At 39.8% G+C, this 72089-nt stretch overlaps 2 long non-coding RNA genes across 2 annotated transcripts; both read right to left on the reverse strand.

Moving 5' to 3' along the window:
- Window positions 1–7202: 7202 nt before the first annotated feature.
- Window positions 7203–8696, reverse strand: LOC123765235 (uncharacterized). Its single transcript, XR_011230207.1, has 3 exons — window positions 8561–8696; window positions 8206–8299; window positions 7203–7464 (listed from the first exon to the last, which is right to left on the reverse strand). It is a non-coding gene; the product is annotated as an uncharacterized lncRNA (long non-coding RNA).
- Window positions 8697–10526: 1830 nt separating this feature from the next.
- LOC138370687 (uncharacterized) lies at window positions 10527–26674 on the reverse strand. Its single transcript, XR_011230208.1, has 3 exons — window positions 26624–26674; window positions 11434–11481; window positions 10527–10791 (listed from the first exon to the last, which is right to left on the reverse strand). It is a non-coding gene; the product is annotated as an uncharacterized lncRNA (long non-coding RNA).
- Window positions 26675–72089: the final 45415 nt, after the last annotated feature.

A 72089-nucleotide genomic window follows, 5' to 3' on the forward strand; every position in this document is an offset into this window, starting at 1 on the left:
TTGTTGTAGTGTTCGTTGTTGTACTGTACGTTGTTGAGATGTTCGTTGTTGAGATGTTCGTTGTTGTGATGTTCTTTCTTGTGGTGTTCGTTGTTGTAGTGTTCGATGTTAAGATGTTCGTTGTTGTGGTACTCGTTGTTGTAGTGTTCGTAGTTGAGATGTTCGTTGTTGAAACGTTCGTTGTTAAAATGTTCGTTGTTGAGATGTTCGTTGTTGTGGTGTTCGTTGTTGTGATGTTCGTTGTTCTAGTGTTCGTTGTTGTAGTGTTCGTTGTTGAGAGGTTCGTTTTTGAGATGTTGGTTGATGAGATGTTCGTTGTTGTAAAGTTCGTTGTTGTAGTGTTCGTTGTTGAGATGTTTGTTGTTGAGATGTTCGTTGTTGTGATGGTCGTTTTTGTGATGTTCGTTGTTGTAGTGTTCGTTGTTGAGATGTTCGTGTTGTGGTGTTTGTTGTTGTAGTGTTCATTGTTGTAGTGTTCGTTGTTGAGATGTTCGTTCTTGAGATGTTCGTTGTTGTAAAGTTCGTTGTTGTGGTGTTTGTTGTAGAGATGTTCGTAGTTGTAGTGTTCGTTGTTCTGATTTTCGTTGTTGTAATGTTCATTATTGTGGTGTTCGTTCTTGCAGTGTTCATTGTTGTAATGTTCGTTGTTGTAGTGTTCATTGCTGTAATGTTCGTTGCTGTAGTGTTCGTTCTTGAAGTGTTCATTGTTGTAATGTTCATTGTTGTAGTGTTCATTGTTGTAATGTTAGTTGTTGTAGTGTTCGTTGTTGTAGTGTATGTTGTTGTAGTGTTCACTACGTACACTACGTTATTGTAGTGTTCATTGTTGTAATGTTCGTTGTTGTAGTGTTCGTTGTTGTAGCGTTCGTTGTTGTAATGTTCGTTGTTGTTGTGTTCGTTGTTGTAGTGTTCATTGTTGTAATGTTCGTTGTTGTAGTGTTTGTTGTTGTAGTGTTCGTTGTTGTAGTGTTCGTTGTTGTACTGTTCGTTGTTGAGATGTTCGTTGTTGAGATGTTCGTTGTTGTGATGTTCGTTGTTGTGGTGTTCGTTGTTGTAGTGTTCGTTGTTGTTGTGTTCGTTGTTGAGTTGTTCGTCGTTGAGATGTTCGTTGTTGTGGTGTTCATTGTTGTAGTGTTCGTTGTTGTGATGTTCGTTGTTGTAGTGTTCGTTTTTGCAGTATTTGTTGTTGTAGTGTTCGTTGTTTTAGTGTTCGTTTATATGGTGTTCGTTGTCGTAGTGTTCGTTGTTGTAGTGTTCGTTGTTGTAGTGTTCGTCGTTGTCGTGTTCGTTTGTTGTGTTCGTTGTTGTAGTGTTCGGTGTTGTGATGTTCGTTGTTGAGATGTTCGTTGTTGTGGTTTTCGTTGTTGTAGTGTTCGTTGTTGAAATGTTCGTTGTTGTGGTGTTCGTTATTGTGGTGTTTGGTGTTGTAGTGTTCGTTGTTGAGATGTTCGTTGATGAGATGTTCGTTGTTGTGGTGTTCGTTGTTGTAGTGTTCGTTGTTGTGATGTTCGTTGTTGTAGTATTCGTCGTCGAAGTGTTCGTTGTTTTAGTGTTCGTTTATGTGGTGTTCGTTGTTGTAGTGTTCGTTGTTGTAGTGTTCGTTGTTGTAGTGTTAGTTGTTGTAGTGTTCGTTATTGTAGTGTTCGTTTTTGAGATGTTCGTTGTTGTGGTGTTCGTTGTTGTAGTGTTAGTTGTTGTAGTGTTAGTTGTTGTAGTGTTCGTTGTTGTAGTGTTCGTTGTTGTATTGTTCTTTGTTTGTTGTGTTCGTTGTAGTGGTATTCGTTGTTGTAGTGTTTGTTATTGTTGTTGTGTTCATTGTTGTTGTGTTTGTTGTTGAGATGTTCGTTGTTGAGATGTTCGTTGTTGTAGTGTTCGTTGTTGTGGTGGTCGTTGTCTTGGTGTTCGTTGTTGTAGTGTTCATTATTGTAGTGTTCGTTGTTGTAGTGTTTGTTGTTGTATTGTTCTTTGTTTGTTGTGTTCGTTGTTGTAGTGTTAGTTGTTGTAGTGTTCGTTGTTGTATTGTTCTTTGTTTGTTGTGTTCGTTGTAGTGGTGTTCGTTGTTGTAGTGTTTGTTATTGTTGTTGTGTTCATTGTTGTTGTGTTCGTTGTTGAGATGTTCGTTGTTGAGATGTTCGTTGTTGTAGTGTTCGTTGTTGTGGTGTTCGTTGTCTTGGTGTTCGTTGTTGTAGTGTTCATTATTGTAGTGTTCGTTGTTGTAGTGATCGTTGTTGTAGTGTTCGTTGTTCTGATTTTCGTTGTTGTAGTGTTCATTGTGTTCATTATTGTGGTGTTCGTTGTTGTAGTGTTCGTTGTTGTACTGTTCGTTGTTGAGATGTTCATTGTTGAAATGTTCGTTGTTGTGATGTTCTTTCTTGTGGTGTTCGTTGTTGTAGTGTTCGTTGTTAAGATGTTCGTTGTTGTAGTTCTCGTTGTTGTAGTGTTCATTGTTGTAGTGTTCATAGTTGAGATGTTCGATGTTGAAACGTTCGTTGTTGAGATGTTCGTTGTTGAGATGTTCGTTGTTGTGGTGTTCGTTGTTGTGGTGTTCGTTGTTGTAGTGTTCGTTGTTGTAGTGTTCGTTGTTGAGAGGTTCGTTGTTGAGATGTTCGTTATTGAGATGTTCGTTGTTGTAAAGTTCATTGTTGTAGTGTTTGTTGTTGTAATGTTAGTTGTTGTAGTGTTCGTTGTTGTAATGTTCGTTGTTGTAGTGTTTGTTGTTGTAGTGTTCGTTGTTGTAGTGTATGTTGTTGTAGTCTTCACAACGAACACTACATTATTGTAGTGTTCATTGTTGTAATGTTTGTTGTTGTAGTGTTCGGTGTTGTAGTGTTCGTTGTTGTAATGTTCGTTGTTGTAGTGTTCGTTGTTGTAGTGTTCATTGTTGTAATGTTCGTTGTTGTAGTGTTTGTTGTTGTAGTGTTCGTTGTTGTAGTGTATGTTGTTGTACTGTTCGTTGTTTTAGTGTTTCTTGTTGTAATGTCCGTTGTTGTGCAGTTCGTTCTTATAACGTTCGTTGTTGTAGTGTTCGTTGTTCTAATGTTCGTTGATGTGGTGTTCGTTGTTGTAGTGTTCGTTGTTCTAATGTTCGTTGATGTGGTGTTCGTTGTTGTAGTGTTCGTTGTTGTAGTGTTCGTTGTTGTGGTGTTCGTTGTTGTAATGTTAGTTGTTGTAGTGTTCGTTGTTGTAATTTTCTTTGTTGTGGTGTTCGTTGTTGTAGTGTTCGTTGTAGTGGTGTTCTTTGTTTTGGTGTACGTTGTTGTAGTGTTCGTTGTTGAAGTGTTCGTTGTTGTTTTGTTCTTTGTTGATGTGTTCAATGTTGTATTGTTCGTTGTTGTAGTGTTAATTATTGAAGTGTTCGTTGTTGTGGTGTTCGTTGTTGTAGTGTTCGTTGTTGTACTGTACGTTGTTGAGATGTTCGTTGTTGAGATGTTCGTTGTTGTGATGTTCTTTCTTGTGGTGTTCGTTGTTGTAGTGTTCGATGTTAAGATGTTCGTTGTTGTGGTGCTCGTTGTTGTAGTGTTCATTGTTGTAGTGTTCGTAGTTGAGATGTTCGTTGTTGAAACGTTCGTTGTTAAAATGTTCGTTGTTGAGATGTTCGTTGTTGTGGTGTTCGTTGTTGTGATGTTCGTTGTTCTAGTGTTCGTTGTTGTAGTGTTCGTTGTTGAGAGGTTTGTTTTTGAGATGTTCGTTGATGAGATGTTCGTTGTTGTAAAGTTCGTTGTTGTAGTGTTCGTTGTTGAAGTGTTCGTTGTTCTGATTTTCGTTGTTGTAGTGTTCATTATTGTGGTGTTCGTTGTTGTGGTGTTCGTTGTTCTAGTGTTCGTTGTTGTAGTGTTCATTATTGTGGTGTTCTTTGTTCTAGTGTTCGTTGTTGTAGTGTTCGTTGTTGAGATGTTTGTTGTTGAGATGTTCGTTGTTGTGATGGTCGTTGTTGTGATGTTCGTTGTTGTAGTGTTCGTTGTTGAGATGTTCGTGTTGTGGTGTTTGTTGTTGAAGTGTTCATTGTAGTAGTGTTCGTTGTTGAGATGTTCGTTGTTGAGATGTTCGTTGTTGTAAAGTTCGTTGTTGTGGTGTTTGTTGTAGAGATGTTCGTAGTTGTAGTGTTCGTTGTTCTGATTTTCGTTGTTGTAATGTTCATTATTGTGGTGTTTGTTGTTGTAGTGTTCATTGTTGTAATGTTCTTTGTCATAGTGTTCGTTCTTGCAGTGTTCTTTGTTGTAATGTTCGTTGTTGTAGTGTTCATTGCTGTAATGTTCGTTGCTGTAGTGTTCGTTCTTGAAGTGTTCATTGTTGTAATGTTCATTGTTGTAGTGTTCATTGTTGTAATGTTAGTTGTTGTAGTGTTCGTTGTTGTAGTGTATGTTGTTGTAGTGTTCACTACGTACACTACTTTATTGTAGTGTTAATTGTTGTAATGTTCGTTGTTGTAGTGTTCGTTGTTGTAGCGTTCGTTGTTGTAATGTTCGTTGTTGTTGTGTTCGTTGTTGTAGTGTTCATTGTTGTAATGTTCGTTGTTGTAGTGTTTGTTGTTGTAGTGTTCGTTGTTGTAGTGTTCGTTGTTGTACTGTTCGTTGTTGAGATGTTCGTTGTTGAGATGTTCGTTGTTGTGATGTTCGTTGTTGTGGTGTTCGTTGTTGTAGTGTTTGTTGTTGAAATGTTCGTTATTGTGGTGTTCGTTGTTGTGGTGTTCGTTGTTGTTGTGTTCGTTGTTGAGTTGTTCGTCGTTGAGATGTTCGTTGTTGTGGTGTTCATTGTTGTAGTGTTCGTTGTTGTGATATTCGTTGTTGTAGTGTTCGTTTTTGCAGTATTTGTTGTTGTAGTGTTCGTTGTTTTAGTGTTCGTTTATATGGTGTTCGTTGTCGTAGTGTTCGTTGTTGTAGTGTTCGTTGTTGTAGTGTTCGTCGTTGTCGTGTTCGTTTGTTGTGTTCGTTGTTGTAGTGTTCGGTGTTGTGATGTTCGTTGTTGAGATGTTCGTTGTTGTGGTTTTCGTTGTTGTAGTGTTCGTTGTTGAAATGTTCGTTGTTGTGGTGTTCGTTATTGTGGTGTTTGGTGTTGTAGTGTTCGTTGTTGAGATGTTCGTTGATGAGATGTTCGTTGTTGTGGTGTTCGTTGTTGTAGTGTTCGTTGTTGTGATGTTCGTTGTTGTAGTGTTCGTTGTTGTAGTATTCGTCGTTGTAGTGATCGTTGTTTTAGTGTTCGTTTATGTGGTGTTCGTTGTTGTAGTGTTCGTTGTTGTAGTGTTCGTTGTTGTAGTGTTCGTTGTTGTTGTGTTCGTTGTTGTAGTGTTCGTTTTTGAGATGTTCGTTGTTGTGGTGTTCGTTGTTGTAGTGTTAGTTGTTGTAGTGTTAGTTGTTGTAGTGTTCGTTGTTGTAGTGTTCGTTGTTGTATTGTTCTTTGTTTGTTGTGTTCTTTGTAGTGGTGTTCGTTGTTGTAGTGTTCGTTGTTGTGGTTATCGTTGTCTTGGTGTTCGTTGTTGTAGTGTTCATTATTGTAGTGTTCGTTGTTGTAGTGTTCGTTGTTGTATTGTTCTTTGTTTGTTGTGTTCGTTGTTGTAGTGTTAGTTGTTGTAGTGTTCGTTGTTGTATTGTTCTTTGTTTGTTGTGTTCGTTGTAGTGGTGTTCGTTGTTGTAGTGTTTGTTATTGTTGTTGTGTTCATTGTTGTTGTGTTCGTTGTTGAGATGTTCGTTGTTGAGATGTTCGTTGTTGTAGTGTTCGTTGTTGTGGTGTTCGTTGTCTTGGTGTTCGTTGTTGTAGTGTTCATTATTGTAGTGTTCGTTGTTGTAGTGATCGTTGTTGTAGTGTTCGTTGTTCTGATTTTCGTTGTTGTAGTGTTCATTGTGTTCATTATTGTGGTGTTCGTTGTTGTAGTGTTCGTTGTTGTACTGTTCGTTGTTGAGATGTTCATTGTTGAAATGTTCGTTGTTGTGATGTTCTTTCTTGTGGTGTTCGTTGTTGTAGTGTTCGTTGTTAAGATGTTCGTTGTTGTGGTGCTCGTTGTTGTAGTGTTCATTGTTGTAGTGTTCGTAGTTGAGATGTTCGATGTTGAAACGTTCGTTGTTGAGATGTTCGTTGTTGAGATGTTCGTTGTTGTGGTGTTCGTTGTTGTGGTGTTCGTTGTTGTAGTGTTCGTTGTTGTAGTGTTCGTTGTTGAGAGGTTCGTTGTTGAGATGTTCGTTATTGAGATGTTCGTTGTTGTAAAGTTCATTGTTGTAGTGTTTGTTGTTGAAGTGTTCGTTGCTCTGATTTTCGTTGTTGTAGTGTTCATTATTGTGGTGTTCGTTGTTGTGGTGTTCGTTGTTGTAATGTTCGTTGTTGTAGTGTTCGTTGTTGTAATGTTCGTTGTTGTAGTGCTCGTTTTTGCAGTGTTCATCGTTGTAATGTTCGTTGTTGTAGTGTTCATTGTTGTAATGTTAGTTGTTGTAGTGTTCGTTGTTGTAATGTTCGTTGTTGTAGTGTTTGTTGTTGCCTCGTATGGGCCAATAGGCCATCTGCAGCTCTTATTATTATTACTATCCTTTAAAATACACCTTACTTTGCTCCTCAGCTCTCTCGAGCCTATTTATTGCCTGTCTCTACTTCCTCATCACAATTGACTTGAGAATGGTCCAGGACGGACTGAAACGTCGTCATCCCTTCACCTTCTAGTGTGTGGTCTGGTCAACATTCACTTTATACTATCTATAATTTACTTGCTATAATAATCAAATCCAATTCATATACACAAAGTTGTAGGGTGACACCAGGTGTTGCTAGTTACTGAAGTCATCTTCATTACACATAATAAATAGCACTAACAAGTTTTAATAGATTATACCTTCCTCATTGTAACAATGCACTATAAACTAACCGGCTTTCAACATGTTTTTGGTGGTACTGTTGTACCGCGACATATAGCTGAAAATTTGCTCGGTTTCTTCACCTGTGGTCAAACCACTTCTGTGCTGCCAGCGTCCTCCATACAAGACCTATAATTAAGATGTAACACACTGTAAAATAATTACAAGGAAAGTATATTAGTCGATTGCTGAAAAATTTAATTATGACTAAATACTTTATTCTGATTAATAGCTTTTTAACCCTAAAATAACGTTACATTTATACCCGTTATTTTGACAAATGATAATTTTTTACCTGGCAATACCATGCATGTGCTTTTGCATGCAAAACACCTAGGAACGGCTTTGTCTCCAGTAGGGTTTTTATTTTTTTCTTGAATTTTCAGGGCCCATGGCCAGTACTGTACTGGCATATGATGTCCTGGCAGATGTACTTGGCACTTTTGAAGTAATTTATATGGAGATAGTGTGCATAGCCAAAAACCTCACCACGAGTCATATTGCACATTTTGAGAATTACACCATGCCGGCATGATGCAAGGCTTATGCCAGTCTGGTCCAGGGATTTGTGTGTATACGGTTCGTTTCGCGCCGCTTTCCACAACGAGACACCACAATTTTGGCTGTTCTGCAAATCAAATATAAATGATATATATTATATATATATATATATATCATATATATTATATATTTATATCATATTATATATATATATATATATATATATATATATATATATATATATATATATATATATATATATATATATATATATATATATATATATATATATATATATATATATATATATATATATATATATATATTATATAAATACAGTATATATAAAATATATAATAAATAATGAAAATAGCATCATAATCAATATGGCTTCAGACCCCAAAAATCACCATTTATATGGTGCATGTAGCTCTTGACAAACGTTGAGTACTCTATGTTTTACTGGTTGACTTGCCTGTGGGTTAAAAAAACCTAACTACTTGTTATAATATATATATTAACTCTGTAAACTGTAAGACATCATGACTGTCTTTTCCCAATGGTGTAGTGGGTTAAGACACTCGCCTGGCGTTTCGTGAGCGCTTTGTCCTAGGTTTGTATCCTGGCCTTGGAAGATTTACTGGGCATCAACCCTTAACTATGCCCCCCCCTGTTTACCCAACAGTAAAATGGGTACCTGGTTGTTAATGGATTTGGTGGGGTCATATTCTGGGGAACATAGGATTAACGACTTGCTTGAAACACTATGCGTGCTAGTGGCTGTACAAGAATGTAAAAAGTCTTGTATATATAAATAAAAATATAAAATCTATGTACAGTTTACAAAGTCTGTACACATAATATTTACCTTTGTTTTTAAGCTCTCTATATGGTTAAGGTGATTAGCCACATCATTGTCAGCAGCAAAGACACTCTCTGAATAATATGATTCCCTCAATCCTCTGAAAGAAACAAAATGACAGTATTTACATAATTTACATTGATTTGTTTTCAATTTTGATGATTGTGTAAATATATATATTACTTAATGTTGTAATACATGAATAACGCTATTATGTATTGCATGTAAGAATTTTTCAGATATTGATATATTTACATAACGAATAATGTATTGTGATATATAAGTTGCCCTAATAGAAATGTATTAATTGTTGAAAAATAAAAATTTATCTTACAAAAGGAAAATTATTTAAGAACTGTACCTTCCAACTTTTTCATATCGGAATAACTTTTTGTTGCCATCAATATGTATGGCAAATGGGTTAGTATGACAAGCAGGGCACACGTTCTTATTGTAGCTTTGGACATTTGCAAGTTCATACTGCATAAATCTCCACTCATGGAATGTTCTTTTAACAGCTTCAAAGTTGATGCAACCATCCTGAAATATATACTGAATATAGAATTTGCATGGATTAGCCCCATATATTGGGGGAGTGGGTAGCACAAGTTATAGTGCAAGATTGAACAACTACGTTCCCAGCCTAGTACTGGGAACCTGGTTCCCAGCCTAATACTGGGAACCTTGTTCCCAGCGTAGTGCTGGGAACCTAGTTCCCAGCACTAGGCCCAGATGTGGCTAAGCCATGCAAGTTGCATGAGTTAGCCATATATATAGGTGGGGGTGGGTAGCACAAGTAACAGTGCAAGTTTGAAGAACTACGTAGGAAACTATAAGGATGAAATTAATGCTTTTTAGTTTTACTTTTGAATAATGTTTTGAACAGCTGGACAGCTTTTAATTCAATAAAGAGTTTACCAATTAGGAGCAATAACCAATTACTTTATTTGCATAGAGAGTTTGCACAGATTTAGTTTGACTCTGGGGATATCAGAGAGATATTGATTTCTAGTGTGGTGATTATGGGATCCTTTACATCTATCAAGGAAGAGTTTCAGATCAGGATGTGCATTTAGGAACAAGGTTTTGTACATGTAAGTGGCACAAGAGAATGTGTAGAGTGGGTTCATATTTTTATGTATTATTATATATACAGTTTAATGTATACAGGTACTTACATTACATATATAAAATTAATAAATACTTACTCTTCCATTATGAGAGCCAAGCGCTTGGAGCGCTATTAACAAGGATTTCATTGATAAACCTGGACTGTTCCTTTTAAGGAAATGCCAGTTGTTCAGGAGTTTGGTGCTGAAGAATGTGTTACTTTTCCTGGCTGATGAGCAGAAGTATCCACCATCATACAACATCTTAGCATCTGCAGGAAGGCTGTATCCACACTCTTGACACTCAAATATGGGCAGATAAAGGTCATACCTGCCTAGAAAGCTTAGTTTTAGTATTTATTCCTAAAATAAAGCAGCTTATTTTGAATCTTTTGTAAAACTCATCTCCATCACTGAATGGATATGTTTGTGTCTCAAAGATTGAAGTCCACATGCTTGGGTATGGGTATTGTCACTAGAACTTCAGTGATGCAAATACTCATAGATTTATGTGTTCAAACTTAATATTAAATCAAATATACCTGAGAGCATTATGAAAGTACACATGATGTCAGAACTCTTTATGTTAAGGTTACAGTCTTTACAGTTACAGGAAATTTTTGGCACAGGAACTGGCACAACAGGTTCTGAATAAGAAAATAATAATAAACTTAGCAGATTGCATATTTAAATAATATTCAGTAAGTCAAATGCCATAAAAATTGAATTGCTTATTGAGTAAAAAATTTATTTATTTTTTTCTTTCAATATTTTGGTACTTATATTGTAATAGCTTGGTAAAAAGAAAAGTTTTCCTATGTAAAGAATTTTTTGGTTTACATACGCCAGTCAGTAAATGTCCCATTAAGGTCAACAGTCACAGTTGGTAGCAATGCTTCATAATATCCACTGGCCCAGGAAAACCTATCATGGAATGGGTTTAAAAAATGTTTTTTCATATCACAGTGGTAGCAGAATAGGCGATGACAATCTTCACATTTGATGCTGGCTTCAATCCTAAATTTGAAGCATTTGGTGTCTGTCAAATGAAAATATTTGAAAACATATGTTCAAAAATATCGCATCTTTGTCAAAAAAGACTTCTGTACAGTTTCAGATCATGCAGAATTAGGAAAAAAATATGGTCTACATGTATACATAAACATTTTTCATTAGTGATAAAATGCTTCAGGTATATTTAAAATGAATTATCCACTCTCTATTCAAAAAATATAACTAAAAAAAATGCAAATATAATAAGTTGTAATGTAAACTGATATGCTGATGTAAATAGACAATATGCTTATAAGTATTGTGTATGTACCTTCAACTGGAACAGCGTGCCTACACACCTCCCACTCAAATAGAACTGACCGACTTTCTTCCCAAGAAATTTCAGCCTTCATTCTTCTTTGCTGCCATTGAGAAATCTTCACTTGCGATTCTTGGATTTTTTTTATTTCTGCAGCAAGTTCGGCAGCGGCTGAAATTATTATACTTTAATTATAATCTTACACTGATTTTTAGACTATCTTCTTTAGCTATTTTAAATTTCACTCAAACTATAATTCAATATTTTGACCAAAAAATATTTTTATATATAAATTTAAATAATTATATATATATATATATATATATATATATATATATATATATATATATATATATATATATATATATATATATATATATATATATATATATATATATATATATATATATATATATATATATATATATATATACAGTATTTATAATTTATAATAATATTTTTACAAATGTGTTTATAATATTACCCCTTTATCCATTTATCTACAACCATATTTATTCATCTATCTATACACCCTTGACAGGACATTTGCATCAGGAATGACTATGAAAATGGCCTAAGGGTCTTTATAAGGCATTTAACTTAAGCCTACTATGATCCACCCTACATACATCAAGGACCCAAGTCCTTTCCCCTGCAATTTCAGAGAGGATAGCCATATATGATATTATATATATATATATATATATATATATATATATATATATATATATATATATATATATATATATATATATATATATATATATATATATATATGGAATTTTTATTTAAATAATAACAAATGTGACATACCATCAAAGTTTTCAGGTAACACTTCAACAGCAGCAGCACCGGGAGACTCTGCAATTACAGAATTGCCAGGCAATAAATTAAGGTAGGTAGGTATATATATATATATATATATATATATATATATATATATATATATATATATATATATATATATATATATATATATATATATATATATATGCGAACAAGCCTGAATGGTCCCCAGGACAATATGCAACTGAAAACTCACACCCCAGAAGTGACTCGAACCCATACTCCCAGGAGCCACGCAACTGGTATGTACAAGACGCCTTAATCCACTTGACCATCACGACCGGACATAATGAGGTGATAGCCGAGGCTATTTGAACCACCCCACCGCCGGCACTCGGATAGTAATCTTGGGCATAGCATTTTACCAAATCACCTCATTCTTTGGGGCACACGTGAGGAACACAAATGCGAACAAGCCTGAATGGTCCCCAGGACAATATGCAACTGAAAACTCACACCCCAGAAGTGACTCGAACACATACTCCCAGGAGCCACGCAACTGGTATGTACAAGACGCCTTAATCCACTTGACCATCACGACCGGACATAATGAGGTGATAGCCGAGGCTATTTGAACCACCCCACCGCCGGCACTCGGATAGTAATCTTGGGCATAGCATTTTACCAAATCACCTCATTCTTTGGGGCACACGTGAGGAACACAAATGCGAACAAGCCTGAATGGTCCCCAGGACAATATGCAACTGAAAACTCACACCCCAGAAGTGACTCGAACCCATACTCCCAGGAGCCACCCAACTGGTATGTACAAGACGCCTTAATCCACTTGACCATCACGACCGGACATAATGAGGTGATAGCCGAGGCTATTTGAACCACCCCACCGCTGGCACTCGGATAGTAATCTTGGGCATAGCATTTTACTAAATCACCTCATACTTTGGGGCACACGTGAGGAACACAAATGCGAACAAGCCTGAATGGTCCCCAGGACAATATGCAACTGAAAACTCACACCCCAGAAGTGACTCGAACCCATACTCCCAGGAGCCACGCAACTGGTATGTACAAGACGCCTTAATCCACTTGACCATCACGACCAGACATAATGAGGTGATAGCCGAGGCTATTTGAACCACCCCACCGCCGGCACTCGGATAGTAATTTTGGGCATAGCATTTTACCAAATCTCCTCATACTTTGGGGCACACGTGAGGAACACAAATGCGAACAAGCCTGAATGGTCCCCAGAACAATATGCAACTGAAAACTCACACCCCAGAATTGACTCGAACCCATACTCCCAGGAGCCACGCAACTGGTATGTACAAGACGCCTTAATCCACTTGACCATCACGACCGGACATAATGAGGTGATAGCCGAGGCTATTTGAACCACCCCACCGCCGGCACTCGGATAGTAATCTTGGGCATAGCATTTTACCAAATCACCTCATACTTTGGGGCACACGTGAGGAACACAAATGCGAACAAGCCTGAATGGTCCCCAGGACAATATGCAACTGAAAACTCACACCCCAGAAGTGACTCGAACCCATACTCCCAGGAGCAACGCAACTGGTATGTACAAGACGCCTTAATCCACTTGACCATCACGACCGGACATAATGGGGTGATAGCCGAGGCTATTTGAACCACCCCACCGCCGGCACTCGGATAGTAATCTTGGGCATAGCATTTTACCAAATCACCTCATTCTTTGGGGCACACGTGAGGAACACAAATGCGAACAAGCCTGAATGGTCCCCAGGACAATATGCAACTGAAAACTCACACCCCAGAAGTGACTCGAACCCATACTCCCAGGAGCCACGCAACTGGTATGTACAAGACGCCTTAATCCACTTGACCATCACGACCGGACATAATGAGGTGATAGCCGAGGCTATTTGAACCACCCCACCGCCGGCACTCGGATAGTAATCTTGGGCATAGCATTTTACCAAATCACCTCATTCTTTGGGGCACACGTGAGGAACACAAATGCGAACAAGCCTGAATGGTCCCCAGGACAATATGCAACTGAAAACTCACACCCCAGAAGTGACTCGAACCCATACTCCCAGGAGCCACGCAACTGGTATGTACAAGACGCCTTAATCCACTTGACCATCACGACCGGACATAATGAGGTGATAGCCGAGGCTATTTGAACCACCCCACCGCCGGCACTCGGATAGTAATCTTGGGCATAGCATTTTACCAAATCACCTCATTCTTTGGGGCACACGTGAGGAACACAAATGCGAACAAGCCTGAATGGTCCCCAGGACAATATGCAACTGAAAACTCACACCCCAGAAGTGACTCGAACCCATACTCCCAGGAGCAACGCAACTGGTATGTACAAGACGCCTTAATCCACTTGACCATCACGACCGGACATAATGAGGTGATAGCCGAGGCTATTTGAACCACCCCACCGCCGGCACTCGGATAGTAATCTTGGGCATAGCATTTTACCAAATCACCTCATTCTTTGGGGCACACGTGAGGAACACAAATGCGAACAAGCCTGAATGGTCCCCAGGACAATATACAACTGAAAACTCACACCCCAGAAGTGACTCGAACCCATACTCCCAGGAGCCACGCAACTGGTATGTACAAGACGCCTTAATCCACTTGACCATCACGACCGGACATAATGAGGTGATAGCCGAGGCTATTTGAACCACCCCACCGCCGGCACTCAGATAGTAATCTTGGGCATAGCATTTTACCAAATCACCTCATTCTTTGGGGCACACGTGAGGAACACAAATGCGAACAAGCCTGAATGGTCCCCAGGACAATATGCAACTGAAAACTCACACCCCAGAAGTGACTCGAACCCATACTCCCAGGAGCCACGCAACTGGTATGTACAAGACGCCTTAATTCACTTGACCATCACGACCGTACATAATGAGGTGATAGCCGAGGCTATTTGAACCACCCCACCGCCGGCACTCGGATAGTAATCTTGGGCATAGCATTTTACCAAATCACCTCATTCTTTGGGGCACACGTGAGGAACACAAATGCGAACAAGCCTGAATGGTCCCCAGGACAATATGCAACTGAAAACTCACACCCCAGAAGTGACTCGAACCCATACTCCCAGGAGCCACGCAACTGGTATGTACAAGACGCCTTAATCCACTTGACCATCACGACCGGACATAATGAGGTGATAGCCGAGGCTATTTGAACCACCCCACCGCCGGCACTCGAATAGTAATCTTGGGCATAGCATTTTACCAAATCACCTCATTCTTTGGGGCACACGTGAGGAACACAAATGCGAACAAGCCTGAATGGTCCCCAGGACAATATGCAACTGAAAACTCACACCCCAGAAGTGACTCGAACCCATACTCCCAGGAGCCACGCAACTGGTATGTACAAGACGCCTTAATCCACTTGACCATCACGACCGGACATAATGAGGTGATAGCCGAGGCTATTTGAACCACCCCACCGCCGGCACTCGGATAGTAATCTTGGGCATAGCATTTTACCAAATCACCTCATTCTTTGGGGCACACGTGAGGAACACAAATGCGAACAAGCCTGAATGGTCCCCAGGACAATATGCAACTGAAAACTCACACCCCAGAAGTGACTCGAACCCATACTCCCAGGAGCAACGCAACTGGTATGTACAAGACGCCTTAATCCACTTGACCATCACGACCGGACATAATGAGGTGATAGCCGAGGCTATTTGAACCACCCCACCGCCGGCACTCGGATAGTAATCTTGGGCATAGCATTTTACCAAATCACCTCATACTTTGGGGCACACGTGTGGAACACAAATGCGAACAAGCCTGAATGGTCCCCAGGACAATATGCAACTGAAAACTCACCCCAGAAGTGACTCGAACCCATACTCCCAGGAGCAACGCAACTGGTATGTACAAGACGCCTTAATCCACTTGACCATCACGACCGGACATAATGAGGTGATAGCCGAGGCTATTTGAACCACCCCACCGCCGGCACTCGGATAGTAATCTTGGGCATAGCATTTTACCAAATCACCTCATTCTTTGGGGCACACGTGAGGAACACAAATGCGAACAAGCCTGAATGGTCCCCAGGACAATATGCAACTGAAAACTCACACCCCAGAAGTGACTCGAACCCATACTCCCAGGAGCAACGCAACTGGTATGTACAAGACGCCTTAATCCACTTGACCATCATGACCGGACATAATGAGGTGATAGCCGAGGCTATTTGAACCACCCCACCGCCGGCACTCGGATAGTAATCTTGGGCATAGCATTTTACCAAATCACCTCATTCTTTGGGGCACACGTGAGGAACACAAATGCGAACAAGCCTGAATGGTCCCCAGGACAATATGCAACTGAAAACTCACACCCCAGAAGTGACTCGAACCCATACTCCCAGGAGCCACGCAACTGGTATGTACAAGACGCCTTAATCCACTTGACCATCACGACCGGACATAATGAGGTGATAGCCGAGGCTATTTGAACCACCCCACCGCCGGCACTCGGATAGTAATCTTGGGCATAGCATTTTACCAAATCACCTCATACTTTGGGGCACACGTGTGGAACACAAATGCGAACAAGCCTGAATGGTCCCCAGGACAATATGCAACTGAAAACTCACACCCCAGAAGTGACTCGAACCCATACTCCCAGGAGCAACGCAACTGGTATGTACAAGACGCCTTAATCCACTTGACCATCACGACCGGACATAATGAGGTGATAGCCAAGGCTATTTGAACCACCCCACCGCCGGCACTCGGATAGTAATCTTGGGCATAGCATTTTACCAAATCACCTCATTCTTTGGGGCACACGTGAGGAACACAAATGCGAACAAGCCTGAATGGTCCCCAGGACAATATGCAACTGAAAACTCACACCCCAGAAGTGACTCGAACCCATACTCCCAGGAGCAACGCAACTGGTATGTACAAGACGCCTTAATCCACTTGACCATCATGACCGGACATAATGAGGTGATAGCCGAGGCTATTTGAACCACCCCACCGCTCACTCGGATAGTAATCTTGGGCAAAGCATTTTACCAAATCACCTCATACTTTGGGGCACACGTGAGGAACACAAATGCGAACAAGCCTGAATGGTCCCCAGGACAATATGCAACTGAAATCTCACACCCCAGAAGTGACTCGAACCCATACTCCCAGGAGCAACGCAACTGGTATGTACAAGATGCCTTAATCCACTTGACCATCACGACCGGACATAATGAGGTGATAGCCGAGGCTATTTGAACCACCCCACCGCTGGCACTCGGATAGTAATCTTGGGCATAGCATTTTACTAAATCACCTCATACTTTGGGGCACACGTGAGGAACACAAATGCGAACAAGCCTGAATGGTCCCCAGGACAATATGCAACTGAAAACTCACACCCCAGAAGTGACTCGAACCCATACTCCCAGGAGCAACGCAACTGGTATGTACAAGACGCCTTAATCCACTTGACCATCACGACCGGACATAATGAGGTGATAGCCGAGGCTATTTGAACCACCCCACCGCCGGCACTCAGATAGTAATCTTGGGCATAGCATTTTACCAAATCACCTCATACTTTGGGGCACACGTGAGGAACACAAATGCGAACAAGCCTGAATGGTCCCCAGGACAATATGCAACTGAAAACTCACACCCCAGAAGTGACTCGAACCCATACTCCCAGGAGCAACGAAACTGGTATGTACAAGACGCCTTAATCCACTTGACCATCATGACCGGACATAATGAGGTGATAGCCGAGGCTATTTGAACCACCCCACCGCTCACTCGGATAGTAATCTTGGGCAAAGCATTTTACCAAATCACCTCATACTTTGGGGCACACGTGAGGAACACAAATGCGAACAAGCCTGAATGGTCCCCAGGACAATATGCAACTGAAATCTCACACCCCAGAAGTGACTCGAACCCATACTCCCAGGAGCAACGCAACTGGTATGTACAAGATGCCTTAATCCACTTGACCATCACGACCGGACATAATGAGGTGATAGCCGAGGCTATTTGAACCACCCCACCGCTGGCACTCGGATAGTAATCTTGGGCATAGCATTTTACTAAATCACCTCATACTTTGGGGCACACGTGAGGAACACAAATGCGAACAAGCCTGAATGGTCCCCAGGACAATATGCAACTGAAAACTCACACCCCAGAAGTGACTCGAACCCATACTCCCAGGAGACCCATACTCCCAGGAGCAACGCAACTGGTATGTACAAGACGCCTTAATCCACTTGACCATCACGACCGGACATAATGAGGTGATAGCCGAGGCTATTTGAACCACCCCACCGCCGGCACTCGGATAGTAATCTTGGGCATAGCATTTTACCAAATCACCTCATACTTTGGGGCACACGTGAGGAACACAAATGCGAACAAGCCTGAATGGTCCCCAGGACAATATGCAACTGAAAACTCACACCCCAGAAGTGACTCGAACCCATACTCCCAGGAGCAACGAAACTGGTATGTACAAGACGCCTTAATCCACTTGACCATCACGACCGGACATAATGGGGTGATAGCCGAGGCTATTTGAACCACCCCACCGCCGGCACTCGGATAGTAATCTTGGGCATAGCATTTTACCAAATCTCCTCATACTTTGGGGCACACGTGAGGAACACAAATGCGAACAAGCCTGAATGGTCCCCAGAACAATATGCAACTGAAAACTCACACCCCAGAATTGACTCGAACCCATACTCCCAGAAGCAAGGCAACTGGTATGTACAAGACGCCTTAATCCACTTGACCATCACGACCGGACATAATGAGGTGATAGCCGAGGCTATTTGAACCACCCCACCGCCGGCACTCGGATAGTAATCTTGGGCATAGCATTTTACCAAATCACCTCATACTTTGGGGCACACGTGAGGAACACAAATGCGAACAAGCCTGAATGGTCCCCAGGACAATATGCAACTGAAAACTCACACCCCAGAAGTGACTCGAACCCATACTCCCAGGAGCAACGCAACTGGTATGTACAAGACGCCTTAATCCACTTGACCATCACGACCGGACATAATGGGGTGATAGCCGAGGCTATTTGAACCACCCCACCGCCGGCACTCGGATAGTAATCTTGGGCATAGCATTTTACCAAATCTCCTCATACTTTGGGGCACACGTGAGGAACACAAATGCGAACAAGCCTGAATGGTCCCCAGAACAATATGCAACTGAAAACTCACACCCCAGAATTGACTCGAACCCATACTCCCAGAAGCAAGGCAACTGGTATGTACAAGACGCCTTAATCCACTTGACCATCACGACCGGACATAATGAGGTGATAGCCGAGGCTATTTGAACCACCCCACCGCCGGCACTCGGATAGTAATCTTGGGCATAGCATTTTACCAAGTCCGAGTCCGAATATATGGGTTCGAGTCACTTCTGGGGTGTGAGTTTTCAGTTGCATATTGTCCTGGGGACCATTCAGGCTTGTTCGCATTTGTGTTCCTCACGTGTGCCCCAAAGTATGACGTGATTTGGTAAAATGCTATGCCCAAGATTACGATCCGAGTGCCGGCGGTGGGGTGGTTCAAATAGCCTCGGCTATCACCTCATTATGTCCGGTCATGATGGTCAAGTGGATTAAGGCGTCTTGTACATACCAGTTGCGTTGCTCCTGGGAGTATGGGTTCGAGTCACTTCTGGGGTGTGAGTTTTCAGTTGCATATTGTCCTGGGGACCATTCAGGCTTGTTCGCATTTGTGTTCCTCACGTGTGCCCCAAAGTATGAGGTGATTTGGTAAAATGCTATGCCCAAGATTACTATCCGAGTGTCGGCGGTGGGGTGGTTCAAATAGCCTTGGCTATCACCTCATTATGTCCGGTCGTGATGGTCAAGTGGATTAAGGCGTCTTGTACATACAAGTTGCGTTGCTCCTGGGAGTATGGGTTCGAGTCACTTCTGGGGTGTGAGTTTTCAGTTATATATATATATATATATATATATATATATATATATATATATATATATATATGTATATATATATATATATATATATATATATATATATATATATATATATATATATATATATATATATATATATATATATATATATATATATAGAGAGAGAGAGAGAGAGAGAGACAGCTAGCCAGAATGGAGTTCTTGGCCCTACTATGCAAGGCCAGATTTGCCTAATAAGCCAAGTTTTCCAGAATTTCAATATTTTTTCAAATGTTTTTCTTGTGAAATGATAAAGTTATTCATTTCATTATGTATGAGCTAAATTTTTTAAAATTTGTGTTAAAATTAATGTAGATATATGATCGAACCTAACCAAGCCTACCTAACCTAACCTAACTTATCTTAACCTAATCTAAACTAACATAACTAAATCAATAATTTATGTTCTTAATATAATATAATAATAATATTTAAAAAAAAGGAAACAATTTTTTGAAAATAAAGTCACTTGGCCTATTAGGCCAATCGGTACTTGCATACTAGGCCAAGAAGTGCGTTCTGACTACTAGGTACGACATATATAATATATATATATATAATATATATATACATATTTATAATATATATATATATATATATATATATATATATATATATATATATATATATATATATATATATATATATATATATATACACACAAACACACACACACACACTGTATTTGCAACTTAGTCCTTGGTTACTATGGCAATGCATTTATATTTGTATCTCTCTAAAATAATTAGATAACATACCATTGATATTTTGGCGTATAACGTCTACAACAGAAACTGGAGGCTTCATTACTTCATGACTGCAAGGGAAAGGATTTGATGGTGTGCCTAGTAATAGAAAAAAAACAGTAAAAAATATATTACTATAACAAGTTATTTATAATTACATTTAAGAGCAGTTAGTGATTATATTTAACTGTTGACAATAATACTAATACCTAAAGTCCTGCTTTTTCTAGACGAAGTGCCAGTGTACATAATTGTCCGCCTTTTTGGGTTGTTATTTTGGGAATCATAAATTGCTCGAAGCCTTGTTATCTCCTCTTCAATCTCCTTCAATTTCTTTTGGTGTTGTAAATCTTGCACACTTTTATGCAACTCATCTGAACATAGATAAAGAACACAAAGTATTCTATGTAAAGCTGGAAAATGATATTATCCAACACAAATACGTGAAGTGTGTGAAAGCTGTATTTTAAATGCAGATGACATAAATTGCTCATTTGACAATATATGTTGGTAATCTTTACAACAATATGAAAGGGAGTAAAATATTTCCTTTAAATAAAATTAAATTAATCAATTATATGTTATTTATTTCCATATTAAACATTGTGAATAAAAATATAAGTGAGCTTACCATGTACAACAGGTATATGTTTTTTTTTCTGATCTCTTGATATTTGCCTGAGCCTGGCTTTCCGGCTGAGCTTTACGTTTGGCATCAAAAAGCCTATAGCCACACTTGCAGACATGTTGATTAATGTTCACGATAATATTACATGAGGGACACAATCGCTGTAAAGCGTTTCTCAGGACTGAAAAATAAAGATAATTTGGGTTATGATAAACTGTGCAGTACAGTATAATTATATTATAATGTAGAACTACCTAAGCTCACCAGAAGTCACACATAATATGGGAAATCATTCATATTTGAATGATCAAATAAATGAGCAAATGATGAATGAATGAGCAAATCATTCAACATAAAAGACCACATGGATAGTGAAATCTGGATCCAAAATTATAATTTATATAGATGTGACAGAGTAATAAGGTCAGGTGGAAGAGTAGGTCTGTATATTAAAGAGGAACTGGCATGAACAGTGCTCCTGAACTCAACTAATGAGGTGGTAGAGGTACTTGGAATCAGGGTTGAAAATATAAATCTAATTATTATTTTAATATACAAACTGCAAGATGCAACAGTTGAGAAATTAACTGAGCAAATCCACAAAATAGAGAATATCCTTGATAACTTAACAAACCCAGTACCAGATATTATCTTCTTTGCAGACTTCAATCTGCCCATTTTAAAATGGAGAATAGTAAAAATAACATTATTGCAGGAAATCAACCTGGAAATAACAAACTACAGGTCAGAGAACTACTGACATTCTGTGACAAATTCTCGCACAGTCAGCAGATTACAGAACCAACTAGGAACGAAAACACGCTGCACCTTATATTTACAAACAATGATGAGCTAATCAGCGACATTACTGTCTCAAACACTACGAACTCGGACAACATTGAAGTGAAAACTAACATTAATAATGGTAGTAGGCCTAAGAGAAACAAGTGAGAAGGGTTATTCAATAAATCCAATTTTAATAATAATAATAAAAGGATAGACAGGGCAAAAATAAATGGGGAACTTACGAACGTTCAATGGGAATGTGTTCTAAGTAATAAAATCATACACAAAGAATAGAAAAACAGACTTCTGAAGCCTATGAAGTCTGTCTGAAACATGTTCCTTTAGGAAAGCCAGAAAGAGGTCCAACGTAGAAAGAAAACACAGGCGACACTACAAAAAACAACGGAAATGATTAAGCAGACAACTTTTCATACAAAGAAGGAATAATTTAAACAGGGAGATTGTAGAAATAAAACAGAGACTGAAGCATTCATATCAGATTGAAGAGAGGCAAATAGACAAAAAAGCAATTCAAGAAATAAAGGAAAACCCAAAATATTTCCTCATTTATGCTAAATCATAAGAAAATATCACTGCCAATATTGGACCTATTTGTATTAGTGAAGGTTCATACATTGAGGATGACAAATTTCTAATTTGTCATAACACTAATTTTATAATTAGTGAAATCCTAAAGAAGCTGTATGAGGATATGTTTAGCACTCAGATACACAGCATGAAAGTAAAAAATCCGGACAACTTCTTTATGCGTGATATCCAAACCCCTGTAAATATAACCAATATCAACACGAGCATGGAACATTTTGAAAGAGAATTTTACAATATGCCCATGCACTCAGCCCTGGGTCCAGACTCATGGAATTTAATATTTATAAAGAAATGCAAAGCGACATTAGCACAGGCACTCAGTATAGTGAGTAGGAAGAGATTGGACACGGGGGAAAAACCAGATGCGCTTAAAGCAGCAGACATAGCCCCTCTACGCAAGAGAGGGAGCAAAGCACTGGCAAAGAATTATAGACCAGTTGCACTAACGTCCCACATAATAAAAGTATTTGAGATATTGATCAGGAGTCAGGTCACTACTTTCATGGAAACAAATGATCTCCACAATCCAGGCGAACATGGATTTACAACGGGAAGATCATGCCTCTCACAGCTACTTGACTATTACGACAAAATCACTGAGGCATTAGAAGAAAAAGGGAATGCAGATGTGGTATACAGTACACGGATTTCACAAACGCATTCGACAAATTTGACCATGAAGTGATAGCACACAAAATGAGGTCAATGGGAATAACTGGTAAAATAGGACGCTGGATACTCAGTTTTCTGTCAATCAGAACACAAAGAGTAACAGTCAACCATATAAAATCGAGTCCAAGAACAGTTAAAAGCTCTGTACCCCAAGATACAGTCCTTGCACCATTGCTTTCCCTTATTCTCATATCAGATATAGACTCATATACAAGGCACAGCGTTGGATCATCCTTGGCAGATGACACAAAAATCAGCTTAAAAATGACCTCTGCTGAAGATATTGAAAAACTACAAGTAGATACAGTATTAATAAAGTTTACGACTGGGCAGCAGAAAATAACATGATGTTTAAAAGCGACAAATTCCAGGTACTCAGATATGGTAAAAATGAGAACCTTAAACATAATACAGGGTACAAGACACAATCAAATTTGTCCATAGTAGGAAAGTAACATGTAAAGGACTTGGGAATAATAATGTCTGACGAACTAAAGTTTAGGGAGCATAACCAAGCAAATATTGTGGAAGCAAGAAAAATGAGAGGATGGATTACGAGAACTTTCAAATCCAGGGATCCCTTCACAATGGTTGTACTCTTCAAGTCACTTGTGTTGTCCCGTCTTGAGTACTGCTTAGTACTCACTTTCCCCTTCAGAGCAGATGAAGATTGCTGAAATAGAGGGAATACAGAGAACATATACAGCATGCATAGACTCGATAAAGCACCTAAATTATTGGGATCGTCTCAAAGCTCTCCAAATGTACTCACTAGAAAGGAGACAAGAGAGATACCAAATAATATACACATGGAAAATACTGGAGGCCCAGGTCCCAAATCTACACAGTAAAATAACAACATACTGAAGTAAACAATATGGAAGAAAAAGCAGAATATAACCAGTGAAGAGCAGGGGTGCCATAGACACAATCAGAGAGTACTGAATAAACATCAGAGGTCTGCGGTTTTTCAACATACTCCTAGCGAGCATAAGAAATATTGCCGGAACAACCGTGGACTTCTTCAAGAGAAAACTAGATAGTTTTCTCAAAGGAGTGCCGGACCAACCAGGCTGTGTTGGGTATGTGCGCCTGCAGGCCACTCCAAGCAACAGCCTGGTGGACCCAACTCTCACAAGTCAAGCCTGGCCTACTGCCAGTCTTGCTGAGTAAAAGAACTCCCAGAACCCCATCAAGCAGGTATTGATTGCACTTTAAATACTTAGTATAAGCAAAGATATTTAATGTCTGGTGAAGGATGGAGGGTAGGCAATCCAAGAGAGGAGGTGCATACTCTAGATGAAAGCAAACTAAGTAATACTTAATAAATATTCTAAATTTGAATTTTAGGTAATAATGTACAATCTTTGGATGACAAAACAACACATCAGAAAACGAAGATGCAATGATCTTTACGTCTGTCTGGAACAATTATCAAATTGTGTAATTAATATTTTTGTGAATCATTTGCTAATTATACTCTTAGCTAAATGGATAAATGTAGCATGAAAAACTGCTTCATACACTTTTCTGTCCTGAAAATCATAAAGTATGCAATATGATTAAAATCTAGTACCGCGATAAAGGAAACCTAATCCTAATTACTGTATAATGAAACTTACTTGGATTTTTGGAATCCATTGTTGCAATGAGCTCTCAGATATTCGACTGCATGAGAAACAATATCACCAATTGAAATTGATGTTGGGCTGCTGTAAAATTTACCCAAAAGGTACAAAACTATTTAAAACCAGGCATAAAATAGAATCAGTTTAGATTAATTATATAAAACTACAAGAACAAGGTAGGATGCATACTTGCACCACCATCCAAAAACTGCAAATGAGAGTTGTGACATGCAAATCTCATAAGCACTTTTTGTTTACATATTAACTTCTTGGCATTTTTTCAGTAATTAAACTGAGATAAAAATAAAATTAATACATGTGAAAATACAAGCAAAATATAACTGAAATTTGAACAATGAAACTTTACAGATGATACAGAAGACACAAGTAAATTGGCACTGTAGGAGACATTGAAAAAAACTGAAATAACATGATTTTAACAGTGATAAGTTACAGGTGCTGAAGTATGGTAGAAACGAGGAAATTAAATGAAACAAGGAACACAGGACACAATCAGACCTACTCTATGAAGGAAAAAACATGCAAGAGATCTGAGAATTACGACGTCTGACGACTTCACACTTTGTGAACATAACCGAGCAAATATAGTGGCGGCCAGAAAAATAATGGAATGGTTTATGAGAATGTTAAAATTCAAAGACCCCACCCACAGTAATGCTAATACTATTCAAATAACTGGTGCTGTCCCATCTTGAGTATTGCTCGGTACTGACTCCCCCTTTCTGAACAGGAGAAATCTCTGAATTAGAGGAAATAAAGAGACCATAAACAGCAAACATATAAATGATAAAACATCTAAATAATTGAGACCGTCTCAAAGCTCTCAAAATGTACTCTCTGGACAGGAGACAAGAATGGTATCAAATAATACATATATGTAAGATACTAGAGGGCCAGGTCCCAAATTTGCACAGCATAATATAACAACATACTGGAGCTAAAGATACAGAAGGAAATTAATAATAGGTGTCATAGGTACAATCAGAGAGCAGAGTCTTAACAGAAGGGGGTTCAAGGGCTGTTTGCTAGGCTAGGCAAGGGTAGACTAGGCTTGGCTAGTGTTGGCTAGGTTATGCTAGGAAGAAGTAGGCTAGGCTGATTTACTCCACCAGTAATTGGCGGTCTGTCTAATTACAAGCTACCACAAGCTACACAAGCTTCACATAGCTTCCTGGCAATATGTTAGTAATGAATAAATAAGATATATTTACTCATTATAATGTTGGTACTGAATGTACAACACGAAAAAACATAATTTTAATCTGAAAAAGTATCTTTTTATAAAGAAATTAGACGAAAATAAAGAAATGGTGACACCAAATCAAGTCGACGATCCAAGCATCGGTTAGGTTAGGTTAGGTTAGGTTTGGTTTGGTTTGGTTAAGTTAGGTTAGATTTGGTTAGGTTAGATTTGGTTAGGTTAGATTTGGTTAGGTTAGATTTGGTTAGGTTTGATTAGGTTAGGTTAGGTTAGGTCAGCCTAACATATCATATTTTTTCATTACTAACGTATTGCCAGGAAGCTTTGTGAAGCTTGTGTAGCTTGTGGTAGCTTGTGGTAATTAGACAGACCCGTAATTGGGGGGAGAGGGGGGAGTGGGGAACCTCAATATAAGCCTAATTTGTAGCTTCCTGTTCTCCGACACAATGATTTATTTTACGTCAGGCTTTCAGCACAACCGCATAAAAAACCCTGGTTATTTATTTATTAATATACGAGAAGGTACACTGGGGGTTAAGAGAGAAAATAGGAATAATGATGATTTTACAATCTTGCCCGAAACGCTATGCGTACTAGTGGCTTTAGGTATTGTATGTACTACCTCTATCTATAAATCAAACAGAATGTTTGTACTGTAACTCTGCATCTATGTATATATTTTTCCTAAATAAATTATTATTATTATTGTAAAGCCACTAGCACGCATAGCGTTTCGGGCAAAGATCCCGTACCCAGAAGCTGGGTATCTTTTGTTGCCCTGTGACTACTCTTATGACATTCCCTAACTCTAATGACATTCCCTAACAGTATTGTTAAACTAATAACAATGAACAGTAGTTCAATATTACCGGAATAATCCAACTCATGTGGCCATGTTTTTGTTGTGAAGCCCGGTCGTTCAGTTCGTATACGAGCATACCTTCTTACGAAAGTTAGAGTCTTAAAAATGTCTTACCATTGCTAAGAAATCATAAGATATAATTATTTACAATAATACACTGATTGTTTTTGTTGATTTAGGGGCGATGACATGAGTAAACTGGTTATGTTGTGTTGATTTAGGGGCAACGAACTGTGGTTATTAGACTCTGTTTTGTACATAAGCAAAAAAACAAGATGTAATTCTTTTAATTATAACAATAATAACGACAAAAAGTTAATAATTAATGTACTTGTTAAGCAAAATTCGCAATATCTTAGTTTTCTTTAGGAAAAAAAAAATAAAAGACATCTGGAAAAAGATCTGCAGACTATGTCTTACATTTTATTCCGTTATTTACACTAAAAGAACAATTAAACGTACACTATCGCCCCGTGCCTGGTGCACGAGCACCAGGAGCTTCCCAGACACTGCCTTAATCGACTGAGATTAAGGCAGTGTCATTTTCATTCCTTTAGAACAAGGAAATCTCATTCTTAAACTGTATAATATGAGCTGCACAATAATTTTTTGCTGATCTTCAATAAAGAAATTCTGGAGGGCTTGTGCAAGGATTAGGATGAGTTAGACTAGTTTTTATATCCGTTTCTGGTTACTTAAGGGTGACACTGGCGGGCAACACGAGAATAAATATTTGTATAAATTACAATTTCGATCCGATCTACTTGGGGATAGTTTACAAATGTTCGCCATGAAATTTACGTTTTCTCTAATAGCCGAAGAGCTTATTTGAGAAAACAGTATGGCATTGAATCAGCGTGGTAAAACAATTGTATTATTGACACGACGAGTATAATCGACGTAGTTTTTATATATGTTGCCGGTCGAACACATCCTTATGTGACGTTTTATACTTATGTTCTTCTAGAACATTCTATTGCGAACACATTGGTACAAAAATGAAATACGTACATCGAAAACTAATGTCAGAACAGTGACAAGAGTATACACTTTTAAATATGGACGCTCGATCGCCGATACACTAATGTCATTTGGGGAAATTTATTTTTTCATACGCCGATTCGCGACAATTATTTATAACTGATATAAATGTTGCAAAAGAAGTTTAGGATTAAGTAACATATTACACATTAAAAAAAATGAATACATTAATACCTAAACAGTTTGTAAATATAGTGATAAATTGTGCCAAACATTACACAATATTATTTACTAAGAAGCGTATGACAACTCAAAACGGCATGATTTCAACAGGATTTTTTATAGTTGTCAAAAAACTATGATTTTAATTATCAAGTATTTGTCACAATGTATTTTATATAATTATGAGGCAGTGGAACGACCAAATTGTTCTGTATTATAAATGCATAATGCTAAATTTCTATATACATAACATTAAAATAATGACCACCTACATTTAAGGATAACTAGGAAATAGTAACTGGAAACTTTATTTGAACGAAAATTCAATACCAAATTTCTTAGATGTTTTTCTTAATATAAAGATCAACAGTAACGAATCTTATTCATTATGGACAAATTAAGAAAAAAAAAAACATAATTTTCATTGAGGACCATGTATTAGAGCATACTTAGTCACTTATATATTAAAAGTATTGTGTTTTTTGAAACATTGGGGTTGTAAATAAACAGAACGGCCTACCCGAAAAGTCGTAACATAAGAAGTTGTACATGTTTGCTAATTTATTATTTGATAAATGATTATTACTAATTTACGACGACTATAAAGGTTTCCCATTAGTTAAATTACTGTAGTGTGACTAAATGCTACTACAAAACATATATAAATCCTGGAAAAGTCACAATGACCAGCGACATTATAGCATAAAAGACTAAATAGTAACAGGAAACTGTCGGCGAACGAAAAATTCATTTCCAAATTTATTAGATGTTTTCCTAAATATAAAGATCGATGGGCTGGAATTTTCTGGATTATGGCCTAATTAAGGCAAAATATATGTATTTTTACTTGAAGAACATATATCAGAGCATAGTCAGTGAGTTATAGAATAATAAGAGTGTGGTATTTCATTGTATAACAAGAGATAGTCCATGGAAGCGAAAATAGTCGTAGTTTAAGATAAAATAACGTCCAAAAACAGCCGTAGAGTCAAACGGCAACTGTTGACGTTCTTTTTAAGAGGACAGGTTGCTCCAGGAGGGAGTCTTGGGAACCAGCTAGGGGTACCATCGTCCAAGAACCAGATGTTAAGCTCGCTGAACAGGACCTCTGTGACTTGTTTGATGACTAAGCAGAAAAGTAGAGGAGCAAGGGGGTCACCCTGTTGGACGCCTTCTCGCGAGTCAATTTCATGTTTGCCAAAAAGTAGCTTAAGGTCCATACTGTAGCATGAATGTACAAAAGGGTAGAGGGAAGGGAAATGACTATGAACCGCACGGAGTACAGCATCCCTCCGCACCAAATTGAAGGCATTTTTGAAATCTAGCTTGATAAGGGCCTTTTCGTCTGTGATGTTGGCGATGAAGGCTCGAGCTGCATGGGCTGCCGCCTCACACCCTTGTGGAATGCTGAACCCGAGCTGTTTTGGCTTCAGCATGTTGGCCGCTGCATCACTAACTGTTCTTGCAGCTGCCTTTGCGACGAGACGCCGGAGAGAATTGCCCACAGCTATCGGCCTGATCCCTCCATCCTTTTTCTTTAGAGCACAGAGAGATGCTCCAAAAAAGATAGGTCTTATGGACGCTGGTATGTTGCCAGCTAGACATGTGTTGGTGAATCTGGTTAGTTCCACCAAGAAGTTCTTTGCAATGTCACCCAGTGCAGGGTTGAGCATTTGCTTGAGGTGGTTGGGTTTTAGTCCTGTGAACCCACCTGCTGATCCTGTTGGGAAGGACATGGCTGCTTTATGGACCACAGATTCAGCCACCCAGAGAGGTTCTGCTCCGGTAGCCCCCACTTGTACAATGTCGTCCTCACGCAGAGCCCTGGGTGGGTGTTTCTCCCTTAGGGCTTGAGCTGTTGCGGCATCTCTGTCGGCAATTGAGTCCTCACTGGTGATGACTCGTATTGCGCCAATAGTGTTTCCTTCTTCTATTTTCTTGGTGACTGATGTTCTGATTTTTGATGTCTTGGATATGGCACTGTTGCTCTTCCTGCCGTGGGTGTTTCTCGCACGAGTGGGAAGGCGCACCTGGTTGTCCTCCCTGGGAAAATCATTTATAGCTTTGATGACTGAGGCAGCTAAGATCTTGTCTCTCCTTGCAGGGGTGGCTAGACATATGTTGCCAAACAGTAGGAGGTTGTGCCATGCTTGGGTCGTTCCAGGAGAGTCGTTGACCTTTCTCAGGAGGGCAGATAATTTGGCTGCTGCATGGGGGCGGGCTGCTTTAGGGATGTGTTGCAAGGTTCTGGCTGATGTTGCTTTGATAGCTTCTAATAAGTTTTCTGTGGGAATGAAGGTCTGGGAGGTGTTTTGCCTTACGGGCGGTGTGGGCTGTTGACTGGTGTTCTCCCTGGGAGGGCGCCCAGAACCCAAACACCTGGCTCTGTTGTGGTAATGAAGGCGCACATTATCGTCACTCACCCGGATATAGCATACCCTGTCACACGTCTGACATCTACCTTGTCTACCCCTGCTTGATGGCTCATCTTGGCTTGGAGAAGCCTGGCTGTCTGTTGAGAGCTGCGACATGGGCGGGCGCTGGGCGGGAGGGTGGACGGCGGGTGGAGACTGGAGGGTGGGCGGCGGTTGGAGGCTGGGGGGATAGTCAGCTGGCCGTGGCACTTACTACTCAGATGAGTGGTAATACATATACCACCTCTATACGAAGAGTGGGTATACACCCACTACACAATATGTGAGTATACATTGGGTGAGTGGGTGGCGTATACACACATGGGAGCCTCCCGGGCCCTATGGGCGGGTGGCAAGGGGATATATATATATATATATATATATATATATATATCCCCTTGCCACCCAACTATATATATATATAGTTGTCAGGAGAGGTGACAAGTCGCCAATATACGTCATTCTTAAAAAAGACGAATATCTGGCGAAAATGAACCTCATACTCTCTGACCAAACTAAATTCCAAAGGGTAACGAAGGACACTACAGCCGAATTGAAAGCAAAGGTCAACAAACTAATCGAAACTGTGAACGCCAAGAAATCAGGACTTCACCTGCCAAAGATTATTGGGGAATATAAACCTGGATATGCGTATGGAAATGTCAAGACACACAAGCCTGGAAACCCACTTCGGCCAATCATTAGCCAGATACCCACACCCACGTACAGACTAGCGAAGCGACTCAACGGTCTGCCGACTCCTTATGTCCCTTGTGCCTTCAGCCTGAAGTCGCCAAAGGAATTTGTTGACTTACTGCGGGGCACACTGGCCACAGGAATAAGAGCCTCGTTGGACGTAGAATCGCTGTTCACCAACGTACCAGTGGACGAGACAATTGGGATGATAGCCGACAGAGTGTATCGTGATCCAGCCTGTACTCCTCTTGACATACCCGAAAATATCCTAAGGAAACTACTCCAAGCTTGTACTAAAGAGGCACCCTTCTTGAGCCCGGATGGGCACATGTATAAGCAAGTAGATGGGGTCGCCATGGGTTCTCCCCTAGGTGTCCTGTTTGCAAACTTCTACATGGGTACCATCGAGCAAAAAGTCTTAGTCGACATGAACTTGAAACCGGCCATATACTGCAGGTATGTTGACGACATTTTTACACAGGTACCTGATGTCAGACGTCTGCAGGAGCTGAAGGAGGCATTTGAGCGGAGTTCCGTGCTGCGTTTCACTTACGAGAGGGAAAAGGATGGGAAGCTGCCCTTTCTAGATGTAACAGTCATGGAAAAGAGCGGAGGTTTCCACACTGCAGTCTACACTAAGGAAACGAACATAGGAATGTGCCTAAATGCCAAAAGCGACTGCCCAGATTGGTACAAGAGGAGTGTTGTTAACGCATATGTCGACCGTGCTCTCAGCCACAGCTCAGAATGGAAGCAAGTCGACGAAGAACTCTGTTGGGTAAGGCAGGTCCTAGTCAACAACGGCTTCTCCAATGGCTTCGTCGAAGACATCATAAGAAGGAAAGTGAAACGCCATGCAACCTCTGAAGAGACAACCAACACAACACCTATACCCCCTATTAGACTATTTTATAGGAACTTCTTTTCCACAGCTCATAAAACGGAGGAAAGGGTCCTGAAAGATATTGTTAATAGAAACGTTATCCCTACAGACAAAAATCAGAGGATACAACTGACGATTTACTATAAAACCAGAAAAACGGCCAGCCTACTCATGAGAAACTCTCCAGGCACAAAACAGAACGCTTTAAAAGAGACCAACATCGTCTATGCCTTCAAATGCCCTCTTGGGGACTGTAAGCTCCAAAAAAAACAGTATATAGGCAAGACAACAACATCTCTTTCTAGGCGTTTAACGATGCATAAGCAACAGGGCTCCATTAAGGAACATATAATCTCTTCCCACAACCAAACCATCGCCAGAGAAATCCTAGTAAACAACACAGAAATCATCGATAAATACAGCGATAGCAGGCGGCTTGACGTTTGCGAGGCACTACACATCAAGAAGTCAACACCAGCAATCAACAGCCAATTAATACAGAACTATATTCTACCCACCTCAAGACTCCGCTCCAATATAGAAGCATCAAGAAATATGGACCAATAGGCTTTCTACAAACACTTCTATTCAATATCCATTGTTTCGTGTTCTGTCTTGTGTTGATACTTTTAATACCCTATTAATATTCTCTAATGCCACATCATCCTTCCCACCTCACTCAAATGTAATGCCACATCACCCTTCCCACCTCACTCAAATGTAGATATAAAATCAGGGAAACGCAAGTTCTAATCAGTTGTGTATTTGTGAAGTCTTTGAAAATGTAATAAGTTTTACGAAACGCGCCCGTGTCGCGTCAGACTAGAAATAAAAATGAATTTTGGAGAAGTGATTTTTGATTTACCTCCAACAGTGAAGCATAATGTACGAAAGATTGAGAAAATTCGTGTTAGAATTATTAATCTTACTTTTTCGGTCATATTTAATAAAATATGTCTACAGGAAAGACTGCTACCAAAATATACTAATATATATATATATATATATATATCCACTTGACCATCACGACCGGACATAATGAGGTGATAGCCGAGGCTATTTGAACCACCCCACCGCCGGCACTCGGATAGTAATCTTGGGCATAGCATTTTACCAAATCACCTCATTCTTTGGGGCACACGTGAGGAACACAAATGCGAACAAGCCTGAATGGTCCCCTGGACAATATGCAACTGAAAACTCACACCCCAGAAGTGACTCGAACCCATACTCCCAGATGCCACGCAACTGGTATGTACAAGACGCCTTAATCCACTTGACCATCACGACCGGACATAATGAGGTGATAGCCGAGGCTATTTGAACCACCCCACCGCCGGCACTCGGATAGTAATCTTGGGCATAGCATTTTACCAAATCACCTCATTCTTTGGGGCACACGTGAGGAACACAAATGCGAACAAGCCTGAATGGTCCCCAGGACAATATGCAACTGAAAACTCACACCCCAGAAGTGACTCGAACCCATACTCCCTGATGCCACGCAACTGGTATGTACAAGACGCCTTAATCCACTTGACCATCACGACCGGACATAATGAGGTGATAGCCGAGGCTATTTGAACCACCCCACCGCCATTATGTCCGGTCGTGATGGTCAAGTGGATTAAGGCGTCTTGTACATACCAGTTGCGTGGCATCTGGGAGTATGGGTTCGAGTCACTTCTGGGGTGTGAGTTTTCAGTTGCATATTGTCCTGGGGACCATTCAGGCTTGTTCGCATTTGTGTTCCTCACGTGTGCCCCAAAGAATGAGGTGATTTGGTAAAATGCTATGCCCAAGATTACTATCCGAGTGCCGGCGGTGGGGTGGTTCAAATAGCCTCGGCTATCACCTCATTATGTCCGGTCGTGATGGTCAAGTGGATTAAGGCGTCTTGTACATACCAGTTGCGTGGCATCTGGGAGTATGGGTTCGAGTCACTTCTGGGGTGTGAGTTTTCAGTTGCATATTGTCCTGGGGACCATTCAGGCTTGTTCGCATTTGTGTTCCTCACGTGTGCCCCAAAGAATGAGGTGATTTGGTAAAATGCTATGCCCAAGATTACTATCCGAGTGCCGGCGGTGGGGTGGTTCAAATAGCCTCGGCTATCACCTCATTATGTCCGGTCGTGATGGTCAAGTGGATTAAGGCGTCTTGTACATACCAGTTGCGTGGCATCTGGGAGTATGGGTTCGAGTCACTTCTGGGGTGTGAGTTTTCAGTTGCATATTGTCCTGGGGACCATTCAGGCTTGTTCGCATTTGTGTTCCTCACGTGTGCCCCAAAGAATGAGGTGATTTGGTAAAATGCTATGCCCAAGATTACTATCCGAGTGCCGGCGGTGGGGTGGTTCAAATAGCCTCGGCTATCACCTCATTATGTCCGGTCGTGATGGTCAAGTGGATTAAGGCGTCTTGTACATACCAGTTGCGTGGCATCTGGGAGTATGGGTTCGAGTCACTTCTGGGGTGTGAGTTTTCAGTTGCATATTGTCCTGGGGACCATTCAGGCTTGTTCGCATTTGTGTTCCTCACGTGTGCCCCAAAGAATGAGGTGATTTGGTAAAATGCTATGCCCAAGATTACTATCCGAGTGCCGGCGGTGGGGTGGTTCAAATAGCCTCGGCTATCACCTCATTATGTCCGGTCGTGATGGTCAAGTGGATTAAGGCGTCTTGTACATACCAGTTGCGTGGCATCTGGGAGTATGGGTTCGAGTCACTTCTGGGGTGTGAGTTTTCAGTTGCATATTGTCCTGGGGACCATTCAGGCTTGTTCGCATTTGTGTTCCTCACGTGTGCCCCAAAGAATGAGGTGATTTGGTAAAATGCTATGCCCAAGATTACTATCCGAGTGCCGGCGGTGGGGTGGTTCAAATAGCCTCGGCTATCACCTCATTATGTCCGGTCGTGATGGTCAAGTGGATTAAGGCGTCTTGTACATACCAGTTGCGTGGCATCTGGGAGTATGGGTTCGAGTCACTTCTGGGGTGTGAGTTTTCAGTTGCATATTGTCCAGGGGACCATTCTGGCTTGTTCGCATATATATATATATATATATATATATATATATATATATATATATATATATATATATATATATATATATATATATGGAAATGTTCGTTTGTTCAAAATCGCTAATCTCCGAAAGTTCTTCATTGTTTGCTTTGAAATTTTCACACAATGTCCCATTCGCATCCGGCCAGATTTTTATGTACATACTATATAGATATCACGTCTGTGATGGATAAAAAACAACATGCTTTTTCTGAAAAGCTGTGTTTTTCATGTGAGAGAAATCTTCGAAACCACTTTACCGATTGTTTTGAAATTTTGACATAACGTTGCAATTGAATAGGCGCATCTTTTTCTATATCTACTATATACATGCCTCACCTGTGACAGGAAAAAACATGTTTTTTTTTTTAAAACTTCGCCATCTGTTGGACATAAGAGCAACACACGCTGTAATCTCCATAAGTTCTTCACCGATTGCTTTGAAATTTTGACACAACGTTCCATTCGAATACGTGCGTGTTTTTATAGGCCTACTATATAGATGCCACATGTGTAACAGGTAAAAACATTCCTTAATGAAAAACAGTGCCATCTGTTGCACGTAAAAGTAACTTACGATATACAAAATATATTACGATTCCATTTCAATGTTTCCGATTCCATTGATAAATTGAATTTCCATAGATTTTCATTTATTTTCATTTTGATTTAATTATTTTGTGTGATGTTGTGTTTGAATTGAGTTGTAATTTTTACCATACTGTTCATTTCGTGGGTATAGTTTATGTTTTTCGTTTTTTTTTAACTGTTCTTAATTGTCAGTGCAATTGGTGGTGAAATTGAGCTGTGTCGATTGATTTGCATTTGACTATAAATATTTCGATAGTATTTTTTGTTTATATTTTGAAACCAAGAAAATGGACAACACGTTTATTTCACAGCTGCAAATTTGCAGCAAACAGCTATGAATCCACCGGCTACAACGTTAACTGCTTTCTTCACGATTTGTCAAAATGATGCGTTTGCGAAAACACTGCTGTATTCGGAAGTGCCTACGTATTACACATGGAATGCCAGTAGAAAATTATTTGAACGACGCAAACGAGGAGAGCGAGTCGATGGACAACCTGGCATATTCAAACAAACTACAATTGGCAGACTACACCGTGCATCCCAATCAAGATGAATGCTTCTTTCTTTGCATGCTGTTGGTAAATGTGCCCGGTTCGACGTCTTTCCAACCATTGAGACTTGTCAACGGCGTTACACATGCCACTTTCCGTAGTGCATGTCAAGCTCTGAATTTATTGGAGAACGACCAACACTGGGATGTATGCATTAGTGACGTCCAACACGTCACATACAAATCAAATTCGTGCATTATTTGCAATCATATTGATTGCCTGCTCCCATCGCCTTCAATCCATCTCCTTCATCTCCAACTGAGTTATGGGAGAAATATAAATCACACATGGCTGAAGATATTATCCATCGAATACGCAAAGAAAATTCATATATGAACTTGGATTCACAGCATAAATCTACAACGAAGCGTTGATAATGATTGAAAATTTGTGCTTAGGAATCGCGAACAAAGTTCTAAATCAATTGGATATACCATCGCCGAATCGATCTGGTGCTGCTTCGTTTAATGTAGAATTGCGTCGTGAACAAAATTACAACGCTGGTGATCTGTTGTCGTATGTGCAATCAAATTTTCCTAAGCTAATGCTTGAGCGAAAATTCATTTACAATCAAATAATTCAAACTGTCAATAACGGGTTTGGAGAAATCTGCTTAGATGCGCCAAAAGGAATTGTAAAACCTTCCTAATTAGGTTGATTCTAGCAGCATTTCGATCCCAAAATGGCATAACTTTAGCTCTTGCATCGTTCAGAATAGCTGCGACATTGTTATCAGGTGGAAGAACTGCTACTTTGGCTTTCAAATTGCCATTGAACATGCAATTCATTGAAACTCCCACGTGCAACATTTCCAAAGCATCCGGCATGGGAAAAGTATTGCAGAAATGTAAACTTATTGTTTGGAATGAATGCACAGTGGCCCACAAAAAATCGCTCGAAGCTCTTGATCGATCATTGCAAGATTTGAGTGGAAACATCAGACCATATGGGAATGCAATAATGTTGCAAGTTGGAGATTTCAGGCAAACATTACCTGAAATTCCTCTATTGACACTGGCGGACAAAATAAATGCTTGCCTGAAATACTCTACTTTTTGGCGCCACGTAAAAACGTTAAAATTAACTACAAATATGCGTGTCCAGCTGCAAAACAATCCATCAGCTGAGATATTCTCACATCAATTGCTAGAAATTGGGAACGTTAACGTGCCCGTTGATCTGACCTCAGGACGAATTTCATTGTCTCATAACTTCTAAATTTTAGTGACGTCAAAAGAAGAATTGGTTGAAAAAAGTATTTCCCAATATTTAAACCAATTAAAAGAATGACGATTGGCTGAATAAACGAGCTGTTCTTGCGGCCAAGAACAAAGTCGTCTACAAACTAAACAATATTATTCAGTCTAATTTTCAGAGCGAGTCAGTCACATACAAGTCACATACAATTATCATGTTGCAAAATATCAACCAGCCAAAACTTTGCAACGCCACGCACCTTGCAGTAAAAAAATTAATCAGCGACGTGGTAGAAGTAACAATCTTTGACAGGACCTTTCAAAAGTGAAAGCTTTACAAGTGGATGAATGGACATAACAAAGGGGATACTAATAGGGTATTAAAAGTATCAAAACAAGACAGAACACGAAACAATGGGTATAAATTGGATAAATTTAGATTTAGGAAAGACTTGGGTAAATACTGGTTCGGTAACTTGATGAGCTGATTTGTGGAACCAATTACCGTGTAACGTGGTGGAGGTGGGGTCCCTCGATTGTTTCAAGCGCGGGTTGGACATGTATATGAGTGGGATTGGGCGGTTATAGATATGAGCTGCCTCGTATGGGCCAATAGGCCTTTTGCAGTTGCCTTTGTTCTTATCTTCTTATGTTCTTATCTCAACACCATCTAGCTCGTATCTTGTTACTCTATCATTATTACCTAGCCTCAGAACTTTATATTTATCAGCACTAAACTGCATCTGCCAATCCTTTGACATTTCAAAACCCTATTTAGATCAACTTGAAGAGACAGTGAGTTTTCTTCCGTATTAATTTCCCTACCGATTTTTGTATCATCGGCAAATTTGCAAATGTTGCTACTCAAACCTGAATCTAAATCATTTATATATATTATAAACAACAGAGGTCCCAGGACAGAGCCCTGAGGTACTCCACTTACAACATTTTCCCACTCTGACTTGACTTCATTTATACTAACTCTCTGTTTCATTTGGTATAGCCATGCCCTAATCCAGCTTAATATAGCACCCCCCAATACCATGAGCCTCTATCTTTTTAATCAGTCTTTCATGTGGCACTGTATCAAAAGCTTTGCTAAAGTCAAGGTACACAACATCACAATCCTTACCACTGTCAACTGCCTCAACAATGCTAGAATAAAAAGATAGTAAAATTTGTTAAACATGAACGGCCATTTATTAAACCATGTTGCGACTAGTTAGTTTAGTTCATTTATCATGCACCCCATACCCATCTTGTGGGCGGTAGTGGAAAGGGTTACAGAGGCACATAATGGGCTCAGGGACTGAACCCCACAATTCATTTAGCTAAGCAAGTTACAATCTTGATGAGCTAGTTACAAAATTCAATATAAGTCGTCACATCAACAATGGGTTCGAGATCGACCTCAAGTACAGGGTCTAAATTAAGCAACTGACATATGTGGAGAGCTAGTGTCACAATTTATATGGTTGTCCTGCGCACCGCCCCCCATCCAGTGGGCAGCGGTGGATAGATTACAATCACTTAGTTACTACCTATATTTATCAAACTGGGGATATTTGGCTAAAATTTCTGGTAGCAGATCATTTTGAATGAAATATTTACACATCGCTGGAACATTGGTTATAGAATTGTCTCTAAATTCACGTATCTTTTCGCACTCCATCACATAGTGACGGAGGGTGTGCGAATAATTTTGTTGACACAGTTTACACTTGGTCAGGTCTACATCGGCAGATAATGAGAATTCCCAGAGATACTTGTAACCGAGTCTAAGCCGAGCAGTAGTAACATCTAGAAGTCTGCTGATTTTATTGGATGATCCATAGATGTGTGGCTCCTCTTGCATGATAGTATGATGATAGATGGAATTACTGGTGTCAATTTCACTTTGCCTCAGATCTCCAAGATCTTGTTGAAGTTCTCGGTGTACTGCTGCTCTCAGATTGCTCATTGACAATCCAAGGTTACACTCAACGTCTCCTTTAAAGGCAGATTCTTTGGCTAACTTATTAGCTCTATCATGCATTCGGAGGCCAACAGGAGATGGAGACAACATGAAATGGACTCTGTTATCATCCTTAATAATTTTGTTGTATTTGTGTCTAGCTTCGGACACGAGCATGTTACAGTTACGTTTAATGAGTGTTGCGACTCAATTATTAATTTATGTTTTTCAAGATGAAGACGAATTTTATTTGCAATTATCGATTCGAGTAACTTTCCCACAATAGACGATAGGCTAATTGGCCGATAGTTTGACGCAAGTGATCTATCTCCTTTCTTAAAATCTGGTATCACATTAGCAACTTTCCATAACTCTGGCACTCTGCCTGACCCTATTGATTTATTAAATATGGTAGACAGTGGGTCGCAAAGCTCCTCTTTGCATTCTTTAAGCACCCTGGCAAATACTTCATCCGGCCCTGGGGATTTGTTTGGTTTGAGTTTTACTATTTGTTTAATTACATCCTCCCTGGTAACTGCTAAACTAGTCAACCTGTCCTCGTCCCCACCCACATAGACTTGTTCGGCTGAAGGCATATTGTTAAGTTCCTCTTTAGTAAATACAGATATAAAATATTTATTAAAAATACTACTTATCTCTTCATCACTATCTGTTATTTGACCTGTCTCAGTTTTTATTGGACCTTTCCTTTCCCTAATCTTTGTCCGGTATAACTGGAAAAACCCTTTAGGAGTTGTCTTTGCTTGCTCTGCTATGCGAACTTCATAGTTTCTTTTTGCTTTCCTTATCTCTTTTTTAGTATTTCTAACCAGCTGTACGAATTCTTGTTCTAAACTGACTTCCCCATTCTTAATCCTCTTGTACCACGCTCTCTTTTTACCTATAAGGTTCTTCAAATCCTTTGTTATCCACTTTGGATCATTAGTATTCGATCTATTCAATTTATATGGTATTCTACATTCCTGGGCTTTACTTTGAATATTTTTAAATAGGTTATATTTTGAATCCACATCGAAAACCCCCTTTACGTCACCTATAGCTGGATTCACGTCTAGCTCCAATACCGGCCCACACCCCATACCCAAGACTTTCCAATATATTTGACCCAAAAAAAATTCTTAGGCTATTAAAATCAGCTTTACGAAAATCAGGCACTTTAACAGAATTTTCTCCTACAGATCTATTCCATGCAATGCTAAACCTGATTTCTTTATGATCACTGTTCCCTAGCTCACTCCCTATTTCGATGTCCTTAATTTGTGTTTCCCCTGTTAGTTAACACTAAATCTAAAATATTATTTCCCCGCGTTGGTTCCTTAATGTGTTGCGTAAGACAGCAATCGTCAATTAATTCTAGAAAATCTTCTGCTTCATTATTCCCTGTTTTGCTCAACCAGTTTATTCCACTAAAATTAAAGTCACCCTTGACATAAATACTGTTAGATCTAGATGCTCTAGATATTTCATCCCATAGATGCTTTGCTTCCATTCTGTCTAAATTTGGTGGCTTATATATAACTCCAATTATGACATTATTTGCGTTTTCGTTTAATTCTATCCAAATAGTTTCTGTATGTGGCTCAGTTTTGATTCCCTCTTTGAGACTACATTTAAAATTGTCCCTAACATATATGGCTACTCCCCCTCCTCGTCTAATATATCTATCTGTGTAAAATATTTAAATCCATTTATTTGATATTCAGCTAATAGCTCTATTTTCTACATTCATCCACGTTTCGGTAAGTGCAATAATATATATTTTTTCTGAGCAGATAAGAGCATTTAAATCGTTGATTTTATTTCTTAGACTTCTAGTGTTAGTGTAATATACCCTAAGTGAATTGTTATTTTGAGGCCCTTCTCTTTCCCTGATCATTTTGCCAATTTTTTTCTCCCACAAACACATACTTTTATTACTTTCTTCCTCCAAATCAATTCCCATACCACTATCTACTAACAGTTTAAACCCAAACAAACGCCTCTAACCACTGGTTCCAACGAATTCGCAACAGCAACAACCCCAGCCCTCGATAAATGCACCCCATCGCTAGCATACATTTCATTTCTTCCATAGAAGTGTTCCCAGTTGTCTATGAAAGATATTGCATTTGATTTGCAATATCTTTCCAGCTGGCAATTGACACCAAGTGCCCTCGACATCCATCCATATCCCACTCCCTTTCTTGGAAGAATGCCACATATGATCGGGATTCCTCCCTTGCTTCTAACTAATTCTATGGCTGTTTTGTACCTCTGAATCAGTTCCTCACTCCTAACTCGACCAACATCATTTCCTTCCGCGTTTTCATAGAGGTTTCATAGCATAGTTTCATAGTTATCATAGCATATCCATAGTTGTTTTCTATGTTTTTTTTTAACACCTGGGCTAAGTGAGCCAGAGCTGGGTAGTAGTTAACCTCCCATTCAAGCTTTTCATCTTGATTCAACCCATTACCGCTGGTCATTCCAAGCCCATAAGGAATTTTGACGCGTTTGATTGAATTATGACGCTTAATCAAGCTTAAAATTTGATTAATGCATAATTTAAAGCTCCATCGTCTCTTGATCATAGTATCATTGCAGAGTCCCTCCATTATACAATCTGCATCATCCTCTCCACACTGCTCTAATAAAAAAAAATTTTTATCAGCATTATTTTCTATTGGTGGACCTGCACTATACTGTGTCACAATAGCTATAACATGCGGTTCTCCTTCTGGTGTGGGAGAATGAGAAAAGACAGCTCCTCCTACTTTGATGCGATGCACCAATCATCACATAGTTACTTAATGGCTGAATCGCTCGCTGTAAGCGAGTATAAGGATACCTTTGCCAGATCTCACAAGACATTCCTCCTGTATGGGCTTGAATTGAAAGAATGTCATACACTATACAATCGCCAGGACGGAACTCTGACGATGCCAGGTAATCTCCTTCTACTTTACAGTCTTTAAGACAGAATAGCTTATGAAGCATATACCTAGAACACATCTTGTCAGTTATTAAACGTGAGTTTGTTGATGTAAAGATTATATACAGTATAGAGTTACCATTTACCCTTTTCCATCCTCTATTACCTCTGTAAATAGTAAACACAGTCATCTTTAGTTCTTTTTGTTAAAAGGGGAAAGATAAACACAGAGTATTATTATTATTTTATATTTATTAATTGCAAGCAATGGAAAAATGGTACAAATAATAATAATAATAATAAAATTATTAATGTGAATCGTATATATTCAGCCACATTTCTACTCCGCTGTTAAATCAATGAGTTCGATATCCCCTGTGAGATCTATTATAGGTATGGGTCTGCAAGGGGGAGTTGTAGTTTCTCCTTCTGCTTCGACCACAGCCGCTCTCATGTTCTTCTTTATTAAAGTCCAGTTAGGGTTCTGGAGGTCATCAGTATAACAGAGACATATAGGTTTTATTCGTAACGTTAAAGAACAAATAGAAGGAGGATGTGTCCAGTGTACATTTATATTTCTCGAATAAGTCTCTTCCTATGACGAAAGGATATTCGTCTTCCGGATTTGGATGGACATGCAAGTCCTTCTCCACATATACATCGCCCCCCATGTGTAGCCTCAGTTTTTTGGGAGGACATTTCTCAAGTCCTATTCTCTTTAAATACAACATTGAGACATACGTCTCATGCACCCCTGTATCGATGTGTATTTTGTTTGTGCAATTGTCAGGTTCTGATGAAGTTGGCAGTGAGATTCTAAGGTATAATGCTTTCGAGGTACACAACCCAAACCTTTTATTTTGAAACCTTGGGAGGTTCTTGAAATAGAGATCAGAATTATCCTGCTTAAACTGCTGTATTACATGGTACTCAGTCATGAGAGGGAAACTAAAGAAAATCACAGGGCCCGAGTCTGAGTTGAAGAAATTATCCAGTTCTGGCGGGAAAATTCTGACTTTGGTGACCAGTTCCTTGTTGTTTTTCAGTTATAATTTCACATTTTGAACAGTCCTAAAATTGAGGTGTTTGATTTCGTGAAAAAAGCTGACTTCACAAAGTTCGCTGGAGAATACATTCTTATCCAAGCCAAGTTTTCTGGCATCTTTGTCTTGTATAAGAGTGTCTGTAGTGCCGGTGTCCAGAACCAAGGTGCAGGACTTTCCGTTCACCTTGGCTTGGAGGAAATTGTGTCCCTTCAGGGCAATCTTCTCCAGACCCTTCAGGGATGGGGGCTCAGTGTGTATAGGGGGGTGAAGCAAGGAGATTGTTAGCACCTCTCCATCGGGACTAACTTCATACATAGTTGCATCATCGGTGTATTTTGGTCTTTTTCCGGGACCATTGATGGTCTGGCAGCCATCCTTCTACCTCTTACAGCCACGGTCCACCACTGCTTTGCTCTGTGTCTCCATAACTAGATCTCGTTCTCACCTTACAGTGATTCGCGCTCACTAACCACCAAATTATATCCTACTTACATTATATTTAGTCAAGTTACATGAGCATCTTTAACTGTCAATTTATCTTTTATATTTGTAAACAAATATAAAACTTTATGTATTACCAAATACTCTTTTCGTAAATACATACGTACTGTATATTTTGTGTTACAAATATTTAAATTGTTCAGAAGAGCGCAAAATCTGAATAATTTGCGCCGTTTTGGAGAGTAAAGTAAGTATGAGAAGGTACAGCCCCGCTGGAAGAATTCCAAAAAAGCGCGCCCATTGTGGTAAACATTTAACTTTAATTATCACGTGATAATTGGATAGACGTGATAGATTGTTGCGGGTAGATTAGTTTGTAATGTTGTGAATTGTTGGTGGGTAGTTTAGTTTGTAATGTTGTGGAGTTTAGGTCGTATTATTGTGGCTTGTTTGAGGGTAGTTTAGGTCGTAATGTTGCGGATTGTTGGGGGGTAGTTTAGTTTGCTGTGTTGTGGATTATTGAGAGGTAGTTTAGTTCGTAATGTTGTAAATTGTTGGGGGGTAGTTTAGTTCGTAATGTTGTGGATTGTTGGTGGCTAGTTTAGTTTGTAATGTTGCAGATTGTTGTTGTGGAGTTTAGGTCGTAATGTTGTGAATTGTTGGGTGGAAATTTAGTTCATAATGTTATAGATTGTTGGGTGGTATTTTAGATCGTAATGTTGAGGATTGTTGGGTGGTAGTTTAGTTTGTAAGGTTGTGAATTGTTGGGGGGAAGTTTAGTTCATAAAGTTTTGGATTGCTGGGGGGATAGCTTAGTCAGTAATGTTGTGGATTATTGAGGGGTAATTTAGTTTGCAATATTATGGATTGTTAGGGGGTAGTTTAGTCCTTAATATTGTGGATTGTTTGGAGGTAGTTTAGTTCGTAATGTTGTGGATTGTTGGGTTTTAGTTTAGGTCGTAATGTTGTGATTGTTGGGGGTAATTTATTCCTTAATATTGTGGATTGTTGGGGGTAGTTTAGTTCGTAATGTTGTTGATTGTTAGGGTAGTTTAGTTCGTAATTTTCTGGGTTGTTGTGGGGGTAGATTAGTTCGTAATGTTATAGATTGTTGAGGGGTAGTTTAGTTCGAAACGTTATGGATTGTTGTGGTAGTTTAGTTCGCAATGTTGTGGATTGTTGGGGTAGTTTTGTCCTTAATGTTGTGGATTGTCGGGTGGTAGTTTATTTCGTAATTTTGTGGTTTGTTTTTGGGAAGATTAGTTTATAATGTTGTGGATTGTTGGGAGGAAGTTCAGTTCATAATGATGTGGATTGTTGGGTGGTAGTTTAGTTCGTTGTGTTGTGGATTGTTGGGGGGTAGTTTCGGTCGTAATGTTGTGAATTCTTGGTGGGATGTTTAATTTATAATGTTGTGGTTGTTTGTGGGTAGTTTAATTCGTAATGTTGTGGATTGTTAGGTGGTAGTTTAGTTCGTAATATTGTAGATTGTTGGGTGGTAGTTGAGTTCGTTGTGTAGTGGATTATTGGGTGGTAGTTCAGTTTGTAATGTTGTAGATTGTTGGTGGGTAGTTTAGTTCGAAATGTTGTTGATTGTTGGTAGGTAGTTTAGTTTGTAATATTGCGGAGTGTTGTTGTGGAGTTTAGTTTGAAGTGTTGTGGATTGTTGGGGGGTAATTTATTTCGTAATGTTGAGAATTGTTGGGTGGAAGTTTAGTTCATTATGTTATGGATTGTTCGGTGGTAACTTAGTTCGTAATGTTGTGGATTGATGGGTGGTAGTTTAGTTCGTAAGGTTGTGGAATGTTGGGGGATAGTTTAGTTCGTAATGTTATGGATTGTTGGGGGATAGTTTAGTTCGTAATGTTATGATTTGTGGGGGGGGGGGCGGTTTAGTCCTAAATGTTGTGGATTGTTGGGTGGTAGTTTAGTTAGTAATGTTGTGGATTATTGGATGGTAGTGTAGTTTGTAATGTTGTGGATTATTGGATGGTAGTTTAGTTCGTAATGTAGTGGATTGTTGGGGGGTGGTCTAGTCCTTGATAATTGTGAATAGTTGGGTGGTAGTTTAGTTCGTAATGTAGTGGATTGTTGGGGGGTTGTTTAATTCGTAATGTTGTGAATTGTTGGGTGGTAGTTTAGTTCGTAATGTTGTGGATTATTGTGTAAGGTTTATTTCGTAATGTTGTGGATTGTTTGGGTAGTTTAGTTCGTAATATTGTGGATTGTTCGGTGGTAGTTTAGTTCGTAATGTTGTTAATTGTTGGAGAGTAGTTTAGTTCGAAAAGTTGTGGATTGTTGTTGGGGTTGTTTAGTCTTTAATATTGATGTGTGGTAGTTTAGGTCGTAATGTTGTGGATTGTTGGGTTGTAGTTTAGGTCGTAATGTTGTAAGTTGTTAGGGTAGTTTAGTTCGAAATGTTATGGATTGTTAGGGGTAGTTTAGTTCGTAATGTTGTTGATTGTTAGGGTAGTTTAGTTCGTAATTTTCTGGGTTGTTGTGGGGGTAGTTTAGTTCGTAATGTTGTGGATTGTTGAGGGGTAGTTTAGTTCAAAACGTTATGGACTGTTGGGGGTAGTTTAGTTCGTAATGTTGTGGATTGTTGGGGGTAGTTTTGTCCTTAATATTGTGGATTGTAGGGTGATAATTTATTTCGTAGTTTTGTGGTTTGTTTGTGGGAAGTTTAGTTTGTAATGTTGTAGGTTGTTTGAAGGTAGTTTAGTTCGTAATGTTGATGATTGTTGAGTGGTAGTTTAGTTCGTTGTGTTGTGGATTGTTGGGTGGTAGTTTCGGTCGTAATGTTGTGAATTGTTGGTGGGTAGTTTAATTTATAATGTTGTGGCTTGTTTGTGGGTAGTTTAATTCGTAATGTTGTGGATTGTTGGGTGGTAGTGTAGTTCGTAATATTGTAGATTGTTGGGTGGTAGTTGAGTTCGTTGTGTAGTGGATTATTGGGTGGTAGTTCAGTTTGTGATGTTGTAGATTTTTGGTGGGTAGTTTAGTTCGAAATGTTGTGGATTGTTGGTGGGTAGTTTAGTTTGTAATGTTGGGGAGTGTTGTTGTGGAGTTTAGTTTGAAATGTTGTGGATTGATGGGGGGTAATTTATTTCGTAATGTTGAGAATTGTTGGGTGGAAGTTTAGTTCATAATGTTATGGATTGTTCGGTGGTAACTTAGTTCGTAATGTTGTGGATTGATAGGTGGTAGTTTAGTTCGTAAGGTTGTGGAATGTTGGGGGAAAGTTAAGTTCGTAATGTTATGGATTGTTGGGGGATAGTTTAGTTCGTAATGTTATGATTTGTGGGGGGGGCGGTTTAGTCCTAAATGTTGTGGATTGTTGGGAGGTAGTTTAGTTAGTAATGTTGTGGATTATTGGATGGTAGTTTAGTTCGTAATGTAGTGGATTGTTGGTTGGTTGTTTAATTCGTAATGTTGTGAATTGTTGGGTGGTAGTTTAGTTCGTAATGTTGTGGATTGTTGTGTAAGGTTTATTCCGTAATGTTGTGGATTGTTTGGGTAGTTTAGTTCGTAATATTGTGGATTGTTCGGTGGTAGTTTAGTTCGTAATGTTGTTAATTGTTGGAGAGTAGTTTAGTTCGAAAAGTTGTGGATTGTTGTTGGGGTTGTTTAGTCTTTAATATTGTGGATTGTTGGGAGGTAGTTTACTTCGTAATGTTGGGAATTTATGTGTGGTAGTTTAGGTCGTAATGTTGTGGATTGTTGGGTTGTAGTTTAGGTCATAATGTTGTAGGTTGTTAGGGTAGTTTAGTTCGAAATGTTATGGATTGTTAGGGGTAGTTTAGTTCTTAATGTTGTTGATTGTTAGGGTAGTTTAGTTCGTAATTTTCTGGGTTGTTGTGGGGGTAGTTTAGTTCGTAATGTTGTAGATTGTTGGGGGGTAGTTTAGTTCAAAACGTTATGGACTGTTGGGGGTAGTTTAGTTCGTAATGTTGTGGATTGTTGGGGGTAGTTTTGTCCTTAATATTGTGGATTGTAGGGTGATAATTTATTTCGTAATTTTGTGGTTTGTTTGTGGGAAGTTTAGTTTGTAATGTTGTGGGTTGTTTGAAGGTAGTTTAGTTCGTAATGTTGATGATTGTTGAGTGGTAGTTTAGTTCGTTGTATTGTGGATTGTTGAGTGCTGGTTTCATTCTTAATGTTGTAGATTGTTGGGGGTAGTTTAGTTTGTAATGTTGTGGGTTGTTGGCATGGCAGTTTAGTTCGTAATGTTGTGGATTGCTGGGTGGTAGTTTTTTCAGTAATGTTGTGGATTATTGGGTGGAAGTTTAAGTCGTAATAATGTGGATTGTTTGGGGGTAGTTTAGTTCGTAATGTTGTGGATTGTTGGGTGGTAGTTTAGTTAGTAATGTTGTGGATTATTGGGTGGAAGTTTAATTCATAATGCTGTGGATTGTTAGGGGTAGTTTAGTTCGAAATATTATGGATTGTTGGGGGTAGTTAAGTTCGTAATGTAGTGAATTGTTGGTGGGTAGTTTAGTCCGTAATGTTGTGGACTGGTAGGGTTTTTTTTTAGTTCGTAATGTTGTGGATTGTTGTGGGTAGTTTAATTCGTAATGTTGTGGATTGTTGGGGTAGTTTAGTTCGTAATGTGTTGGATTGTTCGGTGGTAATTTGGTTCGTAATGTTGTGGATTGTTGGAGAGTAGTTTAGTTCGAAAAGTTGTGAATTGTTGTTGGGGTCGTTTATTCTTTAATATTGTGGATTGTTCGGAGGTAGTTTAGTTCGTAATGATGGGAATTGGTGTCTTGTAATTTAGGTCGTAATGTTGTGGATTGTTGGGTGGCAGTTTAGGCCGTAATGTTGTAGATTGTTAGGGTAGTTTAGTTCGAAATGTTATGGATTGTTGGGGGTAGTTTTGTTCGTAATGTTGTGGATTGCTAGGGGTAGTTTAGTTCGTAATGTTGTGTATTGTAGGGGTGGTACTTTAGTTTGTATTGTTGTGAATTGTTAGCGGTTGTTTAGTTCCTAATGTTGTGGATTGTTGGGGTAGTTTTGTTCTATGTGTTGTGGATTGTTGGGTGGTAGTTTAGTTCGTAATGTTGTGGATTGTTGGGTGGTAGTTTAGTTCGTAAAGTTGTAGATTGTTGAGGGGTAGTTTAGTTGGAAATTTTATATATTTTTAGGGGTAGTTTTGTTCGTAATGTTGTGGTTTGTTGATGGGAAGTTTAGTTCGTAATGTTGTGGATTGTTAAGGGGTAGTTTAGTTCGTAATGTTGTGGATTGTTGGGGGTAGTTTAGTTAGTAATGTTGAGGATTGTTGGGTTATAGTTTAGTTCGTAATGTTGTGGATTGTTTGGGGTAGTTTAGTTCGTAATGTTGTGGATTGTTGGGGGGTAGTTTAGTTCGTAATGTTCTGGTTTGTTGGGGGTAGTGTAATTCGAAATGTTGTGGATTTTTGGGTGGTAATTTAGTTCGTAATGTTGAGGATTGTTAAGTTTAGTATAGCTCGAAATTTTGTGGATTATTGGGAGGTGGTTTAGTTCGTAATGTTATGGATTGTTGGGGTAGTTTAGTCAGTAATGTTGTGAATTGTTGGAGAGTAGTTTAGTTCGAAATGTTTTTTTTTTTTTAGATATTTACAAGAGTTATTACATTCTTGTACAACCCTTAGTACGTGTTGCGTTTCGGGCAGGTCCCTGGAATACAACGCGAAGAATCGTTTTTACAACCAAGTACTCATTTTACTGTTGAGTTAACAGAGTCTACAGTTAAGGATTTGTGCCCAGTAAATCCTCCTCGGCCAGGATACGAACTCATGACAAAGCGCTCGTGGAACGCCAGGCGAGTGTCTTACCATTAAACCACGGAGACTAGTAAGTCCAGTCTCTGGTAGTCTGGTAAGACCAGAGACTGGTAGTCCTTAATATTGTGGATTGTTGGGAGGTAGTTTAGTTCGTAATGGTTTGTACTGTTGGGTTTTAGTTTAGTTCGTAATGTTGTGGATTGTTGGGTGGTAGTTTAGATCCTAATGTTGTGATTGTTGGGTGGTAGTTTAGTTCGAAATGTTGTGTATTATTGGGGGTAGTTTAGTTAGTAATGTTGTGGTTTATGTGGGGGGGGGTTTAGCCTTAATGTTGTGGATTGTTGGGAGGTAGTTTAGTCCGTAATGTTGTGGATTGTTACTGGGTAGTTTAGTTAGTATTGTTGTTGATTGCTGGGTTGTAGTTTAGTTCGTAATGTTGTGGATTGTTGGGGTAGTTTAGTTCGTAATGTTGTGGATTGTTCGGTGGTAGTTTAGTTCGTAATGTTGTGGATGGTTGGGGTAGTTTAGTTCGTAATGTTCAGGATTGTTGGGGTGGCACTTTGGTTCGTAACGTTGAAGATTGTTAGGGGCAGTTTTTTTTTTTTGTGGGGGGGGGGGGGTAGTTTAGCCAGTAATGTTGTGGATTGTCGGAGAGTAATTTAGTTCGAAATGATGTGGATTGTTGTGGGGGTAGTTTAGTCCTTAATGTTGTGGATTGTTGATAGGTAGTTTAGTTCGTAATGTTGTGGATTGATGTGTGGTAGTTTAGGTCGTAATGTTGTTATAGTTTGGGGGTAATTTAGTCCTTAATGTTGTGGATTGTTGGGGGTAGTTTAGTTCGTAATGTTGCTGATTGTTGGGTAGTTTAATTCGTAATTTTCTGGGTTGTTGTTGGGTTGTTTAGTTCGAAATGTTATGGATTGTTGAGGGTAGTTCAGTTCATAATGTTGTGGATTGTTGGGATAGTTTTGTTCTTAATATTGTGGATTGTTGGGTGGTAGTTTAGTTTGTAATATTGTGGATTGTTGGGAGGTAGTTTAGTTCGTCATGTTGTGGATTGTTGGGTGGTAGTTTAGTTCGTTGTGTTATGGGTTGTTGGGTGGTAGTTTAATTTGTAATGTTGTAGATTGTTTGGGTAATTTAGTTAGTAATGTTATGAATTGTTGGTGGGTAGTTTAGTTTGTAATGTTGTTGAATTTTGGATGGTAGTTTAGTTCGTAATGTTGTGGATTGTTAGGGGGTTGCTTAGTTCGAAATGTTGTAGATTGTTGGTTGAAATTTATTTCGTAATATTTTGAATTGTTGGGTGGAAGTTTAGTTCATAATGATGTGGATTGTTGAGTGGTAGTTTAGTTAGTAATGTTGTGGATTGTTGGGGTGGTTTAGTTTTTATTGTTGTGGTTTGTTGGTGTAGTTTAGTCAGTAATGTTGTGGATTGTCGGAGAATAGTTTAGTTCGAAATGTTGTGGATTGTTCTGGCGGTAGTTTAGTCCTTGATGTTGTGGATTGATGAGAGGTAGTTTTGTTCGTAACGTTCTGGATTGTTGGGTACTTTAGTTAGTAATGTTCTGGATTGTTGTGTGGATAGTTTATTTCATAATGTGGATTGTTGTGGATTAGTTTAGTTCGAAATGTTATGCATTGTTGTGGGTAGTTTAGTTCGTCATGTTGTGGATTGTTGGAGGTAGTTTTGTCCTTAATGTTGTAGATTGTTGGGTGGTAATTTAGTTCGTAATATTATGGTTTGTTGGGGGTAGTTTAGTTCGTAAGGTTTTGGATTGTTAGGGGTAGTTTAGTTTGTAATGTTGTGGATTGTTGGGTGGTAGTTTAGTTCGCAATGGTCTGGATTGTTGGGTGGTAGTTTAGTTAGTAATGTTGTGGATTATTGGGGGTAGTTTAGATCGTAATGTTGCGGATTGTTGGTGGTAGTTTTGTTCGTAATGTTGTGGATTGTTGGGTTGCAATTTAGTTCTTGGGTTTGGTGTGGTCCGTAATGTTGTGGATTGTTGGGTGGTAGTATAGTTCGTAATGATGTGTATTGTTGGGTTGTTGTTTAGTTCGTTATGTTCTGGATTGTTGCGGGGTAGTTTATTGTGCAATGTTGTGAATTGTTGGGTGCTAGTTTAGTGTGCAATGTTGTGGATAGTTGGGGAGTAATTTATTTCGTAATGTTGTGGATTGTTGGGGGATAGTTTAGTTTGGAATTTTGCGGATTGTTGGGGGTAGTTTACTTTGATATTTGGTTGGGGTAGTTTAGTCCCTAATGATGTGGATTGTTGGGTGGCGGTTTAGTCCTTAATATTGTGGATTGTTGGGTGGTAGTTTAGTTCGTAGTGTTGTTGTTAGTTGCGGGGAAGTTTGGTCAGTAATAGTGAGGATTGTTGGAGATAGTTTAGTTCGTAATGTTGTGGCTTACTGGGTGGTAATTTTCCCCTCCCCATCCGGCCCGTTGGCACCGTGAGGGGGCTTGGTGGTCGGCTGCCGAAGTGTGATGCTCCATGGGACAGTCTTCAGTCTTTTTGTGGCCTTATGCTCCTGCTGCTGTCTTTTCCAATTGTGCCGGATCGCTTTTCCTTATGTTTCGTTTTTCTCCCCCTTCTCCTATCTGCTTGTCGTTTCCTGCCGACCTTTTGCTTGTTTTGGTTACTCTTTTGGACTTCTAGTATTTTGACGCCTGGATGCTTGGGGAGGCATACTATTGCGCCCGAAGAACTGTAGTACTCAACGTCGAGAGCGAGGGGAACCTTTTATTGTCAATTCTCCTTTCGTCACTGATCCCAATCTCGACGGATTGATGGTTCTTAAGGTGTCGTTTGTGGGGCGTAAACTCACGACGCACCCCTAGGGGGCCCCGGTTTGATCGGCTATAGCTTCTTGTTGGATGTCCTGCCTCTAATTGTGGCTCCATGGTGGGTATGGGGGGGGGGCACATTCGTGAATGAATGTTTTTTGTCTCGTCCGTATGTCTAATTCTGCTCCTCTTCTACCTTCTCGGACTCGTGGGGTGGGCGACCAAGCCCCCGAGTCGGACCGTGTTGGAAGACCGGGCTCTGTAGCCCCCGTTGCATTGGGCCTCGACCTTGCTCCTCTTCTGACCCTCCTGACTACTCCCCTCGGCTCCCCTCCCTCCTCTGTGTTTGGGTCAAGCCCGAAGTCCCCAGTGGTGACCACTTCGTCCCCTGCCACGGCTCTATCTCTAGTAGTGACTACTGCGCCTTTTTACCCCTCTCTCTCTCTCTCTCTCTCTCTCTCTTTCTCTCTCCCTCTCTCTCTGGGGGTTCTCAACGCCGTCCTCGCAAAGGCCATGCTCGCTCGATTCCTTCCCATACTGATGACTTTGACAAAGCTCTGACTTTGTCCACTCGCATGGGAGTTCCTCGGGCCAGGCACACTACCTGCACTCTGTGGGGCTTTACTGGATTCTTGATTTCCTGGATAACGATTAGTTTCTCGTTTAGCTCCTCCATCCTCACTTTCAGACGAAGTGCGCGACCTACTCTTATGAGTTTTAGGGTACTTTCGTTTATCTGCCCATTTATCAAAATTCTTCTCACCCCAGACTCTTCTGGGTCTTTCATAATTTCTTCCTCCCCAGACTCCACTGGATCTGCCATTGCTGCGTCTCACCTCGCTTCTCACTCTGTTCTCCCTCAAGCTCTTGTATGCTTCAGTAATCATATCTGCGGCATCTTTCACCTCCTTTACCCCTGCTTCTTGGATCTTGAACTTTGTCTCGGGATGCATCATTTCTAAGAACTTTTCCATGGCCATCAATTTCTTTAGGTCAGCATACAATCCAACTCCGGCAGTCTCAATCCACTTCTGGAATCTCCTTTCCAGATCCCTTGCTGTCTCAGCAAACGTACATGCTCCAACCTTCACCATCTCTCTGGAGCGCTTCCTGTAAGGTTCTGGGGTTAGCTGAAACGAGCGCAGTATGCTGCTCTTTACTGCGGCATAATCCTGGCACTCTTCCAGTGACAATTGGGTGTATGTCTCCCAGACTGCACCGGTCAATCTTAGCTGGACTAGCTGGGCCCATTCCTCCTGTACTCACCTAGTTGTACTCACCTAGTTGTGTTTGCGGGGGTTGAGCTCTGGCTCTTTGGTCCCGCCTCTCAACCGTCAATCAACAGGTGTACAGATTCCTGAGCCTATCGGGCTCTGTCATATCTACACTTGAAACTGTGTATGGAGCCAGCCTCCACCACATCACCCCCTAATGCATTCCATTTGTCAACCACTCTGACACTAAAAAAGTTCTTTCTAATATCTCTGTGGCTCATTTGGGCACTCAGTTTCCACCTGTGTCCCCTTGTGCGTGTTCCCCTTGTGTTAAATAGACTGTCTTTATCTACCCTATCAATCCCCTTCAGAATCTTGAATGTGGTGATCATGTCCCCCCTAACTCTTCTGTCTTCCAGCGAAGTGAGGTTTAATTCCCGTAGTCTCTCCTCGTAGCTCATACCCCTCAGCTCAGCCTGTGGCCACTCCTTGATGCTGGCTACTTTTTCAAAGTGCTTAAAAAAGCTCTCTGCCTCTTCGGGAACAAACAAGGGAATGTCCTTCTCTCTAACCTTATTATCTGGTGGGTGTGATACCTGGGTGGTGTTCTCTGGCCACCCATGTTCAATCCTTTGTTCAGCCAAGGTTCTATTCGATTCTATCTGCATTTGCTTTGTTCTCTCTTTTTCTTTTTCGACCTGGGCTTTTTCTTTCTCCACCTCTAGTCTTGCTTTCTCCTTTTCTACCTCCAGTCTGATTTTCTCTTTTTCCCTCTCGGCTTCATTTTTCATCTGGAGTTCTAATTTCATCTTTTCCAGCTGGAACTGTCTCTCCTCACGCTGCATCTGGAGCTCTAACTGGAACCTTTCCAGACTCCTGTTCCTGCTTCTGCGGCTACTCTTACTGCTCCTACTCGATCCCTGGGATCTCACTTCATCCTGCCCATCATCCTCCTTTTCACTTTCAGCTCCTTTTTGGGCTCCTTGTTCTGCTGCTTCACTTTTGGTTCTCAACTGCGTCAGGATCTCATCCTTCATCCCAGCTACTTTAGATGCATTCAACCTAATGCCACATTTTTCTGCTATTTGTTTTAATTGATCCTCGTGCAACCTTCCAAGTCCTCAGGCTTGCCTGACTCCACAAACGCTTGCACGTTATCCATCTTGTCCTGTGAGTCTTTCCAAGAGAGAGAATATACACCTGCAGTCACACAGAGTATCTTTTTCAACAAGGGGTGTACAAATCCACTCTTGAACAAGGTGTGGGTGTGTCAGTTCACTCTCCCGGACAGGCCCCCAATTTATTATAAAGATGTTGGGTGGTGTCGTTGATCCTTCTTTATGGACAACCCAACCCAAAACCCGGTAGAGTGTTTATACTTTACCAGGAGATCACCCTGAGTGCTTCTGGCTCTTGGAGAGGGGCTCAACGTCACACGTTTAAGGGATGCGGCTCCTATACTTAGCCTCGTTGTCACATGCACACACCCACTCGAGCCGCTGTGACTCCCCACTCTCTCCTTATGTGATATGATCTCAATCCCCTTTGACTTATTATTGATTATTCCGTTCTACCCTGTCCACAGCTATGGTTCTTGGTTCTTTCTCTCTCTCTCTCTCTCCTTCTTTCCTATTTCCTGGGAAGCCTCACTAGGATAAGGACAAACACCAGCAAATTTGGATACATTTACTGGACAAAGCACATACACAATACATACACACATATAATAATAATAATAATAATGAATCCTACACTCTATACTATTTCAGTCAGGTTGCACTCCAACACCATCAGAACTCTGTCATCTGCTTATCAAGTGGTATCCTATCTCCTGATTCATCACCTCATACTACCAACCTCTTCAAGTAGGTCAAGTCTTATAACACAATGTTGCACTATCAACATGAGAATATATATATAAATACATACAAGGAAAACCAGCGTATGGCTGCAATAACATAAATATTAGTATAAATGTTCCTTGATATACAACAATGATCAATCGATCACCCTATCAGTCCTAGAACGCATATGTATATCTCTGCAGGTAATCCAGCCTACGAATGTAACTCTATACAGACATACTTATACTCTATAAGAGTATAAGTACTCTTTGACACAAAAATGGCAAACAATCACTCACCTTTCACTGCGTCTTGCACGCTGATGACAACCAAACACTCTACCAACTTCCTACAAGTAATCAACCAGAACTTCCCTTCCACATCTGGAAGTTCACTACCCTGATACCTTCAAGTTCTTCCGGGTTTATCTACCAGGATTCTCCACAGCTCTTCCAGGCTGCTACACTATGAAGTCTTCCTTGAGCAACTATGGTGCTCCACCATTTCTACTAGGGTCCTCTACAGCTCTCCTGGCTGCTACACCATGAAGTTCTCTCGAGCAGAACTGGAGTTTCGCCACTGGTATTACAGAAGCACGTGACACTCCTCTTCACTGCTTCTCCTCACAGCTGGAGGCTCTACTCTTCACTCTGGGGCTACTCTTCCTCGGAGTACACTACTCCTTCAACAGTCTTGGAGTTTCTACCACTAACTCACTCTACTGGCTCGAAGTTCTCAGCAACTTCTTTCAAAGACAAACATGCAATCCATTGACACGCCAATAAAAACGTTTCCCCTTAAACACATAAACGAAATAATCAACATAATATGTTTGCACCTAACATATCTCTGATCTCTTCATACTGTGAGAGTGGACTCCCCCGTTTGGGCTGGTCCATGTTCCACCCGGCCAGGCGGTCCTCACTCTGGGAGGGTCCTCCGCCGCCAGTCAGTCAGTTGGCTTCAGGCGGTCGACGGGAGAGGACGTGCTGTTCGTCCCTCCAGCTGTCTCTCTCATCTCCGTCCTCTTATTTAGGCTTCCTGCCTTACCAAAACATGTCTAACTTACCAATAAACATTCGCTACTGTCGCTGGGCACACGACTAACTACAAGTAGTCACTATAAACTGGCTTAAATCGTGCTTACCACAGATTGTCTAGTCGAGGGCGCTCTCCCCTCTGACGGAGTCTGATCAGGGCGCTCCCACGGCCCACGATAATGTCTCTGGGCGGCTTAACAAACTCTCCTTGCCGTCCAGGACTTGAGACCGCACATTCCCAGCTCGATTCCACAACTGGAACATCTGCACACTTCCTTCCTCTTGAAGGTATATCAAACAGGGATTCTTCTCCAACGGGAGCTCAAAATGGAGCGCAGCTTCCCTTCATGATGTCTGGTACTCAAGTGGGGACAAAGCCCTCCCGAAGCGAGCCTCACGCCTCCAGCAATTTATCCACATCTCATAACTAGTCATTTCCCTATTTTCTTGTTCAAACCCCCATTATCTTAAATTGTTTCGCGAATTTACCCAATTATTTCATGTATGTATCTTCATGTCTGTATATCTCCGACCTCCTAGTCAGGTCAGGCCTTGCTGAATAACTCTCAAGGGGGAGACTCGTTTCTCCTGCTGGCTGAGATCATAACATAATGTTGTGGAGTATTGGGTTTTAGTTTAGTTCGTAATGTTGTGAAATGATGGGTGGTAGTTTAGGTCGTAAAGTTGTGATTGTTGGGGGGTAATTTAGTCTTTAATGTTGTGGATTGTTGAGGGAAGTTTATTTCATAATGTTGTGGATTGTTGAGGGTAGTTTATTTCATAATGTTGCGGACTGTTGGGGTACTTTAATTCGTAATGTTCTGGATTGTTGAGGAGTAGTTTAGTTCGTACTGTTGTGGATTGTTGAGGGGTAGTTTACTTCGAAATTGTATGGATTGTTAGGGGTAGTTTAGTTCGTAATGTTATGGATTGTTGGGGTAGTTTTTTTCTTAAGGTTGTGGATTGTTGGGAGGTAGTTTAGTTCGTAATGTTGTGGTTTGTTGGTGGAAAGTTTAGTTCGTAATGTTGTGGATGTTTGGGGGGTAGTTTAGTTTGTAATGTTGTGGATTGTTGGGGGTCGGTTTAGTCGTTAATGTTTTGGGTTGTTGGGTGGTAGTTTAGTTCGTAATGTTGTATTTTGTTAGAGATAGTTTAGTTCGTAATGTTGTGGATTGTTGGGAGTAGTTTAATTCGTAAAGTTGTGGTTTGTTGGGGGGTAGATTAGATTGTAATGGTTTGAGTAGGGGTAGTTTAATCCGCTATGTTGTGGATTGTTGGGGGTAGTTTAGTTCGTAATGTTGTGGATTGTTGGGCGGTAGTTTGTTCCTTAACTTTGTGGATTGTTGGGAGGTATTTTAATTCGTAATGTTGTTAATTGTTGGGGGTAGTTTAGTTCGTAATGTTGAGGATTGTTAGGGGTAGTTTAGTCCTTAATGCTGTGGATTGTTAGGAGGTAGTTTAGTTCAATATGTTGTGGATTATTGGGTTTTCTTTAAGTTTGTAATGTTGTGGATTGTTGGGTGGTAGTTCAGGTCGTAATGTTGTGATTGTTGGGGGGGGTAATTTAGTCTTTAATGTTGTGATTGTTGGGGGTAATTTAGTCTTTAATGTTGTGATTGTTGGGGGTAATTTAGTCTTCAATGTTGTGGATTATTTAGGGTAGTTTATTTCATAATGTTGTGGATTGTTGGGGTAGTTTAATTCGTAATGTTCTGGATTGTTGTGGAGTAGTTTAGTTCGTAATGTTGTAGATTGTTGAGGGGTAGTTTAGTTCGAAATGTTATGCATTGTTGGGGTAGTTTTGCCGTAATGTTGTGGATTGATAGGAGATAGTTTAGTTTGTAATGTTGAGGATTATTGGGAAGTAGTTTATTTCGTAATGGTGTGTATTCTTGTGTTGTAGTCTAGTTTGTAATATTGTGAATTGTTGGTTGGTAGTTTAGTTTGTAATGTTGTGGATTGTTAGGGGGTAGTTTAGTCCGTAATGTTGTGGATTGTTAGGGGGTAGTTTAGTCCGTAATGTTGTGGATTGTTAGGGGGTAGTTTAGCTAGTAATGTTGTTGTTTTGTTGGGTTTTAGTTTAGTTTGTAATGTTGTGGAATGTTGGGGATAGTTTAATGCATAATGTTGTGAATTATTGGGGTAGTTTAGTTCGTAATGTTTTGGATTGTTCGGGGTAGTTTATTTCGTTATGTTGTGGATTTTTGGGGGGTAATTTAGTTCTTAATGTTCAGGATTGTTGGGGGAAGTTTAGTTCGAAATGTTGTTGATTGTTGGGGGGTAGTTTAGTTCGTAATGTTGTGGATTGCAGGAGTGGTACTTTGGTTCGTAATGTTGAGGATTGTTAGGCGTAGTTTTGTTCGAAATGTGGATTGTTGGGGGTAGTTTAATTCGTAATGTTTTGGATTGTTGGTGGGAAGTTTAGTTCGTAATGTTGTGGATTGTTGGGGGGTAGTTTAGTTCGTAATGTTGTGGATTGTTGGGTGGTAGTTTAGTTCGTAATGTTGTATTTTGTTAGAGATAGTTTAGATCGTAATGTTGTGGATTGTTGGGGATAATTTAGTTCGTAAAGTTGTGGTTTGTTGGGGTGTAGATTAGTTTGTAATGATTTGAGGAGGGGGTAGTTTAATCCGTAATGTTGTGGATTGTTGGGGATAGTTTATTCCTTAACTTTGTTGATTGTTGGGAGGTATTTTAATTCATAATGTTGTTAATTGTTGGGGGGAGTTTAGTTCGTAATGCTGAGGATTGTTAGGGGTAGTTTAGTCCTTAATGCTGTGGATTGTTAAAAGGTAGTTAAGTTCGGTATGTTATGGATTATTGGATTTTAGTTTAGTTCGTAATGTTGTGGATTGTTGGGTGGTAGTTCAGGTCGTAATGTTGTGATTGTTGGGGGTAATTTAGTCTTTAATTTTGTGGATTGTTGAAAGGAGTTTATTTCATAATATTGTGGATTGTTGGGGTAGTTTAATTCGTAATGTTCTGGATTGTTGTGGAGTAGTTTAGTTCGTAATGTTATGCATTGTTGGGGTAGTTTAGTTCGAAATATTATGCATTGTTGGGTGTTAGTTTAGTTCGTAATGTTGTGGATTGTTGGGGGGCGGTTTAGTCGTTAATGTTTATTTTGTTAAAGATAGTTTAGTTCGTAACGTTGTGGATTGTTGGGGGTAGTTTAGTTCGTAATGTTGTGGTTTTTTGGGGGCAGATTAGTTCGTAATGTTGTGGATTGTTGTGGGTAGTTTAATCCGTAATGTTGTCGATTGTTGGGGGTAGTTTAGTTCGTAATGTTGTGGATTGTTGGGCGGTAGTTTATTCCTTTTTTTAGTGGATTGTTGGGAGGTATTTAAATTCGTAATGTTGGTAATTGTTGGCGGAAGTTTAGTTCGTAATGTTGAGGATTGTTAGGGGTAGTTTAGTAATTAACGCTGTGGATAGTTAGGAGGTAGTTTAGTTCGGTATGTTGTGGATTGTTGGGAGGTAGTTTAGTTGTAATGCTGTGGATTGTTAGGGGGTAGTTTAGTTTGTAATGTTGCGGAATGTTGTCCAGTGGTTTAGTCATTAATGTTGTGGATTGATTGGAGGTAGTTTAGTTTGTAATGTTGTGGATTATTGGCAGGTAGTTTCGTCTGTAAAGTTGTGGATTGTTGGGGGGTAGTTTAGTTTGTAATGTTGTGGATTGTTGCGTGGAAGTTTAGTTCCTAATGTTGTGGATATTTAGGGGGTAGTTTAGTCCGTAAGGTTGTGGATTGTTGGGGGTAGTAGTTTAGTTCGCAATGTTCTGGATTGTTGTTGAGTAGTTTAGTTCGTAATGTTGTGGATTGTTGTGGGATAATTTAGTTCGAAATGTTATGGATTGTTGGGGGTAATTTAGTTCGTAATGTTGTGGATTGTTTGGGGGTAGTTTTATCCATAATGTTGGTGATTGTTGGGTGGTAGTTTAGTTCGTAATGTTATATTTTGTTAGAAATAGTTTAGTTCGTCATGTTGTGGATTGTTGGGCGGTAGTTTAGTTCGTAATGTTGTGGATTGTTGGGCGGTAGTTTAGACCCTAAATTTGTGGAATTTTTGGAGGTATTTTAATCCGTAATGCTGTGAATTGTTATGGGTAGTTTAGTTAGTAATGTTGTGGATTGTTGGGCGTAGTTTAGTTCGTAATGTTGTGGATTGTTGGGCGTAGTTTAGTTCGTAATGTTGTGGATTGTTGGGCGTAGTTTAGTTAGTAATGTTGTGGATTGTTGGGAGTAGTTTAGTTCGTAATGTTGTGGATTTTTGCAGTGGTACTTTAATTTGTAAGACCGTGGATTGGTGGATGTAGTTTATTTCGTAATGTTGTTGTTTGTAGAGGGGTAGTTTAGTTTGTAATGTTGTGGATTATTGGGAGGTAGTTTAGTTCGTAATGGTGTTGATTCTTGGGTTGTAGTCTAGTTTGTAATGTTGTTGACTGTTGGGTGGAAGTTTAGTTCGTAATGTTGTGAAATGTTAGGGGATAGTTTAGTCCGTAAAGTTGTGGATTGTGGGGGTAGTTTAGTTTGTAATGTTGTAGATTATTGGGAGGTATTTTAGTTCGTAATGTTGTTAATTGTTGGGGTAGTTTAATTCGTATCGTTGAGGTTTTTTTTGGTGTAGTTTAGTTCGTAATGTTGTGGATTGTTGAGGGTAATTTAGTTCTTAATGTTGTGGATTGTTGGGGGGTAGTTTAGTTCTTAATGTTGTGGATTGTTGGGGGTTGTTTAGTTCGTAATGTTGTTCTTAGAGTTTTTTTAGTTCGTAATGTTGTGGTTTGAGGGGGGGGGAAAGTTTAGTTCATAATTTTGTGGATTCTTTGCTGGTAGTTTAGTTCGTAATGTTGTGGATAATTGGGCGGTAGTTTAGACCCTAATTTTGTGGATTGTTGAGAGGTATTTTATTTTGTAATGTGAATTGTTCGGGGTAGTTTAATTACTAATGTTGTGGATTGTTGGGAGTAGTTTAGTTTGTAATGTTGTGGATTGTTGGGGGGTTATCTTGAGATGATTTCGGGGCTTTTTTAGTGTCCCCGCGGCCCGGTCCTCGACCAGGCCTCCACCCCCAGGAAGCAGCCCGTGACAGCTGACTAACACCCAGATACCTATTTTACTGCTAAGTAACAGGGGCATTCAGGGAGAAAGAAACTTTGCCCATTTGTTTCTGCCTCGTGCGGGAATCGAACCCGCGCCACAGAATCACGAGTCCTGCGCGCTATCCACCAGGCTACGAGGCCCCACGGTGAAAGAAACTCTGCCCATTGTTTCTCGCCGGTGCCTAGGATCGAACCTAGGACCACAGGATCACAACTACAGCGTGCTGTCCGCTCGGCTCCCGACCGGGGTAGTTTAATTCGTAATGGTGTGGATTTTTGGGTGGTATAATTCGTAATGTTGTGGATTTTTGGGTGGTAGTTTAGTTCGTAATGTTGTCGATTGTTAGGGTGGTAGTTTAATTCGTAATGTTCTAGATTGTTGGGTAGTTTATTTCGAAATGTTGTGGATTGTTAGGGGTTAGTTTAGTTCATAATGTTGAGAATTGCTAGGGGGTAGTTTAGATCGTAATGTTGTGGATTTTTGGGTGGTAGTTCAGTTAGTAATGTTGATGATTTATGGGGAGTAGTTTACTTCATAATGTTGTGGATTGTTGGGTGGTAGTTGTTATAACCCTTGATGCTTAGTACGGTTCTTTTCCCGCAGTGAACAATATATATTATATCGGCCTTGCCAACATGTGTCTAGGGGTAAAGAAAAAACACTGCATAAATTGGGAAAACAATGTATCTACGCTAAGAGTGACAACCATAACAATTAAATGGTAAATATAATAGCCAGAAATATTCTTTAGCATGCAATAATATAAATAAAAATCCTTATTGAGCAATGACCAATATCACCAGCACATGAATTAATCAATGGGATAGTACACAATCATCTAACCAATGAATTAACCGAGTATTTAGCTAAAATAACAATAACCACTGACTTAACTTAAAACATGTCTCCTCTCGACCAATGCTGCCACGCCTCTGACCAAGCGTCGGTTCCCAGGGCATTCGTCCTATCACTATATCAACTAAACATCCACATAAACTGTTGTGGAAATTCTACTAACCAAATGTAGCACTAATATTCAAATCATTATTATTCTTAATAGTATTTAATACTGTTACATTGATCAATATAATTTACTGGCAAACAATAATAAGACTTAATCAAGGTTGAACTATAACCACTCGCTTGACATCAAGTTCCCACACTGGCCACATCCATATATGGTCATCCCCCCACACGGAAGAAACCAACATGAATAATCTTGCAAAAAACCTCATACAATATAATGCAACTCAGGCACACTACAGCATGCTACAATATATAACATACAATAGTCTAATATCATTCAACTGGATACTATACTAATTATAGAACAAGACAATAAAGTATATAAGCATCAAGAGTAATGTTAGAATCCTAGTAAGAGTCGTAACATCCCTCCCGTCCCCTAAGAAAAAAATGAAATTAACTGAAGGTTGATTTAATTTTTTTTGACTGCATGAAATATAACATGAAAATACAACATGAAAATACTTCAACTAAAATCAAAGTACAAAGCAATGAAATTTCACACAGTAAAAAAAAATACAAAATTTACATACATCTTATTAATAAAGAACACTACATATTATGGCACTGCAACAGGAAATCCTCTGGATAAGGTATCAGCAATAACATTTTGCCTCCCAGGAATATGGCGAATTACAATATTAAATTCTTTCAGAATCAATGACCATCTAAGTATTCTCTGGTTTTTACACTTCATAGAGTTGATAAATGTCAATGGATAATGATCTGTATATACTACCACTTGACTTCCTGACAAATATGTCTCAAATTTCTTCACTGCCAATATTAAACAAAGTGCTTCTTTCTCAACTACAGAGTAATTAATTTGTGTCCTGTCAAACTTACGAGAGAAATAATAAACAGGATGTTCTAACTCATCTGGTCCTACTTGGAACAGAACAGCACCTGCTCCTAGATCTGAAGCGTCTATGTGCAGAATAAAAGGTTTATCATACTGTGGACTAGCTAGTACAGGTGAAGTAGAGAGAATTCCTTTCAACTTCTGAAAAGAGTTCTGACACTCCTGCGTCCACTTAAATTTTACCTGTTTCCTTAGAAGATTTGTTGTGGGTGCAGCAACAATGGAAAAGTTTTTACAATATCTCCTATAATACGCACACATTCGAATAAATCTCTGCACAGACTTCTTATTTGTTAGGACTGGGTACTCCACAATTGCCTGAATCTTGCCTTGCAATGGGACTATCCTTCCTTGTCCGACCTCATGTCCTAAGTACACTATAGTTCCTTTAGCCCAACTACATTTCTTTTTATTGACCGTCAAATTAGCATGTTGTAACACATTAAACAATTTCTTTAAACTAGACATATGATCTACCCAATTCTTGGTGATATCCCTTAGATAAGTCCAATTTCGATACAAACTTAGCATGACCTATAGTATCAACACAGTCCTCCAGTAAAGGTAAAGGATATACATCAACTACAGTTACCTGGTTGAGTTTTCTATAATCCACTACTAATCTCCACTTATCTTCTGGTTTTGGTACTAATAGACACGGTGAACTCCAGGAACTCTGACTGGGTCTAATGAACCCATGTCGAAGATAATCAACTTCCTCCTGGATGATACGACGTTTCTCGGGTGTCACTCGATAAGGGGTGTAGCCGAATTGGAGTTACATTTGTCAGGTTAATGTCGTGAGTAATGAGAGAAGTCTGAGTGGGGACCTCCCCAAACAAGTTAGAAGACATCTCCAAAAGGTCCTGGAACTCTGCTCTCTCCTCATCCTGGAAATGACAACAATTCTTCCCCGGAACTGCTGGAATTAGACAAACAAGAATTACCATCTTCCTCTGCAACACTCGACTCTTCAGTATTTACCTCCTCAGCAACGCAACAAGCCACAATACTAGGCCCACAATAAGCCTTCAACCGGTTTACATGTACACTCATGGTCTGACGTTTCTGTTTGGGATGGCAAACTTTGTAAGTAACTTCCCCAAGACGTTTTACTACTTGATACGGTCCTGCAAATTTATGAGACATAGACGTACCCATACGAGGCTTCAAGACCAATACCAAATCTCCTGGCTCAAAAACTCTGAGTTTGGCCTTGAATCTCTGGTCATGCTTCTGCTTCATTACTTCTTGTTGTTCACCTAGATGTCGTAAGGCCAACTCCCTCGTTCTGGACAGCTTGCTCTTTACATCCGTCAGGTAACGCTTACTCTGCCTGGCTGTAACATCTCCTAACATTTTCTCATGTAACAATTTTAAAGGTCCTCTCACCTGATGTCCGAATAAAAGCTCGAATGGAGAACAGCCTAGGGCACTGTGCAATCCATCTCTAGCCATAAACAAAACAAATGGCAGATTATCATCCCAATGTCTGGGTGAATCTTCCCCAGTTGCCTTCAACATTTTCTTGAGAGTTTGGTGGAACCGCTCGATTCCCCCTTGACTCTGAGGATGGTAAGGACTGGAAAAATTGTGCTTTATACCAAATGAATTACAAAAATGTTTAAAGGTGGTGAACAAAAATTATTCCCATTATCAGTTTGAATTATACAGGCCATACCAAATAGTGAGAAAAATCGTTCCAACTGCCTTATAATGGTAGAAGCTCTAATGTTACGTAATGCATATGTTTCAGGGAACCTGGTGGTCATACATAAAATTTTAAACATAAACATATTTCCGGATTTGGTACGGGGTAAAGGTCCGACACAATCCAGCACCACATGAGTAAAAGGCTCCTCTGGCACTACAATAGGGTATAATGGTGCTCGTGGCACAGTCTGGTTAGGCTTACCAACAGTTTGACACAACACAATTGTGGCAATATCTGACCACATCTTTAAGTTTTGGCCAATAATAAAGTTTACAGATCTTATGATACATACTGGTAATGCCTTGATGGCCTCCCATCAGGTCATCATAGGCAGCTTGCAATACCTGTTCCCTATACTCTGTTGGCACAACGAGCTGGGTTTTAGACTCACAATCATCTGATGAGGGAGTTCCTGATGGTCTCCATCTTCTCAACAGACATCGATCCTTGAAATAACAACCCGTACTCTCCTCCAAAGTATCAATGGAGTTGGCTGCTTCTGCATAACACTCAGGTAGACTGGGATCAGTACTCTGTAACTTACGCAAGGTCTGGAACTCTACAACTGGAGCGAGCGGGCAAGGAACTGGTACCTGGGCCACCTCTTCCAGACCATCTGGGTCAGAATAAATTAGGGCTTTGGCACTGGCCTCACTCTCGACATCCACGTGAGCTAAAAATGTATCTTCAAGGTCCACCTCCACCTCCCTGTCTGAAGGGGTCCTGGCCTCGACAACATCCACCTTGGTAGAACCAGGACTTTACCACATTCTGCTTACCCATGGATCTGGTCACAACACAGGCTGGATAAATGACACCATCATCCGCATCTGGTTGAGGCAGTACTGCACTAGGTTTAGTATACATAACAGGACAATCGGTCCCAATAACTTGACACTTGTCAAAATCATTACCTACAATGATATCAATCCCAGAAATGGGCAACTGCTCACTGACTGCTACAGTGCACCAACCTGATGTAATAGAAAAATTCAGTTTAACCTTAATTAATGGTACACGCTGGATATGACCTCCTAGTCCCTGCAATAACACTACCTCTCCAGTGTCTTCTGTGCTAACATCAGTAAGAACACGGCGAGAAATTAAAGACTGGGAAGCACCAGTGTCCCTTAACAACTGAACTGGTTTCCAGGTTCTACTAATACATAATAGGGTCCCGAATGTAGGTATGGATCAAAATTAGTCATCCACTTGGGCATGACTGGAGCAACATTGGCATTAAAGGTTTGCAAACCCTTACTCATAATCAGACCAGTTGGTCTCAACTCAGGGTGCAAAGCATAACAGGAATTTACCACATGACCTCTTCTCCTGCAATGCGTGCAATATCTGCCAGTGGTCGGAACAGCCGAACCCACTGCAGGCTTAATCACTACATTACTTGAGGTTGACAACCCTGTCTGTTGTTTCTCAGATTTAGGCTTTACAGAAGGGTTAAGGGGAGAAGGTGAAGTAGCTGGTCGGGTCTGGAAAACATGATTTTTAGGAGTATAATGATTAGTTTTAGCATTAAAATGATTAATAAGTGCTCTAAAAGGCACTTTAGTAAGTAATTCATGCTCATCAGCTAGCTTGGCTAGTTTTATAAGATCAGTGGTTTGTTTATTTTCAGCCATAAACAAAGCTAATTTCTCTGGTAGACATCCCAATACTTCCTCAGTTACTATGAGGTCTCTCAAAGTCTCAAACTCTGTAATATTAAGTGCTTTAATCCATCTGTCAAAGTGATTTAATTTTACCCTTACAAAGTCAGAAATAGTCTGGTCATGTGCTCTTTTTAAGCTTCTGAATTTTATTCTATGTGCCTCTAGGATCTGCTGGTAGGCATTTAAAATACTTTGTTGAACAAATTTAAAATCGAAAGAATTCTCAGCAGGCAAAGATGCAAATACCTCTTGAGCTTTACCCTTAAATTGTCCTTGTAAAATGCTAACCCATTGATCGACAGGCCAGTTCATGCTGACTGCTAATTTCTCAAAATGCAAGAAAAATATTTCTGGATCTTCTTCATTAAACTTAGGTAATTCTACATGTTTACTGTACTTAGAAGAACTATTTGTACTCTCTGGATTATTACTAGTTTTACCTAGCCCTGCTGCAATTCTCTGCTGTTCCAACCTGTTATTATTTTCAGCCATACTCTGCTGAATTTCTAATTGTTTAGTTTGTAGCTCTGCTAGTTGTAACTGAGCCTCCAACATCTGTTGCTTTTGCTCCAACTCAAGTTGTTTTTGCTGGTTCTGCAACTCCAACCTCTGCTTGTCTGCTTCCAGCCTAGCCATTTCTAATTTAGTCTCCAACTCCAACTTTAAGATTGCCACCTTGTCACTTGATTCTTCTTCTAACTCTCCTAAACACTCTTCGTCAAGTCTCTCCTCCTCCACCAAGTGTGTGACAACAACTCTTAACACTTGAGCCTTCAACATTTTACTGGAAACTGCTAGGTTCAATTTATCAGCTAGAACCAACGAACCAGACTTCATTAAGTCTTTAATTTTACTAAAATTTGGCTGTTCCACCAGCGCAGCAACCTGCTCCGCCATGGTTGGCTCAATTATCACAACTTAACACTTGAAACAACACTGAAAATTATGCTTGGCCCCTGGCACAAGCTGAACACTTACCTCAAATCGTGAAGCGTTGAGAAGTTTTTACAGCAGCTCAGATTGAACAGATAATTTCACAGGCTTGATTAGGTGTCACTAGATAATCACAGAGTACCTAGGAAGGCAATTGCTATTAATAATTAGCACTGTTAATTGTAAATATATTACAGGGAATCAATCTTTCATCTCCCGGACAGTGGCCCTCATTTGTTACAACCCTTGAGACTTAGTACGGTTCTTTTCCCGCAGTGTTCAATATTCATTATATCGGCCTTGCCAACATGTGTCTAGGGGTAAAGAAAAAACACTGCATAAATTGGGAAAACAATGTATCTACGCTAAGGGTGACAACCATAACAATTAAATGGTAAATATAATAGCCAGAAATATTCTTTAGCATGCAATAATATAAATAAAAATCCTTATTGAGCAATGACCAATATCACCAGCACATGAATTAATCAATGGGATAGTACACAATCATCTAACCAGAGAATTAACCGAGTATTTAGCTAAAATAACAATAACCACTGACTTAACTTAAAACGTGTCTCCTCTCGACCAATGCTGCCACGCCTCTGACCAAGCGTCGGTTCCCAGGGCAGGCTTCCTATCACAATATCAACTAAACATCCCCATAAACTATTGTGGGAAATCTACTGACCAAATGTAGTACTAATATTCAAATCATTATTATTCTTAATAGTATTTAATACTGTTACATTGCTCAATATAATTTACTGGCAAACAATAATAAGACTTAATCAAGGTTGAACTATAACCACTCGCTTGACATCAAGTTCCCACACTGGCCACATCCAAATATGGTCATCCCCCCACACGGAAGAAACCAACATGAATAAACTTGCAAAAAGCTTCATACAATATAATGCAACTCAGGCACACTACAGCATGCTACAATATATAACATACAATAGTCTAATATCATACAACTGGATACTATACTAATTATAGAACAAGACAATAAAGTATATTAGCATCAGGAGTAATATTAGAATCCTAGTAAGATTCGTAACAGTAGTTCAATTCGTATTGTTGTGAATTGTTTGGAGGTAGTTTCGTTCTTAATGTTGTGCATTAATTAGGGCTAGTTTAGTTCGTAATGTTTTAGATTGTTGGGTGGTAGTTTAGTTCGTAATGTTGAGGATTTTTGAGGGGTAGTTTAGTTCGTTAAGTTGTGAATTGTTGGGAGTAGTTTTAGTCTGTAATGTTGTGGTTTTAGGGGGTGGTTTATTTCATAGTGTTGTGGTTTGATGGGGGGTAGTTTAGTTCGTAATGTTGTTGATTGTTTGGTTGTAGTTTAGTTCGTAATGTTGTGGATTGTTGGGCGGTAGTTTAGACCCTAAATGTGTGGATTTTTTGGAGGTATTTTAATACATAATGTTGTGATTTGTTAGGGGTAGTTTAGTTAGTAATGTTGTGGATTGTTGGGAGTAGTTTAGTTCGTAATGTTGAGGATTTTTGCGGGGGTACTTTAATATGTAAGATCGTGGATTGGTGGGGGGTAGTTTATTTCGTAATGTTGCTGTTTGTAGGGCGGTAGTTAAGTTTGTAATGTTGTGGATTATTGGGAGGTAGTTTAGTCCGTAATGGTGTTGATTCTTGGGTTGTAGTTGTCGGAAAACCCCGACACCATTTAATAATATAATATTACATTCAACAGGCAGATAATATTGCTGCTGTTGTATACATGAGTTACCCTTAGAAAATGTAGCCTGTAGTGGAATTTTCCGTCAATAGAAAACGGGATATCATTACCATGTAGTACTATAAATTCACCACCTATTGTGTTGGGAATTATTCTTAAATACATTAGTCTTTGGACTTTTACCATCATAAAAACATCTCATTTGAATTAACTTAATTATCAGTATCAAAATAAAGTAAATGTGACTCTTCTATCAGTTACTGATATCTGGACAAAGTGCCAAGGTGTCAGGGAGGAAGGAGTGGTCAGCCATTGTTTGTTAAGACCAGAGGCGCAGTGGAGCAAATTCGGCTCCTATAATTTCTCTTGGACGAAGTGTGATGGAGATCAGAGTAGTGGTCTTCCATCGTCAACACGCTGTCAACATAATCAAGGAAAGTGTCCTACCAAAACACGTTTATCTAATCATTTCTAGCCAGTTAAATGTTAGGTAGAAAAGGGTGTACTGGTTAGAATGCGAACCCGCCTCATAATAGAAGGTAATTAAGCCTTGGTCCTTCTTATTTAATATACAGTGTTTTCTCTGATATAACTGTCATATACTAGGATTCTGGCTTTACAGCTAGCGCCCTTTGACAGGAACAAGAAGAGGAAGCAAGACTTGATACATCAGTTACTGGGTGATGGGAGCTAGCCTCAAACGAGGATAATTTGGTGTCTACATCCTAGTTATACCTGGTGGACTAAGCCTGCTGTACAATAAGATAAGGAACCTCCTCAATGAATACTAATATATGTAGTTAATACTGTAGTTTGATTGGCTGCATATATATAAATTTAATATAAACCCCCCCTAATGTGTAAGGATCGATTTGTGAGATTATTGCAGAAATACAGTCCACTTAACATCATACAAACTGCTTTCGAAATATATAAATTAACGTAAATACAAATTCAATATAAATTCAAATAAATAAAATATAAATCTCACAGGTTGGTTCCCACATTATTTGGTCCTTCGAAACCGGATTATATGATCCTTCGAACCTAGATTCTATGATCATTCAAACCTAGATGGTCTAGAGAGCTAGATTGTCATCAAATTAAATAAAGTAGTGTAATAAATTAGTGAACAATACTTACCCAGTCAAAGATCGGCAGCGTAGCCTCCCTCGAGCGAGCTCAGGAACCCCTCAGCCCAGTTCAGCCTTATTCAGCGGTTTCATGGTCACCCACCGATTTGGTGGCGTGTTATTCTGTGAAATGACAGCGCTTATATTGAAGCCAGCCAAATTAGTGGCTGTCCTCGCAAGATTGTTCACGGATTTTATGGTGTTAATTTTGCGAGAGATTATCCATGAATTTTATGGAGTTAGTTTCGCGAGGTCACTAATAATATTTAATACTTCTTGATAATATTAGAAGTTTCATAGAGGCTATTATCAATAATTGTGTATATTATTTATCTTACATAGAGAATTATTTATATTGCATATTGCATAAAATATATTGAGCTTGTGTTCTCAATATAATATTTACCAATTGCCAACCCACAACAGGGTAGGATATTACCATTGACTAGTTGAACTATTTATTGTTCATCCTAGTCCCATTATTACCATAGTCTAGTTGTACTATATTGAACAACCTAGCACCATTAGGTTGAAATTAGGTAGGTCACCAGGCTGAAATACCCGCAACTTAGCCTTAGCATCGCTTCGTTCTTTCATATTTTCTTGAGCCTTCCCAAGATACTTTAGTGCAGCCGCCTTGCAGTCCTTGAGTCTCTGGTGGTGTTGCACAAAGAAAGCCAAACCTTCGGTCAACGTTACGTTCCCTAACAGATTCTCCTGTAACATTTGCAAGGTTCCACGAACTTTATGGCCAAAGACTAACTCAAAAAGAGAACATCCCAGTGAACTTTGTAGCCCCTCTCGAGCAGCAAACAAAAGATACGTCAAGTTCTCATCCCAGAAGGTGTGGGAACTCTCGCACGATGTCTTCAACATCTGCTTCAGAGTTAGATGGAGCCGCTCAATTACCCCTGACTCTTTGGATGGTATGGGCTGGAAACCTTATGAGTTATTCCATGGTCCTTACAGAATTGTTAAAAAATATCACACTAAAAGTTAGTACCATTGTCAGTTTGCACGACCCGAGGCAGTCCAAAAGTGGAAAAAAATTACAACAACAACGAGCAACAACAGTCTTTGCTCGGTTGTTCCTTACAGCAAAAGCCTCTGGGTAACGGGTCGTAATACACATCATCGTGATTAGGTAAATATTACCAGTCTTAGTTCTAGGTATTGGACCAACACAGTCCATTACCACATGAGAAAATGGTTTCTCCGGCACGACAATAGGCCTTAGAGGAGCTTTAGGTGGTGTCTGGTTTGGTTTCCCAACAAGTTGACAAGCAATACATTCATTACAAAATTTTGCCACATCGCTTTTCAGCTTGGGCCAAAAAAATACTTGCAGATTTTGTGATAAGTAATATTAATACCTTGATGTCCCCCCATAGGATCATCATGAGCAGCTGACAAAACTCTCCCTATAGCATGTCAGAAACATAATCTGGTGGACTACCTCCCACTCATTTGACAAGGGAGCACTCTGTGGTCTCCATTTTCTCATTAAAATCCGATCATTGTAGTAGTACCCAGTTGCTGCGTCTACAATTTCCTCCTTAGAGATGGCTACCTCGTGGCATTCTGCAAGACTGGGGTCAGCTTTCTGTAACTCACTCAAGGAGGCGTCCAGGCCTTGGTCAGATGCCATTGGCCGAGGTTCAACAGTGTTCTCCTCCACCTCCTCACTACTCTCGGTAGGCGGTGGTGGCAGGCTCTCCA

This window comes from Procambarus clarkii, chromosome 33 (genome assembly GCF_040958095.1).
Source record: "Procambarus clarkii isolate CNS0578487 chromosome 33, FALCON_Pclarkii_2.0, whole genome shotgun sequence".
Classification (NCBI taxonomy): Eukaryota; Metazoa; Arthropoda; class Malacostraca; order Decapoda; family Cambaridae; genus Procambarus; species Procambarus clarkii.